At 41.5% G+C, this 72,089-nt stretch overlaps 4 protein-coding genes across 9 annotated transcripts in view; 3 read left to right on the top strand and 1 right to left on the bottom strand.

The window, feature by feature from the left end:
• LOC115170946 (E3 ubiquitin-protein ligase RNF130) overlaps positions 1-2,421 on the bottom strand; it is a 72,895-nt gene extending 70,474 nt beyond the window's left edge. The window contains exons 1-2 of one of the 5 annotated variants that reach the window (XM_029727379.1): positions 2,242-2,421; positions 1,195-1,669 (exon numbers count right to left, since the gene is read on the bottom strand). In XM_029727379.1, the coding sequence (XP_029583239.1) occupies positions 1,195-1,462 (268 nt within the window). In that variant the 5' untranslated portion in view covers positions 1,463-1,669; positions 2,242-2,421. Of the gene's footprint in view, positions 1-1,194; positions 1,675-2,241 lie in introns of all 5 variants that reach the window. The other 4 variants (XM_029727387.1, XM_029727365.1, XM_029727360.1 and 1 more) reach the window with 4 other exon arrangements.
• Positions 2,422-5,529: 3,108 nt separating this feature from the next.
• On the top strand, positions 5,530-13,222 carry LOC115170942 (proteinase-activated receptor 4-like). Its single transcript, XM_029727347.1, has 2 exons — positions 5,530-5,954; positions 11,574-13,222. Exons 1-2 carry the CDS (start codon positions 5,849-5,851, stop codon positions 12,644-12,646), a joined length of 1,179 nt encoding a protein of 392 aa, XP_029583207.1. The 5' UTR covers positions 5,530-5,848; the 3' UTR covers positions 12,647-13,222.
• Positions 13,223-21,952: 8,730 nt separating this feature from the next.
• On the top strand, positions 21,953-24,485 carry LOC115170932 (leukocyte cell-derived chemotaxin-2). Of its 2 annotated transcripts, none has more exons than XM_029727327.1 (4): positions 21,953-22,111; positions 23,454-23,565; positions 23,846-23,997; positions 24,281-24,485. In XM_029727327.1, the coding sequence occupies exons 1-4, from the start codon at positions 22,072-22,074 to the stop codon at positions 24,445-24,447; spliced, it is 471 nt and encodes a 156-aa protein (XP_029583187.1). In that variant the 5' UTR covers positions 21,953-22,071; the 3' UTR covers positions 24,448-24,485. The 2 variants fall into 2 exon arrangements, with proteins under 2 accessions (XP_029583187.1, XP_029583194.1); XM_029727334.1 differs by having other exon boundaries at positions 21,978-22,111; positions 23,466-23,565.
• Positions 24,486-42,361: 17,876 nt separating this feature from the next.
• Positions 42,362-44,556, top strand: LOC115170925 (uromodulin-like). The gene has a single exon (XM_029727310.1). It carries the CDS (start codon positions 42,439-42,441, stop codon positions 44,239-44,241), a length of 1,803 nt encoding a protein of 600 aa, XP_029583170.1. The 5' UTR covers positions 42,362-42,438; the 3' UTR covers positions 44,242-44,556.
• Positions 44,557-72,089: the final 27,533 nt, after the last annotated feature.

The raw sequence follows: 72,089 nt of genomic DNA, 5'->3' as shown, positions 1-72,089 counted from the left end.
TCAAGTCATTCAGAGCCTCCTCAGAACTGTTACGCCCTAGGAAAGGGTATTTAGGGGACGCTGCTGTTTAGTGTTTACTGAAAGCTGAGGAGGGAGACACAGGACAGCTGTATCCAGCCTGTCCAGTCTGTTTACCACAGCCAGATTAGCCCGAAGGCACTCAAACAAGCGGCTTAGGGAAATGGGGTAAATATGAGTTTGCACAGCAAGGAGAGCCAAAAAGCCAATGTGAGCTTATAGGATAAAATTTGAACATAAAAGTTACCACTGTTTGCAAATCTTGAAAAGGAGGTAGTGCTCGGTTCAGAACAAAATATAATGTGAATGAAAATGTCCAGGAAGTAGTCCATGTCAGAGATTTTTTTTGATATTCTGAGAAATTAGTTTAGCTTTGCAGAAACATTATCTATTTCCAACCCGTGGCCCCATAACAGAAGAAATGTGACTACTGAAGAAAGAGACAGTGATAATATTGCATCTTGAAATAACAGGAAAATATTGCCTAAACAATTGGGCATTTATGAATCCAGCAGCAGTTTGGTAGAAGGCCCTTCAAAAGGGATCCTTAACGTCACAGTAGTTTGTTACTGTGTGTCATTTGGAGAGGCACTGCATTTGTCTGGTTTACTGTGTGTCACACTAGCAGAGTCAAATAGTTCAGATGTTTTTATAGATAAAATTGCTTGACAAACTCATACCTTGACCCCTATTATTTTAAATTAGTGTCATATAAGATGTTAGAGGTTATAAAAGGCTTTTAGAAAATATAACAGAAAGGGTCTCTGTATGAAAATTATTTCTCTCTCACTCACAGTGATGTTGATGATTACACAGATGCAATGTCTGGAACTTGAACATTTTATGGGAACAGGGTTCACTTAGAAGCAAAGTGTGTGTGTGTGTGTGTGTGTGGGTAGTATTATTGACACCTTGAGTACAAGGCAATTCCTCAATATCACTCAACAATACATTAATGGAGTACAAAAAGTAATGCATGCATTAATACCATACATTTTAACATGCATGCAATGATGCATCACTGCCGGTAAAAGATAGGCTACAATGGATGTGTTTACACAGTCAGCCGAATCCTTATCACAGAGCTGATTGATCAAAAGAACAATTAGTGAAAAAATGATTTGAATTGTCTGCCTGTGCATAAGCAGCAAGTATGGCACACTTGTGCCAACCTACCTCCATGATTCGGTGCAGGTGCAATCACGATTCCTTTCGCGTCCACTTTCGGTGAATTCTGGCCGTACATGCCATCGTCCTTGGTTAGAATTTGCTTAGGATTGCCTTTGGAGTCAAGTACGGTGGCATTGACCGTAGCACTAACATGGTCTTCCTTGCTGATGGTTTTGTCGGCACGGATCGACAGTATACATCTGGGCAGAACGAGCACCAACAAGACGACCGGGAGATAGCTGCATGGCGTTGCTGTGGTCCACCTCTTGGGCATCTTCGGAATGTCTTACTGTAATGTCCCCTTTACATCCAAGCTGTTATTCAGGGAATCGAACCACTCCAACGATCCCCCCCCACCAAAAAAAGAAAATAAAAAGATGACAGACAGACAGACAGGGGCTCGGCGTCTTCCGTGTGGCGTCCCGTCATAAAAACATGCTGTGCTCTTCACACAGTTTTCTTATTCCAATACATGTGTAGCCTACACTTCATTTGGAATGAAAAAAAAGAAAAATGATAAAAGCGCACATTAGAACTGTAGGGAGACAAGCTGACATAATGAAATGAAATGGCTTTGGGCAGATGTAGACTATATCCGTATGTTATAATTTTCCTATTTGCTGTCAATTGCTTAATATTACAAGACAATCCATGTAACCTTTTTATCGCATGAAAACCTAAGGAGAGCCCTTTATTTGAATATCATAGGCTCTTTATTAATGTCAACTATAATGCGCATTTATATCGTTCGAGTACTTAGCAGGCTATCCCGAAAACAAATACATAGCCTATGCATTAAAATGAGAAGGTTATGAAAAGCCTATAGACCGTATCCAGATTTTCAATAGCCGGCACGCTGTCTGAGTGGCAATGTCTTTGTAAAATATGCAAACGTTACAGCTGTGTATTATTGCCACAAGTGAACAGCTGTCATTACTGATTTGTGTTCACAATAGCGTGCCAATAATCGCGAGCTACCTTTGCTCGGAGCCACTAATATTCGATTTATTTCGCATTGATTCACACCTTCGAAAGCCATGACGCGGTACCTACCTTCTCCATTTCCTCGAACCAAAACGATATTGATAGAAAACCTCTGGATGAACGTTCAGTGGCCCTTGCCATCAAAACAACGATAATGCGATTCACTCTCTGGTCTTTTCCTTCTGGATCCACACAGCGCAAGCGCAGCGCGATTTAGTAGAGGACGACAGCTGCGCTTGTAGGCCTACCATCACGCCAACGTTCTCTATATCTGAAAAGACGGCCACCTGTAGATCGCCTTACAATCACCTCACCTGTCAACATTAATGGTACCGTTATTTAATAAATTATAGCCTACTGATAAAGCGTGGTTTGGTCACAGTGTCCCTCATATCCAATTGTCAGGCAGTCAATGAGGTAAAACGTTTTCAAGACATGTTCTAAACTGGTAGGCTATAGTCTTATTGATTAGAGGAACCAATATGTCACTATCCTGCAGTGGCAGGTTTATGCTACCAAAACCAAACTAAGCTATAAAGATCTGTTTATGTAGCCTAATCAATTTTGCTTGTGAATTTTGGGATTTTATGACAGTGTTTTCACCAAGTCCAATTTCGGAGAAAAGGGAACAAAAGATATGACAATCAACCAGACAACAAGCACCTGCTCAAAGCTTATGGATCCCCTTCACACATAGTGTGTGTGTGTTACACTGTTCCAATCTGAACACAAAATGGCTTCCCTTGGTATTCCACTACTTTGTCCATTTGCCACTACACCCTCTGGTACCGCTCTATCCATTGTTGACAGGCTCTTGTATTTTCCCACCTGTGCTGTGCTCTGCACAAAAGCCAGTCGATTTGAAACTAACAGCCAACAGTAGCCTCAGGATGAAGCGGGGGAGTTTGAGATGAGTCTCTCCAGTCCATGACCAGTGTACAGACTTTCAGCCATTATTAAAAGCATGACTAGGAGGAAGGACGTGGGAGGATGAGGGAGAGAGGGATTCTGGCACAGGAGGATAGGACTGACGGGGAGGAGGGGAGGGAGAGTGTGGCGGAGGAGGACGGGAGAGAGGGAGAGTGTGGTAGAGGAGGAGAGGGGGAGTCTGGCAACAAAAGAGGAGAGGAGAGAGTAAATTGTCTCCCCTTAGACCAGGCAGGTGGCTACATTGAGGGATCGGCTTTCCTTTGGCAAGAAGAGAGCCCGCGGCCACCCGGGGCTCAGTGACAAGCTAATTGATACATGTCGCTCGGGCTTGCTCCTGTCACTAAATCCGTGCGGCACTGGAGAGACCTGCTGGAGAAACCTGCTGAGGTGGAAAAATGACTGAATGATATAAGATCTGATTCTCAATGGAGTCGTGCAGTAAAGATCAAAGAAGCGGGACTTAGTCCAGTACAGACAATAGAGAGATGGCTGGGTTGTTGTTACAGTACATCAAACCTGGATACTGTTATGTATGGATGGATGGCTGTGAACTAAATCACCGAGGCTTTGGTGGGCGGTTGAAGTTACAGTAAATTAGGAACGATGGGCTGTTTAACTACAGCATCTCTGAGATGTCACTCCTGATATGACAGAAAAACTAAGGGGGGCGACATGCTGTCCACTTTAATTGAAGTAAAGAAAGGTGTCAGAGCTGTCTCTGATATAAAATATCAGGTTTTGCCTTAGAAACATTGATTGTGCCTGTCATTTGTTTTTATGCAGGTGTTCTTTCGCTTCCTCTGCCCTCTTATCAGTAGTGGAATTAGGTTTGAGATGTCCTATATTAACACATACCACTGTTACTGTCTTGCTGATGTTCTGATGAATCAGAGACTGCGTGCAGGGCCTACAGGCAACGGAGTATTTTCCAAATTCCACCCACATATTTTCTCAGCTCAAGAAAACAGTTGCGCTTTTTATTTTTGTTTGTCAAGACTGACCTCTGGTGGTTGAAGTAGGTAACAGTGAACACTGTAGTTCTGTCCAGTTTGCATGTCGGCATTTCCATGTAAAAGCCCCATTAACATTAACGTGAAATTCATAGGAGCACACCGAATTTGTGTCAAGTGAAAGATAAGGGTCTATATTTTAGAGAAAATAAGAGATATACACTGTGGTCCAAAATTATTGACACCCTTATTAAAGATGAGCACTAATGTCTGTATAAGTAAATTCTTCAAATAGTGAGTTATATTGTATGCTAAAAACAGGGGAAATTATATTAGGTTATACTAATACAGACCAACATGAAAGATATTTTGTTTAACAAGTACACATTTTTTTTCAAAAGGTAGGGGTCAAACTTACTGACACCACTTCAGATTCTTATAAATAAAGTAATGTAAGTTTAAAATCCAACCACGCAACCGTCGTATTTGGTCCCATATTCCTAGTCTGCAATGACTAAATCAAGCTTGTGACTCTACAAACTTGTTGGATGCATTTGCAGTTCATTTTGGTTGTTTCAGATTATTTTGTAAATAAATGGTAAATAATGTATTGTGTCATTTTGGTGTCACTTTTATTGTAAATAAGAATAGAATATGTTGCGAAACACTTCTACATTATGCTACCATGATTACAGATAACCATGAATGAATCACGAATAATGATGAGTGAGAACGTTGCAGAGAGTCAAATATCATACCCCCAAGACATGCTAACCTTCCCTGTGATTGTAATGGTGAGGTTAGCATGTCTTGGGGGTATGATATTTGTGCCTTTGTAACGTTGTATTGGTCAATCAGTAGTTTTTGTTTGGTACGTTTAAAGTGTCTCAGCGTCATTCTGTTACCATGGAATTGACCATGTGTCAACTATGATCAAAATCCAACCACGCAACCGTCGTATGGTTAGGTATGGTATGGTTTGTTATGGTTTGCTATGGTATGGTATGGTTTGGAATGGTTCGGTATGTGTGCAGATTAAGGACTAACTGCACAAATATGTTCAGTTGGTGCCACAATCCTAAAGAGGAGCAATAAACTAAACTACGTAAACAATAATCCAGGTCTCACATAAAAGCAATAATTGGATATTTCTCCATTCTGTCTTTGGGTGGAAAGCACATCCTCTCTGCCCAGTGAAGGATTATTGACATACTGTAAGCTTATTCAACAATAGGTTGTCCTCCGAAGAGTGACAGGAATGTCTTTCTTCTGGCGTCAACACCTGAGGGGCTTTTTGTGGGTTGTGTTTTAAATGGTGTCTGAAGATGCACGATTGAGTATGGTATAGATTAGAAAAAAGTTGCTACAAGGAAGAGGATAGGGAGTGTGTAGGCGTTGTTTAGGACAGGATATTTCAATGAATGTCAGAGCATGGAGCTCTTGAACACAGTGACACTTACCTATGACGTAGGTGTTTGTGTGTTTTTTTTCATGTGTTTGTGTGTGACTGCCACTGTGGAGACAGTCACTGCATTACAAGGGAAGAAAAGAACCAGCTCTACACCGGCACTTCAGATTCAAATTCCAGACTGCATCTCCTTTCATCAAGTGGATTTAGATAAGAGGAGTACTCACACAACTCCAGTCAGAGGCTAAAATATATTACTGAACAGGTGGTAATAGGAGGAGAGGCTGTGTAACACAGAGAAGAGAAAGGAAGGGAGAGGAGCGTGTGAGGCAGCTCTCTGCTTGCGGAAGAACCTTCTAGCCACAACTTACAGATCCTCTACTGAACCATGGCTCTCTCTGCCCCAGCCGGGACTCTTCTTTTGCTGTTCTCTCTCTCCTCTCTTCTATATGGCTGTTCCCTCACTTCCACCACGAAGGAGTGCACCGGCGGCCGTAAGTTGGTGCATCTCTTCTTCATTCCCAAACTCCTTTAGGTCTTTTTTCCATCAGGCAAACCGTTAACCGAGGCTTTGTCATAAAACATTTAAAATGTGTGTGAATTTTTGGTGTGTAGGTGTTCATGTTCAATCTTACTCGTCTTGTTTTTTTTGTGATGTTGAAGATACCAGCATGCAAGCTAAACATATCTCTTATCTACAGAGTAGGAATGCGTTCCCTGTAGGGTCATTCGTTGAAATGAGCCTGAGCTCTCTGGGAACTTTCACTATAGCCTGCCACCTAACTGTTATGGCTAAACAGCAGCAAGCATGAATTCCATGGCTGATTTGAAAAAATGTGTCCACAACACTGAGCCACTACAACGGTTGGGTAGGTTACTTTTGAAATGTAATCCGTTACAGTTGGAACTTGGTAAAAAAACAAACAAAAAAACCCACAATTGATTTCACCTAATATTACATCTGGTCATGAAGAGCACATGTTCAACTTGATACAAAAAACCAACATGTTTTCCCATCTCAAGAGGTTAAATAAAACAAATACTATAGTAAGTGCCTATTAACCTGTCTGGGCTAGGGGGCAGTATTTTCACGGCCGGATGAAAAACGTACCCAATTTAAACAGGTTACTACTCTGGCCCAGAAACTAGAATATGCATATTATTAGTAGATTTGGATAGAAAACACTCTGAAGTTTCTAAAACTGTTTGAATGGTGTCTGTGAGTAAAACAGACACCAAGCAGGAAGTGAAAGTCTGAGAATTGTAGTTCTTCTTTTGATTCTCTATCAAAGCTACACTGTCTGGGTGGTGAAGTTGCACTTCCTAAGGCTTCCATTGGCTGTCTAAAGCCTTCAGAAAGTGGTTTGAGCATTTTCCTGTCACTGGGCAGATAATAGGAGCTCAGTTACTGAGTGGTCTGCCTGGCAACAAAGGGATTGGATATGCTTGTCCCTTGAGCGCGCCCCTCCTTCTTTTTCTTCTTGAATGAATATGCTATTGTCCGGTTGGAATATTATCGCAATTTTACGTTAAAAATACCATAAAGATTGATTTTAAACAGCGTTTGACATGCTTCTAAGTACGGTAATGAAACATTTTGACTTTTCGTCTCTCGTTCCATGCTCGTGCGTTATGCCTTTGGATAAGTGATCTGTACGCATGAACAAAACGGAGGTATTTATACATAAATATGGATTATTTCGAACAAAAACAACATTTCTTGTGGAAATAGCAGTCCTGGGAGTGCATTCTGACGAAGATCAGCAAAGGTAAGAGAATATTTCTAATACTAATTCTGAGTTTAGGTTGCCCCGAACTTGGCGGGTGTCTGAATAGCTCACCGTGATGGCTGAGCTATGTACTCAGATTATTGAAAAATGTGCTTTCTCCGTAAAGTTATTTTAAAATCTGACACAGCGGTTGCATCCAGGGGTAGTCTATCTATAATTCTTTAAATAATTATTAGATATTTTGTCAACGTTTATGATGAGTATTTTTGTAAATTGATGTGCACATTCACCGTGCGTTTTGGTGGGAATACATTTTCTGAACATCACGCGCCAATGTAAAATGCTGTTTTTGGATATAAATATGAACTTTATCGAACAAAACATACATGTATTGTGTAACATAATATCCTAGGATTGTCATCTGATGAAGATCGTCAAAGGTTAGTGCTTCATTTAGCTGTGTTTTGGGTTTTATTAACACACCTCCTTGTTTGGAAAATGGCTGTGTGATTATTTTTGTCTATGTACTCTCCTAACATAATCTAATGTTTTGCTTTCGCTGTAAAGCCTTTTTGAAATCGGACAATGTGGTTAGATTAACGAGAAGCTTATCTTTAAAATGGTGTAAAATAGTTGTACGTCTGAGAAACATTGCTGATCTTCGGTGGAATGCACTCCAAGGACTCCTACTTCCACAAGAAATGTTCTTTTTGTTAGAAATACTCCATATTTATGTCCAAATACCTCCGTTTTGTTCGTGCGTTCAGATCACTATCCAAAGGCATAATACGCGAGCGCAATTCGAGACACGAAAAGTCAAAATGTTCCATTACCGTTCGTAGAAACATGTCAAACGTTGTTTACAATCAATCTTTAGGGTATTGTTAACGTAAAAATGCAATAATATTCCAACAGGACAATAGGGTATTCATTCCAGGAGAAAAAGAAGGAATGGCGCACTCACGGGCTTGCGCATCACCAAGCCCTTTGTCCTCAGGCAGTCCACTCATTGACTGAGCTACTATTCTCTGCCCAGTAACAGGAGAAGGATGAACAAACTTTCTAAAGGCTGTTGACAGCCAATGGAAGCCTTAGGAAGTGCAACGTGACCCCACAGACACTGTAGTTTCGATAGGGATTCAAAAGAAGAACTACAATTCTCAGATTTCCCAATTCCTGGTTGGATTTTTCTCAGGTTTTTGCCTGCCATATGAGTTCTGTTATACTCACAGACATCATTCAAACAGTTTTAGAAACTTCAGAGTGTTTTCCATCCAAATCTACTAATAATATGCATATTATAGTTTCTGGGCCCGAGTCGTAGGCAGTTTAATTTGGGTACGTTTTTCATCCGGCCGTGAAAATACTGCCCCCTATACTCAACAGGTTAAATTACACAAACTCAGTAATGTAATCTGATAACTTTCAATTACTTTTGGATTACTTTTCCCTTAAGAGGCATTAGAAGAAGACAAAAAGGATCCATCAAACGAATAGTGGTCTGTGACTCGCTCAGGTGGAACAAACTTAAACTTTTTCAATGCTGAACTGAATGTCATTGATAAAACGGAAAGGTGTCATAATGTTTTTTTTTCTCTCGCAAACATATTTTCTGAATTTAAAAGTAATCCAAGAAGTTAAGTTTTTCTAAAGTATCTGTGATCTGATTATAATATTTTATCTGGTAATGTAACTGATTACAGTTAAGTATTTTGGGGGTAATCAGATTACATGTAACTCCTCAACCCTGGCCACTACATGCTCAACTGTAGACCTATAACAGTGCTAAATATGGAGACCAAAATATACATTTGCATTTTACCACAGTTAGTGCTGTTGTTATTAGGTTAATGCACATTAACTCTCAACTTTCCAGCTCACATAGATTAATATTTATTAAGCATCCAGGTCTCAAAGGTGACATGTGGTCATTATGAGCTTTCAGCTGCAGCGTAAATGTCAATTACACAGTAAAAGGTTATTTGTTCAGCGTCAAGAGGATCTGCCTGAGGATGTGATGAATCAAGCTGACCTTTGGACACATCACAGACCACTTTAATGTTCTTGCTAGATCCCTCCCATGACCCTAGCGTCTTTTGAAGCTGATGAGACACATTTTTTCCTAATAGCTAGGTTTCCATCCAATTGGCGACAGATTTCATGCAAATATAAAGGAAATATGCGCATTTTCCCACGAGTGGTGTGTTTCCACCAAACTAGTGTTGAGCAATTAGTGCTTTTTGAGGTTGGTTCAGTTTTGGTTAGATTATAAAAAAATAATCAAGGTTTTGGATTTCGGTTTCGATTATTTGAGTTGAATGCTGTAACAACACAGAATAAAACAATAAATAAAAGTCCCTTACCGCTTATCACTTATTAAGCGTCATTTATTCACATTGATTTACTTTAATAAAACATTTCAGTTGTTGTGTATATTACATTTGTTGTATTTGATTACTTTAGTATTTCATTCCAAGTCATCAACTCATAGAGCTGCTGCTGTCTGTCGAAATCACTATTTTGTAGTTAATAAGGCACTGCTGCTCTCTATATCACCTCACGATCCGCACATTCTTCTGCCTCTTCCATAACAGGCATAAATGAAACAGAGACTGGACACATAGATGCGCAATAGATTATGGCCATTGTAGTTTTACCAAGTTTTATGCGCTAAACTATGTAGCATATTGGCCCTGTTGGAAACTACTACAACTCCCTGCTACATTGCACAGTTCAGTTGTCACGTTTCCGTAAGGCAGGATGAAAAGGCAGAGTCAAACGCAGGAGACGTAGTCCAGTTGTGCCGTAAAACGGTATATTTATTTCACCGGAAAAAAACACTCGGCGTAACACAAGGGCATAGGGTGTGCCCAGAGACCACCCGGGAACACAGTTAACCCCGAGAAAACAAAGATACGCAAGGGGCGCAGCCCGGCAAATATAACATTCCTCTAGCGAAAAGCCGCTGGGGAAAAATGTGCAAAAACCACAAACGTTCACAGACCTGCCCGCTGACGAATAAACAATCCCGCACAAAACACAAACCACAAGGAACAAACTAAATACCCCCCCACTAATTACAGAAACGGAAACAGTTGCGGATTTAAACAGACAAAACACAACGAACACAGAACATAGATCGGTGGCAGCTAGTAGACCGGCGGTCGCGAGGAGGGGCACCATTTTCTGTGGATACTGTGACATCAGTCTGGATCTGATTTATCTCTAGAGAAACTGCAATGTGTGCCTTGAGCTCCCAGAAAAAAACTGAACCAAATGGAATTCAAATACTCAACTGACATTGGTCAATGAGTATTTAAAAAACAAAAAATAACCGTTGTTTTGGTTAATCGCTCAACACTACACCAAACTGACTTGTTGCAGATCAAACTCACTGTGTGAAAACATACTGCACACAACATTTACATTTTTTGCTTAAGTTTTCATGTACAGAATAAAAATCTGAAGTTCAATGTGTTTCCATCACATTTTCAACTCTGCCTATAGATTTATCACAAGAACTTAAATAGTAAATGTGCCTACTCTGGTCTTGGCATATGCGCTCTAGCCAACAGCTTGCAGATACAGTGCGGGTAGTCTAGTCTACATGATGAGCGATAATATTTTTATGGCAGTCAAGCACTGATCATCATGTCACCAGAATAAGGGTGGGGTGGGGGGAACGACGACGACGATATTTTGTGACACATTTTTTATATTTTTTTTAGGCAAACTACTTCCATATATACTTTGATTCATTTTTCAAACTCGTACTGGGCTACCTTCAGACAAGTCGTGTTCCTGAGAGTCATCTTTCCGTTAAGGGGTCTGTAGTTTTGTAGGCTAAACCTTTAGGATGCTACAGATAGTTTCCTGAGAAGACCGTTTCCATCACAGCTGTCGTGATTTTTTTTTATATGATATGACTACTTGCATAAAAACTATGGATGGAAACGTGGTTAATGTGTTGAATCCTAGCTTGAGATCCTCTTGAGTAACTCAAATTTTCACCCAAATCTCCCTTTGACATCACGGCATGATTTAAATACGTGAAAGTCTTGCAAGCTTAACAAAGTGGGCTGAATCCTAATTTGAGATATGCCCAGCTCAATCTTTTGTGTGAATCACATATTCATGTCAATAGGAAATTCGAGTCTGAATGCTTGACTTTGATGCAAAGTTTCTCCTGGATAAAACATCAGTACAGTATGTGTACGAACTGCTTATATCAAATGAAATATATTGACAAACTTGTAATGTAAGCCCACACTAAATCCTTGAATCAACATACATGAAATACAGTATACTGAGAATCCTTGTATGATGCTTGTAGCATGTATAATGTCTAATGAATCGCCAAATCTTCTGTGCCTTCTTGGACAGGGCTGCGCTCCTTTACGCTGATGTCCAAGTGTAACTTCACCACCCTGAACGACAAGCAGATCAAGGAGGTGCAGGCTTCCACCACTGTGCTCTACGTACCCATCCTCTACATAATTGCCTTCACTCTGGGCCTCCCGGCTAACCTCCTGGCCCTGTGGGTCCTTCTGTTCCATACCAAGAAGCTGCCCTCCACCATCCTCCTCATCAACCTCACCGCCACCGACCTCATGATACTGATGGTGCTCCCTTTCCGCATCGTCTACCACTTACAGGGCAACGACTGGGCCTTCGGTGAGCCATTCTGCCGCGTGGTCACGGCGCTCTTCTACGGCAACATGTACGGCTCGGTGCTGTGTCTGGCATTCATCGCTGTGGACCGCTACGTGGCTTTGGTGCACCCGTTCGGTGCCAAGACCCTCCGCAGCCGCCGCACCTCTTTCTACATGAGCCTGTGCGTGTGGGTGGCGGCGTTGGCTGCCATGCTGCCTCTCCTCGTCTCGCGCCAGTCCTACACACTGGATGAGCCGCGCATCACCACCTGCCACGACGCGCTGCCAAAGGAGGTGCACGAGAACTACTTCCTGCCCTACTTCCTCACACTCTTTTTTCTCGGCTTCCTGCTCCCCCTTCTGGTCGTCCTCTACTGCTACGTCTCTGTGATATGCACCCTGGTGGCAGGAGGCCAGCGCTACGCCCACGCCATGCGCGTCACCATGCTGGTCCTGGTGGTGTTCGTGGGCTGCCTGCTGCCCAGCAACGTCCTCCTCCTCCTGCACTACTCAGACTCCTATCTGGTGGACAATGGGGAGGACCTGTATGTGCCCTACATGGTTAGCCTAGCCGTTAGCACGTTGAATAGCTGCATCGACCCCTTCATCTTCTACTACATCTCCGATGACTTCAGGGACAAGGTCATGATGGTGCTGTGTTGCCGTGGTAACAATGGAAGAGACTCGTCCACGGGGAATCAGGTGCCCTATTCGTCCTCCTCACAGGGGACGCAAAGGTCAAAGGTCACCCTGCTGTCCATGTCTAGTCAGAGGCCGGGGACGTCAGAGGGGGAGGCAGCATGAGGCCAATAGGCAATAGAGGCCTAGACGTATAGACACCTAGACCAGTTTTTGTCATGACAGAAGTAAAGGGCACTGGAGATAGGAGTGAAGGCTAGAGGGTCTGGGCAGGTGTGATATAGTTATGTTTGTATTTGTATGTTTTCTATTGTTTAGGAGAAGATCCTACTATAGATCCTTTACTGACAAGAATATCTCAGAGTACAGAATCAGCAGTACTGTATTACAGCTATGTGGTAATTGTCTGCGGAATATAAACTGCATAGCTTGTAGCTGTGAGGTCACTAACAGCATTTCACGTAACTGATGCCACCATTTGTTTCTCGTTAGACTTTTTGGCCAAATTCAGGCTTGTCCATGTGAAAATGGGCAGGCGTCTGGAATGCATTCTGTTTATACCAGGTGTGACTGACTGCTTATGTCTGTAACCAATTCAAGTTTTGGATATTTCCTTCATGAATTATAGATCCTAAAGTATGTTTTCAAGATAAAGTATTTAGTTACTAAAACATCAGGATGTGGCTTTGTCAGAATGTGTACCGTTAATTTAGTAATTAAAAATGTACAACACCCAGTAAATGTTTCTGATTTAATATTTTAACTTGTATGGTTTCCACTGGTATTTGTTTACCAACATTTGCAATGAAAGTACGGGGTATTATGCTTACAAGATATCCACAGGTTAATTTACTTTCCGTAAAGTTATTTGACTTTTTTTTAAAGTGATGGGACTTATATTTGTGCTTCAGCATTTTATAGGATGTATCACCCCAAACATATTTTTCACACTCTCTCAAACTTCCCTGTCATCACTTGAGTGGAAACCAAATGTGTCCTTTGTTAATCTGCTGACAATGCTTTTGTTCAAAATCAAACACAGAGGGATGCTTCCTTGTCGACTCTGGAGCCAAGGCATACACAGTGCACAGGAAAACAGAGGGCAGAGAACAACAAGGCCAAGCGTTTGCTGTGGAACATTCAGACAGCATCCATACATCAAAACCAAATCATCGGTACTCTCAAACTCCATTGAAATATCAAACCACAACATAGAGAACATGACAAAGCTATCAAGAACAGTACGAAATACAACAGTATACCAAAATATCTTGGTAAACTCAGAAAAAAAAGAAATGTCCTCTCACTGTCAACTGCATTTATTTTCAGCAAACTTAACATGTGTAAATATTTGTATGAACATAACAAGATTCAACAACTGAGACATAAACTGAACAAGCTCCACAGACATGTGACTAACAGAAATTGAATAATGTGTCCCTGAAGAAAGGGGTGGTCAAAAATCAAAAGTAACAGTCAGTATCTGGTGTGGCCACCAGCCGCATTAAGTACCGCAGTGCATCTCCTCCTCATGGACTGCACCAGATTTGCCAGTTCTTGCTGTGAGATGTTACCCCACTCTTCCACCAAGGCACCTACAAGTTCCTGGACATTTCTTGGGGGAATGGCCCTAGCCCTCACCCTCCGATCCAACAGGTCCCAGATGTGCTCAATGGGATTGAGATCCGGGCTCTTCGCTGGCCATGGCAGAACACTAACATTCCTGTCTTGCAGGAAATCACGCACAGAACGAGCAGTATGGCTGGTGGCATTGTCATTGTGGAGGGTAATGTCAGGATGAGTTTGCAGGAAAGGTACCACATGAGGGAGGAGGACGTCTTCCCTGTAATGCACAGCGTTGAGATTGCCTGCAATGACAACAAGCTCAGTCCGATGATGCTGTGACACACCGCTCCAGACCATGCCATACCCTCCATCTCCAAATCGATCCCGCTACAGAGTACAGGCCTCAGTGTAACGCTCATTCCTTCGACAATAAACGTGAATCCGACCATCACCCCTGGTGAGACAAAACTGCGACTCGTCAGTGAAGAGCACTTTGGCCAGTCCTGTCTAGTCCAGCGATGGTGAGTTTGTGCCCATAGGCGACGTTGTTGACGGCGATGTCTAGTGAGGACCTGCCTTACAACAGGCCTACAAGCCCTCAATCCAGCCTCTCTCAGCCTATTGCGGACAGTCTGAGCACTGATGGAGGGATTGTGCGTTCCTGGTGTAACTCGGGCAGTTGTTGTTACCATCGTGTTCCTGTCCCGCAGGTGCAATGTTCGGATGTTGTTACACGTGGTCTGCCACTGCGAGGACGATCAGCTATCCATCCTATCACCCTGTAGCGTTGTCTTAGGCGTCTCACAGTACATTGCAATTTATTGCCCTGGCCACATCTGCAGTCCTCATGCCTCCTTGCAGCATGCCTAAGGCATGTTCACGCAGATGAGCAGGGACAAAGGGCATCTATCTTTTGGTGTTTTTCAGAGTCAGTATAAAGGCCTCTTTAGTGTCCTAAGTTTTCATAACTGTGACCTTAATTTCCTACTGTCTGTAAGCTGTTAGTATCTTAACAACCGTTCCACAGGTGCATGTTCATTAATTGTTTATGGTTCATTGAACAAGCATGGGAAACAATGTTTAAACCCTTTACAATGAAGATCTGTGAAGTTATTTGGATTTTTACGAATTATCTTTGAAAGACAGGCACCTGAAAAAGGGACATTTCTTTTTTTGCTGAGTTTATATACACAAGGGGGATTATATCAATATAACGCCAAGTGGACAAAGCCTATGACTGTGTAATCAAGTGCCTGCAAGTATTGGTTCCAGTGCCTTCTTTTGGCCATTTGTGTGCGGTGATAAGGGGTATCATTACATAGCAGTCTTACGGGATTGGAGGGGAATGAATGAGTGACACCCACGACAGGTCGAAGCATCAATTGGGTGGGTCTGAACCAGAATAATAACAATCGTCTCCATTGGGATTGCAATACATTTGACTAAGTATGTATTTTTTGTTCATAAACATTGTTAATACTGATATTGAAAACTATATCTGTATGTTTCTAGTGGAAAATGGACATGCAAAGAAAAACTATTGTTTAAAAATACTTTTGCACATTTGGCTTGGGCTCCCGAGTGGCGCGGCAGTCTAAGGCACTGCATCTCAATGCTCAAGGTGTCACTACAGACCCTGGTTCAATTCCAGGCTGTATCACAACCGGCCGTGATTGAGAGTCCCATAGGGCAGCGCACAATTGGCCCAGCCGGGGTAGGCAGTCATTGTAAATAAGAATTTGTTCTTAACTGACTTGCCTAGTTAAATAAAGGTTATAGAAATTCATTAAAAAAAATCTGAAATACTGTAGGTTCATGTTCGAGAATAAGTGGTTTAGACATATGCTGCCTTTGCAACGTACCAAGTTCTTCTCTTCCTATATGTGGTTAGTGAGGCTAGTCTTTGATTGAGTGTTACCAAAACAGAAGCGGAGAAGGTTAGCTATATATTAGAAAATAAATGCTAATACTTATACATTTTATTCAGTAATGAAATTAGTGTGTGTTTACATGTTTACATGCAAGTACAGTATGTTATTATGGGGTATTGTGTGTAGATTGATGAGGATTTTTTATTTATTTAATCCATTTAGAATCCAAGGCTGCAACATAACAACATTTTGAAAAAGTCAAGGGGTCTGAATACTTTCCGAATGCACTGTACATACCTATATGTTTGTGAGTGTACCTCTATGTTTGCATGTGTATGAATGCGTGTGTACTGTATGTGTGTAACTGTGTGCATACATGCCTGTGTGCATGTGTAGAGCTATTAGGATGCAAACAGTCACACACATAACATAGTCCAATCAATGGACTCTTTGCATGCAGGGTTAGCCTTGGCAAACCCATAGCAGACACTACCAGCCTCATAGTGGGCTGACAAAATAGAGGCTAAATGACCTGTGAGGCTAATGGCTTCTTCCTCTAATGGTCTGGAATGCCTAAGCCTTAGCATCGGCATTAAAACACAGATAATTAGGTTTAGGAATTTACAGCATCCCCAGATTAATTCTCGAACGTCGTTTATATTGATTCTCCAAAGAGGCTCTCAAAGGTAATTTATTTTCTTCAGAACATTATTTTAAACGTTGGGAAAATAGGGTTTGAATACCGTCAGGAAGGCCTGAGGCTGACCACAGTAACCTGAATTATGTTCAGATGTGATGAAATATGCTAAGGTGTTAGATAGTCTAGCGGTTAAAAGCATTGGGCCAGTAACCGAAAAGTTGCTGGTTTGAATCCCTGAGACAACTTGGTGAAAAATCTGTCAATGTGCCCTTGAGCAATCCTGTTGCCGCAGGATTATTTTGCTATGGCATTACTGGTCAAATTAAGATTCAACACTTGTATGACGCACAGACATGTCAGTAACAAAAGTGGTGTAGCCTGACATCTAGTGGAGAAGTTGAGATTCAGCACATTGAGATCATATTCAGCGGCCTCTGTACAGCCCACATCTGCGCTCACTCCTATTGACATGAAGTGCCTCCAAAAGCTAATGTTCAACTTAAGATCAGATACCCTTTGTACTTTCCTATGTTATTATTGTGATTACTATGTTATGGATGATAACATTGGTATTGATGCATTCACTGCAAAAGGAAGATAAACTGTAACCTATGTAACCTATGTAAAGCGACAAGAAAAAACTCAAGCATGTGACATGTAGTCTCACTGTGACTATCTGCTAATGCATTGGGACGTACCTGTCATTTTGACCTATTGCAGCTTTTGCAGGTGAGTACTCATGTCTTGCTCTGTTTGATTGCACAATGACTGACGGTGAGAGAATACCAGGAGTATATATTCTGAGGTCACAGGCACAGATGATTTGTCTAAAGTTAAGCACATACAGTGGGGCAAAAAAGTTTTTAGTCAGCCACCAATTGTTCTCCCACTTAAAAAGATGAGAGAGGCCTGTAATTTTCATCATAGGTACACTTCAACTATGACAGACAAAATGACAAAAAAATCCAGAAAATCACATTGTAGAATTTTTTATGAATTTATTTGCAAATTATGGTGGAAAATAAGTATTTGGTCAATAACAAAAGTTTATCTCAATACTTTGTTATATACCCTTTATTGGCAATGACACAGGTCAAACATTTTCTGTAAGTCTTCACAAGGTTTTCACCCACTGTTGCTGGTATTTTGGCCCATTCCTCCATGCAGATCTCCTCAAGAGCAGTGATGTTTTGGGGCTGTTGCTGGGCAACACGGACTTTCAACTCCCTCCAAAGATTTTCTATGGGGTTGAGATCTGGAGAGTGGCTAGGCCACTCCAGGACCTTGAAATGCTTCTTACGAAGCCACTCCTTCGTTGCCCGGGTGGTGTGTTTGGGATCATTGTCATGCTGAAAGACCCAGCCACGTTTCATCTTCAATGCCCTTGCTGATGGAAGGTTTTCACTCAAAATCTCACGATACATGGCCCCATTCATTCTTTCCTTTACACGGATCAGTCGTCCTGGTCCCTTTGCAGAAAAACAGCCCCAAAGCATGATGTTTCCACCCCCATGCTTCACAGTAGGTATGGTGTTCTTTGGATGCAACTAAGCATTCTTTGTCCTCCAAACACGACGAGTTGAGTTTTTACCAAAAAGTTTGTGGTTTCATCTGACCATATGACATTCTCCCAATCCTCTTCTGGATCATCCAAATGCTCTCTAGCAAACTTCAGATGGGCCTGGACATGTACTGGCTTAAGCAGGGGGACACGTCTGGCACTGCAGGATTTGAGTCCCTGGCGGCGTAGTGTGTTACTGATGGTAGGCTTTGTTACTTTGGTCCCAGCTCTCTGCAGGTCATTCACTACGTCCCCCCGTGTGGTTCTGGGATTTTTGCTCACCGTTCTTGTGATCATTTTGACCCCACGGGGTGAGATCTTGCATGGAGCCCCAGATCGAGGGAGATTATCAGTGGTCTTGTATGTCTTCTATTTCCTAATAATTGCTCCCACAGTTGATTTCTTCAAACCAAGCTGCTTACCTATTACAGATTCAGTCTTCCCAGCCTGGTGCAGGTCTACCATTTTGTTTCTGGTGTCCTTTGACAGCTCTTTGGTCTTGGCCATAGTGGAGTTTGGAGTGTGACTGAGGTTGTGGACAGGTGTCTTTTATACTGATAACAAGTTCAAACAGGTGCCATTAACACAGGTAATGAGTGGAGGACAGAGGAGCCTCTTAAAGAAGGTCTGTGAGAGCCAGAAATCTTGCTTGTTTGTAGGTGACCAAATACTTATTTTCCACCATAATTTGCAAATAAATTCATTAAAAATCCTACAATGTGATTTTCTGGATTTTATTTTCTTATTTTGTCTGTCATAGTTGACGTGTACCTATGATGAAAATTACAGGCCTCTCTCATCTTTTTAAGTGGGAGAACTTGCACAATTGGTGGCTGACTAAATACGTTTTTGCCCCACTGTACATGTAACACAATAAAAGCCTGACAAAGTAAAACATTTCAACTACAGTGCATTTGGAAAGTATTCAGATGCCTTGACTTTTCCGACATTTAGTTATGTTACAGCTTTATTCTAAAATGAATGAAATCGTTTTATTTTCTCATCAATCTACACACAATACCCCATAATGACAAAGCAAAAACAGGTTTTTAGGCATTTTTACAAATGTCTAAAAAATGTCAAATGTAAATATCACATTCAGACTCTTTGCTATGAGACTCGAAATTGAGCTCAGGTGCATTCTGTTTCCATTGATAACCCTTGATGTTTCTACAACTTGATTGGAGTCCACCTGTTGTAAATGAAATTGATTGGACATGATATGGAAAGGCACACACCTGTCTACATAAGGTCCCACAGTTGTCAGTGCATGTCAGAGCAAAAACCAAGCCATGAGGTCGAATTAATTGTCCGTAGAGCTCTAAGACAGGATTGTGTCGAGGCACAGATCTGGGGAAGGGTATTGAAAAATGTCTGCAGCATTGAAGGTCCCCAAGAACACAATGGCCTCCATCTTTCTTAAATGGAAGAAGTTTGGAACCACCAAGACTCTTCCTAGAGCTGGCCGCCCGGCCAAACTGAGCAATCGGGGGAGAAGGAACTTGGTCAGGGAGGTGACCAAGAACCCGATGGTCAGTCTGACATACAGTTGGAGTCGGAAGTTTACATACACCTTAGCCAAATACATTTAGACTCAGTTTTTCACAATTCCTGACATTTAATCCTAGTAAAAATTCACTGTCTTAGGTCAGTTAGGATCACAACTTTATTTCGAGAATGTGAAATGTCAGAATAATAGTAGAGTGATTTATTTCAGCTTTTATTTCTTTCATCACATTCCCAGTGGGTCAGAAGTTTACATACACACAATTAGTATTTGGTAGCATTGCCTTTAAATTGTTTAACTTTGGTAAAACCTTTCAGGTAGCTTTCCACAATAAGTTGGGTGAATCTTGGCCCATTCCTCCTGACAGAGCTCGTGTAACTGAGTCAGGTTTGTAGGCCTCTTTTCTCACAAATGCTTTTTCAGTTCTTCCCACAAATTTTCTATAGGATTGAGGTCAGGGCTTTGTGATGGCCACTCCAATACATTGACTTTGTTGTCCTTATCAGACCAGAGGACATTTCTCCAAAAAGTACAATCTTTGTCCCCATGTGCAGTTGCAAACCGTCTGGCTTTTTTTATGGCGGTTTTGGAGCAGTGGCTTATTCCTTGCTGTGTGGCCTTTCAGGTTATGTCGACATAGGACTCGTTTTACTATGGATATAGATACTTTTGTACCTGTTTCCTCCAGCATCTTCACAATGTCCTTTGCTGTTGTTCTGGGATTGATTTGCACTTTTTGCACCAAAGTACGTTCATCTCTAGGAGACAGAACGCATCTCCTTCCTGAGCGGTATGATGGCTGCGGGGTCCCATGGTGTTTATACTTGCGTACTATTGTTTGTAGAGATGAAGGTGGTACCTTCAGGTTTTTGGAAATTTCTCCCAAGGATGAACCAGAGGTCTTGGCTGATTTCTTTTGATTTTCCCATGATGTCAAAGAGGCACAGAGTTTGAAGGTAGGCCTTGAAATACAACCACAGGTACACCTCCAATTTACTCAAATTATGTCAATTAGCCTATCAGAAGCTTCTAAAGCCATGACATCATTTTCTGGAATTTTCCAAGCTGTTCAAAGTCACAGTCAACTTAGTGTATGTAAACATCTGACCCACTGGAATTGTGATACAGTGAATTATAAGTGAAATAATCTGTCTGTAAACAATTGTTGGAAGAGTTACTTGTGTCATGTACGAAGTAGGTGTCCTAATCGACTTGCCAAAACTATAGTTTGATAACAAGAAATTTGTGGAGTGGTTGAAAAACAAGTTTTAATGACTCCAACCTAATTGTATGTAAACTTCCGACTTCAACTGTAGATAATAGAACAAAAATGAAATAACATTTTAAGAGATTGACTTTTAGTTTATAAATACTTTGGTACAATGACACACTTAGCTAGCTGCCCACCTCGTTCCTTTCTGTTAGCATGTGCACGTAGTAAGTACACTTTCATACTTTCGGTATACCGGTCTTTTCAGATTCCACAATGATTCTTTAGTTGTGGACACTACATCACTTCACTCACGCTCTTGTTCTGGGTCCTCATCTTTAAGTCACCTTGATTTTTCACCTGTATGTTTTAATCAGTTTCTTTATGAAAATATTTTGCGAAATCCCTGACAGTAGCTACAGCCAGGGGCTATAGCAGCACACAAGTAGACTACAAATGCATGCTGGGCCAGGCATGCTATGAGCTCATGAAGTGAGCACTGCTTAATAAGGATTGCACGCTTTTTTCAATTTCCATCTAAAATGACCCAAATCTAACTGCCTGTAGCTCAGGACCTAAAGCAAGGATATGCATATTCTTGATACCATTTGAAAGAAAACACTTTGAAGTTTGTGGAAATATGAAATTAATTTAGGAGAATAACACATTAGATCTGATAAAAGATAATACAAACAAAAAATACTTTCCACATTTTATTTCCATCATCTATGAAATGTAAGAGAAAGGCCATACATTCAGATAGGAGTGTAGGTGTAATTTCGATTTTGGCCACCAGATGAAAATTGGAGCGGGTGCGAAGTCTGAATTTCCAGCATTTGGGAAAAATGCCCCAGTCAAATTGGGCACGCTCCACTCCTCCCTCCACTCAGCTCACATACTCTGTTCTGAACTAACCCTGTTAGCCAAGTAACAGGTAAGGTAACAGTTCAGGTTAATGTCACCATTTGTTTACCCTGCTGTCCACCATTTTGTTCTACCAATTGAGAACACCAAATATTTTTTTCTGGATTTCACAAATTAAACAAAGAATTTCCAAATCCTGGGTTTTCAATTCTGTGGCAATTGTTTGAAACAAGGGTGTGTAATGTGGGAAAGTTCTCACTACGAGGTACTTTAAAGCACAGACCTTGTGCAGTCAGAAAAATAGACTGAAGCTGAGCAAGACCTTCTTGCAGAGTTTCTCCTTGAGCGAAAGCATCCCCTCAGGCTTCAACATGAAGACAGCTATTCTTCTGCTTACTGTAGTCCTTATGGGTAAGACTATTTGATCAATCCATTGCGATATCTATCACGTTGTCATATAGATTAAATATATCAAATCAAGTAGCTGGTCAACTCACACATGCGATTTGGTTCTGGGTGCTGTTAGTGTTCAATATTATTTTGGCATTTTAAAGGTCCAATGCAGTTTTTATCTCAATATCAAATAATTTCTGGGTAATAATTAAGTACCTTACTGTGATTGTTTTCAATTAAAATTGTAAAAAAAAGCACTTCTTAGCTAAATGCAATTTCTCAGGCAAGCATTTTGCTAGGACTGTCTGGGAGTAATCTGAGAGAGGGGCTTAATTGGAGGAGCTTAATGGACGGAATGTGTAACCTGAAAACAAGCTATTAATGGCAGAGAGGGAAAACTCTTTATTATTGGTCTATTAACTTATCCAAAAATGTATTTAAAATGTACTTTATTTAGCCCTCTCTTGTCATCAGTCTTTAGGTGTTATTGGTTTTTCTCTCACGTTCAGTATGCGTCCCATGTTTGTTCTTTATTATCTGTTCAGTACTAAAACTCACCGTCTGCACCTGCTTTCTGACTCCCGGGGTATACATTAAAGGAAATATACACTACCATTTAAATACAATATACACTACCGCCTCCCACTCCTCTTTCTATTCTGGTCAGTGCTCTGCCTAGAAGGCCAGTATCCCAGAGTCGCCTCTTCACTGATGACGTTGACTGGTGTTATGCGGGTACTATTTAAGGAAGCTGCCAGTTGAGGACTTGTGAGGCGTCTGTTTCTCAAACTTTCTCCTCTTTCTGTTCTGGTTAGAGACAGTTTGCGCTGTTCTGTGACGGGAGTAGTACACAGCCTCGTACGAGATCTTCAGTTTCTTGGCAATTTCTCGCATGGAATAGCCTTCATTTCTCAGAACAGGAATAGACCAACGAGTTTCAGAAGAAAGGTCTTTGTTCTGGCCATTTTGAACCTATAATCGAACCCACAAATGCTGATGCTCCAGATACTCAACTAGTCTAAAGAAGGCCATTTTTATTGCTTCTTTAATCAGAACAACAGTTTCAGCTGTGCTAACATAATTGCAAAAGGGTTTTCTAATGATCAATTATCCTTTGAAAATTATAAACTTGGATTAGCTAACACAATATGCCATTGGAACCGTTTCCAGCTACAACATTTTTTTATTCTAAGTCACCACAAACTTTTGAATGGTAGTGTATATAAAACACAGGAAATCACCTTTTTGACAGCACTGCCCCTTTAATATAAATGCTCTTTAGTTAGTTTAGTGGAAAAGAATATCAGCATAAAAGGGTTTCCTCCTCAGTCAACATATCAGTTGTCCATTTAATCTCTAGCTGTGTTGCCAGAGTGTGAGATGGCCAAGTTCGGTCAGCTGTGTAGCGGAAATTCCAGTAACAGGAGGAGGACAGGGGACAACTGGGGACAAGGACAGTACGGAGCAAGCAGGTATGGCAAGTTAATGTATCAGTTTGGTTTCGCTTTATTTGACTGTCCACAATTTACATCATAATTTAGTTGGTAAGATGGTAACCACATAATAATTATTTCTAAGAACCCATTAGTACAATATTAATAATATCAATTTGATCTGAGACCCCTGCTCTGACTGTACACAGTACAATACTCACAAAACAACAAGTGAAAACATACCATAATGGTCTGATTGAGAGACTGTGAATGCTTTGTGAATCCTTCTGCATTAACCCCTTCCAATCTCTATGTCCAGAACAGACCATGTGCATGAGGGCATTGACATCGTGTGTAACGACGGGGCCACAGTGTACGCTCCATTTGACGTGAAACTCAACGGCAAAGTGACAGTGTACACAAACCCAAAGAAGGCAGCCATCAACGACGGGATCAAGCTCAGTGGGGAAGGTCAGTGTCTACCCTGAATCATTTCTTTTAATACCCTGGAAGGAGATCAATAGTCTATCCTGAATTATTTGTTTTAATACCTTGGAAGGAGATCAATAGCACAGTAAATGCTATGCCTATTTTAATAATGCATCCCAATGTAATGACTACTGTTTCACTGAAGTACAGTACATACCGGCAACTAATGCGTCATGGCAGAATGAAATGGAAGAATATATGGCAAATGAATTGATTGACTGGTTGAATGATTGATTGACTCACACTGTGATTGTCTGTCTTGCAGGTCTGTGCTTTAAGCTGTTCTACGTGAAGCCTGACAGTTACTCTGGGGTGGTGAAGAAGGGCCAGAGGATTGGGACCCTGCTCCCCATGCAGAGTGTCTACCCAGGGATCACTTCTCACGTCCACGTCCAGATGTGTGACAAGTCCGACCCCACCAAGTACTTCTGATTGATTGGTTAAATAAATCATCTAAATTATCACAATGATAGGCCTTACTGTGTGAAAACAATTATTTATCCTTTTTTGTTATTGTATGAAATACATAAATGTTGTAAACTTCTGAAATGAAATGTTACATTCATTCTGTATTGGAGTATAAACATAGCTTAAAGGGATAGTCCACCCGTCATGAATTGATCATATTCTGACCTCCTACCTTTGTGATACTCCCACAACAAACAATGTGTTGAAGTTTCAAAGAGCTCAACATGACATTTATCATTGATATGGGTTACTGGTTATACACTCCTTTTCACTTCCTTGTTTATCTACATGATTGATACAAGGATATCAAGCAGCAAACCTGTTATGTTGCTGTTATTTCTTTATGGGAAGCACTGGAGACACGTGAGAGATTATAAAGCTGTCTACAAGACAACGGTCTCTGGCAATAATTATGCTTACATTATATTCATAGATTAATTGTTACAAGAAGGTGCCAAGTAGTGTGTGTGTGACCTTTGGCAGTGTTTACACAGTCATCCTATGAACCCAATTCTATATTTTTTTAATATCCAATCTTTTTTTCTGACTGTCCACACTTAAGTTTATGTGACCCATATCAGATTTGCACATTTACGCTGATGTAGCCGTTGAAGTGGCATGCAGATGCAATGCTAATTTCCTGTCACTTTTTGGTGGTTGTCATGGTAATGACAGATCAACGGTCAGTTCAGTTATGATATTTTGCCCAATTATTGTCAAAAGAGCTGATCTGAAGGGTTAAAATAAATAAATACACCGCAGGCTGCGGCTAACAGATAGCAGGCCACGGCTAGCGGATGGGCATTCAGGGGACGTTGTGATGTAGCGGCCAGTTGAGTTCCCCCTCGAGCAGATTACGTCGTAGTCCAGTCGTGAAGGATCGGCGGGGTTCCATGCCCTGTACCGGCAGTAGAAGGTGTCCAGGTATTGTAGCCCAGGAGTGGCTGATGGGCCTCTTTAGCTCGCCAGGAGAAAGGGCCAAGCATGGGCTAGCTCCAGGCTAATTGGTGCTAGCTCCAGGACCGACGTTAGCAGGTAGTCACTCGGATAGCAGCTAGCTTGCTGCAAAGATCCAGGTGAAAATGTCCAGAGCTTGCGGTAGGAATTCGGGGATATGGAGAGAAAATAGGTCCGCTATGCTCTGGTTTGAGTCGCGTTGTACAAACTGGCGAGAGCTTTCTGAGCTAAAGGTTAGCTGATGACTGCTAGCAGTGGTTAGCTGACTACTAGCTAGTGAGCTGGCTAGCTTCTGTTGGGGTATTCCGGATACGAGGTGAATAATACTTTAGAAAAAAAACAGATCCGCACCACTGGATAAGAGCGTCTGCTAAATGACTTAAATGTAATATATGTACACAGGACAAGACAAGGACAAAAGACATCTGACTGCTACGCCATCTTGGATTTTTTTGTGTCCACAATGTGTCCAATCAATGGAGAAAAACTAACAGTGAAGTCAAAATGACCCCATGGAAGGTAAATAAAGGTTATACAGTTGCTAGGAAAAAAGGGAATCATGTCAGGGGGAATATCTGGGCCATTGAATTCTGCAGTGAGCATGATGCCTTACAATGCATTCGGAAAGCTATCAAACCGCTTGAGTTTTTTCACATTTTTTACACTACAGCCTCATTCTAAAATGGATTCAATAAAAATGTTCTTCATCAATCTACACACGATACCCCATAATAACAAATAGAAAACAGGTTATAAGAAATGTTTGCAACTCCCCCCCCCCCAAAAAAAACTTAAATATTTACATACAGTAACTATTCAGAGCCTTTGCTATGACACTCGAAATTGAGCTCAGGTGCATCCTGTTTCCATTGATCATTCTTGAGATGTTTCTACAACTTGATTGGAGTCCACCTGTGGTAAATTCAATTGATTGGACATGATTTGGAAGCACACACCTGTCTCTATAAGGTCCCACAGTTAACAGTGCACGTCAGAGCAAAAACCAAGCCATGAGGTCGAAGGAATTGTCAGTAGAGCGCTGAGACAGGATTGTGTCGAGGCACAGATCTGGGGAACGGTACCAAAACATTTCTGCAGCGTTGAAGGTCCCCAAGAACACAATGACCTCAATCATTCTTAAATGGAAAAAGTTTGGAACCGCCAAGACTCTTCCTAAAGCTGGCCACCCAGCCAAACTGAGCAATCGGAGGAGAAGGGCCTTGGTCAGCGAGGAGACCAAGAACCTGATGGTCATTCTGACAGAGCTCCAGAGTTCCTCTGTGGAGATGGGAGAACCTTCCAGAAGGACAACCATCTCGTCATCACTCCACCAATCAGGCCTTTATGGTAGAGTAGCCAGAAGGAAGCCACTCCTCAGTAAAATGCATATGACAGCCCACTTGGAGTTTGCCAAAAAACACCTAAAGGATTCAGTCCATGAGAAACAAGATTTTCTGGTCCGATGAAACCAAAATTGAACTCTTTGGCCTGAATGCCAATCATCACGTCTGGAGGAAACCTGGCACCATCCCTACGGGGAAGCATGGTGGTGGCAGTATCATGCTGTGGGAATGTTTTTCAGCGGCAGGGACAGGGAGACTAGTCAGGATCAAGGGAAAGATGAACGGAGCAAAGTACAGAGAGACCCTTGATGAAAACCTGCTCCAGAGCGCTCAGGACCTCAGACTTGGGTGAAGGTTCACCTTCCAACAGGACAACGACCCTAAGCACACAGCCAAGACAACGCAGGAGTGGCTTCGGGACAAATCTCTGAATGTCCTTGAGTGGCCCAGCCAGAGCCCAAAAATAGCTGTGGAGTGACATTCCCCATCCAACCTGACATAGCTTGAGAGGATCTGCAGAGAAGAATGGGAGAAACTCCCCAAGTACAGGTGTGTCAAGTTTGTAGTGTCATACCCAACAAGACTCGAGAATGTAGTCACTGCTAAAGGTGCTTCAACAAAGTACTGAGTAAAGGGTCTGAATACTTATGTAAATGTCATATTTCAGGTTTTTATTTTTTATAAATTAGAGAACATTCCTAAACACCGGTTTTTGCTTTGTCATTATGGGGTATTGTGTGTAGATTGATGTGGATCATTTTAAAAATATTCATTTAGAATAAGGTTGTAACAACAAAATGTGAAAAAAGTCAAGTGGTCTGAATACTTTCCGAATGCGCTGTATGTGCAAATCTGGGATAACATGGAGATAATGTCTTTTTTAAACATTTGCTCTTTTTTCACAATAAACATGCTATCCCCTCAGTAATACTTATCCCAAGTATCGGTCTTGGCATTTTTTTGAAACCAATTGAATACTTAAATGTTTCTCTATTGATTTGGCATATTGTGGGAAACACAGTAAACACACAAATCGAAATAGACTTCAATTTAGCAAAATAACCAAAATCCACAGCAAAAGCTATTGATTAATTCATTCATATCTTAGCCGTTTCCATAAAGCTGTAGTACAATGAGAAAATGTTGATGGTGTTCTGAATACCTTAACCATAATGTAATTCAACATTCTGTTACAGTGTCATGAGTATATACCACTTTGTGGAAATAAATTGTAAGGATTGCTCAGACTGAGCAATCAAAAACAAAATATCCCAGATTGTTCAAAGCTCAGAGTTCACTTTGTGCCTCAACACAGCCAGGACATCTATTTTGGATCAGGTACAACAATTACCTAAGAAGGTTCAAATGTAACATTCTGGTAATGATTACTATCTTTTATATCACCCTGCATGATAACTGTTATCTTTAATATAACCCTACATGTAGCATGATGACTGTTATCCTTCATTTCTTTTTTTATTTAACTAGGCAAGTCAGTTAAGATCAAATTCCTACTTTACAATGATGGTCTACCCCAGACAAACCCTCCAGTAACCCACACGATGCTGAGCCAATTGTGTGCCGCCCTATGGGACTCCCAATCACGGCTGGTTGTATACAGCTCGGGATCGAACCAGGGTCTGAGTGACACCTCTAGCACTGAGAGGCAGTGCCTTAGAATGCTGCACCACTCTACATGTTGCGTTATGACTATATTTTATATCGCCCTACATGTAGCATGATAACCTATCTTTTATATCACCCTACATGTACATGTAGCATGTTAACTTATGTTTTATATCACCCTACATGTAGCATGATAACTATATTTTACATATCTCTACATGTACATGTGCATTTTAACTTATCTTTTATATCACCCTACATGTAGCATGATAACTATCTTTTACATAACTCTACATGTACATGTAGCATGTTAACTTATCTTTTATATCACCCTACATGTAACATGATGACTATATTTTATATCACCCTAAATGTAGCGTGATAACTTATCTTTTATATCACCCTACATGTAGCATGATGACTGTCTTTTAAATCACACCAAATGTAGCATTATAACTGTTATGTTTAATATCACCCTACATTTAGCATGATAACTTATATTTTATATCACCCTACATGTAGCATGATGACTATCTTTTATATCACCCTACATGTAGAATGATAACTGTTATATCAACCTACAGGTAGCATGATGACTATATTTTATATCACCCTGAAAGTAGCATAATAACTGTTATCTTTTATATCACCCTACATGTAGCAAGATAACTGTTATATTTTATATCACCCTACACGTAGTGTGATTACTATCTTTTATATTACCCTACATGTAGCATGATAACTTATCTTTAATATAACCCTACATGTAGCAAAATGACTGTTGTCCTTAATTAGTTTTTTATTTAACCTTTATTTAGTTAGGCAAGTCAGTTAAGATCAATATCTTTGCTGGGCCAATTGTGTGCCACCCTATGGGACTCCCAACCACGGGCGGTTTTGATACAGCCTGGGATTGAACCAGGGTCTGTAGTGATGCCTCTAGCCCTGAGATGCAGTGTCTTAGACCGCTGCATCACTCTACATGTTGCATGATGATTTTCTTTTCTATCACTTTACATGTATATTTGATAACAATCTTCTATATCACCCTACCTGTAGCAGGATAACTGTTATATTTTATATCGCCCTACATGTAGCATGGTAACAATATTTTATATCACCCTACATGTAGCATGATAACTATATTTTATATCACCCTACATGTAGCATGATAACTATCTTTTATATCACCCTACATGTAGCATGTTACCTATATTTTATATCACCCTACATGTAGCATGTTACCTATATTTTATATCACCCTACATGTAGCATGATAACTATATTTTATATCACCCTACATGTAGCATGATAACTATATTTTATATCACCCTACATGTAGCATGATAACTATCTTTTATATCACCCTACATGTAGCATGTTACCTATATTTTATATCACCCTACATGTAGCATGATAACTATATTTTATATCCCCCTACATGAAGCATGATAACTATCTTTCATTTCAACCTACATGTAGCAGGATAACTGTTATCTTTTATACCACCCTATATGGAGCATGGTGAGCATCTTTTATATCACCCTACATGTAGCATGTTAAGTATATTTTATATCACCCTACATGTAACATAATAACTATATTTTATATCACCCTACATGTAGCATGATGACTATGTTCATATCACCCTACATGTAGTATGATGACCGTTATGCATAACATCACCTTACATGTAGCATGATAACTGTTATCTTTTATATCACCCTACATGTAGCATGATAACCTATATTTTATATCACCCCACATGTAGCATGATAACAATATTTTACATCACCCTACAAATAGCACGATGACTATGTTTTATATCACTTCACATTCAGCATGATGACTTGCTTTTATATCACCCTACATGTAGCAGGATAACTGTTATCTTTTGTATGACCCTACATGTAGCATGGTGACTATCTGATGACTATATTTTATATCACCCTACATGTAGCAAGATAACCATCTTTTATATCACCCTGCATGTAGCAGGATAACTGTTATCTTTTATATCACCCTACGTGCAACATGATGACTATCTTTTATATCACCCTCCATTTAGCATGATGACTGTTATGTATAATATCACCCTACATGTAGCATGATATCTATATTTTATATCACCCTACATGTAGCATGATAACTTTTATATCACCTTACATGTAGCATGATGACTATCTTTTATATCACCCTACTGTGACTGTTGTCTTCAAGAATGGACCAAGGCGCAGCGGGAATGTGGATACTCATATTTTAATTCAAAAGAGTAAGGCATCCACAGGAAAAAACAATAAACAAGACAGCAACAGTTTTGCAGGCTATCAAACGCAGTGCAAAAACAACTACCCACAACCCCAAAGAAAAACACACACTCCTATATAGGACTCCCAATCAAAGGCAACTCAACACACCTGCCTTCAATTGGGAGTCCCAATCACCAACACAACCATTCACACACACAAAACCCCTGCCACATCCTGACCAAAACTAACACCATTACGCCCTCTGCTGGTCAGGACGTGACAGTACCCCCCCTCAAGGTGCAGACCCCGGAATGCACCTAAAAGAAAAAACAAACCCCCAAACAACAAATAAATATCCCCCTAAACAATAAGGGAGGGAAGGGAGGGTGGCTGCCGTCAATGACAGCACTGTGCTACACCCTCCCTCCCCAACCCACCTATCCTGGAGGTGGCTCAGGTGCAGGACGTGGACCTCGCTCCACCTTCGGCGTCGCCCACTTCGGTGGCGTCGATAGCTGCGCCGGGCAGACGGGCCACTCGGGCTGACCCTGGCAGACGGACCACTCGGGCTGGGCCGGAGGACAGGTGGGCCACTCGGGCTGGGCCGGAGGACAGGCGGGCCACTCGGGCTGGGCCGGAGGACAGGCGGGCCACTCGGGCTGGGCCGGAGGGCAGTCGGGCCACTCGGGCCACTCTGGCAGCTCCGGGCAGTCGGGCCACTCTGGCAGCTCCGGGCAGTCGGGCCACTCTGGCAGCTCCGGGCAGACGGCGTGGCGGGCGGCTCCGGCGACTCCTGACTGGCGGGCAGCTCCGGCGACTCCTGACTGGCGGGCTGCTCTGGTGACTCTTGACTGGCGGGCTGCTCTGGTGACTCTTGACTGGCGGGCTGCTCTGGTGACTCTTGACTGGCGGGCAGCTCTGGTGACTCTTGACTGGCGAGGCTGGGCTGACGCACTAGACGCCTGATGCGTGGGGCTGGTACTGGATGTCCCAGCCTGGAGACACGCACCTCCATGCTAGTGCGTATAGCGGGAAACACCGGACCGTAGAGGCGCACTGGCGGTCTTGAGCGCAGGGTTGGCATCACCACTTCCGGCTCGATGCTCACTTCGCCCTGGCACATACGGGGCGCTGGTACAGGGCGGACTGGGCTGTGCGTACGTATAGACAAGATGGTGCGTACCTCAGCGAAACATGGCGCCCTCCACCTCATACGCTCCTCCCTGTAATCACGGGTAGCTGGCTTACGGCTCTTCCTTGGCCTGGCCAAACTACCCGTGTGTCCCCCCCAAAAAAATTCTTGGGGCTGCCTCTCAGGTTCCCTTAGCTCCCTTAGTTTGTCCTCCCAGAATCGTCGTTCGTCCTGCCAAGTCCATTCCTTTCGTTCCTCCTGGCACTGCTCCCTCCTCCTCCACTGCTTGGTCCTGGTTTGGTGGGTAGTTCTGTAACACTTGTCTTCAAGAATGGACCAAGGCGCAGCGGGAATGTGGATACTCATATTTTAATTCAAAAGAGTAAGGCATCCACAGGAAAAAACAATAAACAAGACAGCAACAGTTTTGCAGGCTATCAAACGCAGTGCAAAAACAACTACCCACAACCCCAAAGAAAAACACACACTCCTATATAGGACTCCCAATCAAAGGCAACTCAACACACCTGCCTTCAACTGGGAGTCCCAATCACCAACACAACCATTCACACACACAAAACCCCTGCCACATCCTGACCAAAACTAACACCATTGCACCCTCTGCTGGTCAGGACGTGACACCTACATGTAGCATGATATCTGTTATATTTTATGTCACCCTACATGTAGCATGATAAGTGTTATCTTTTATATCACCCAGATGTAGCATGATAACCTATATTCTATGTCACCCTACATGTAGCATAATAACAATATTTATATCACTCTACAAATAGCACGATGACTATCTTTTATATCATCTCACATTTAGCATGATGACTGTTATCTATGATATCACCCTACATGTAGCATGATAACTATCTTTTATATCACCCTACATGTAGCAGGATAACTGTTATCTTTTGTATCACCCTACATGTAGCATGGTGACTATCTGATGACTATATTTTATATCACCCTACCTGTAACATGATAACTATCTTTTATATCACCCTACATGTAGCAGGATAACTGTTATCTTTTATTTCACCCTACGTGTAGCATGATGACTATCTTTTATATCACCCTCCATTTAGCATGATGACTGTTATGTATAATATCACCCTACATTTAGCATGATAACTATCTTTTATATCACCCTACATGTAGCAGGATAACTGTTATTGTTTGTATCACCCTACATGTAGCATGATGACTATCTTTTATATCGCCCTACATCTAGCATGATAACTTAGCTTTTTGTCATCCTATATGTAGCATGATGACTATATTTTGTATCACCCTACATGTAGCATGATAACTGTTATCTTTTATATCACGCTACATGTAGCATGATAACTATAAATGGGGCAGCAGATATGGGGCGGCAGGTAGCCTAGTGGTTAGAGCGTTGGACTTGTAACCGCAAGGTTGCAAGATCGAATCCCATAGCTGACAAGGTAAAAATCTGTTGTTCTGCCTCTGAACAAGGCAGTTAACCCACTGTTCTTATTAACCCGTCTTTGAAAATAAGAATTTGTTCTTAACTGACTTGCCCAGTAAAATAAAAAAATTAAGCATATTTTATATCACCCTACATGTAGCATGATAACTGTTATCTTTTATATCATCCTACATGTAACATGATAACTGTTATATTATATATCACCCTACATGTAGCATGATAATTGTATTTTATATCACCCCAAATGTAGTATTGTAACTGTTATCTTTAATATCACCCTACATTTAGCATGGCGACTGTTATATTTATATCACCCTACATGTCACATGATGACTATCTTTTATATCACTCTAAATGTAGCATGATAACTGTTATATTTTATATCACCCTACATGTAGCATGATAACTGTTATTTTTTATATCACCCTACATGTGGCATGATAACTTATCTTTTATACCACCCTACATTTAGCATTATAAATGTTATATTTTATATCACCCTACATGTAGCATTATAACTGTTGTCTTTTATATCACCCTACATGTGGCATGATAACTGTTATATTTTATACCACCCTACATGTAGCGTGATAACTGTTATATTTTATATCTCCCAACATGTAGCATGATGACTAACTTTTAAATCACCCTACATGTAGCATGCTAACTGTTATCTTTTATATCACCCTACATGCAGCATGATAACTGTTATATTTTATATCACCCTACATGTAGCATGATAACGGTGATCTTTTATATCACCCTACATGTAGCATGATAACTGTTATATTTTATATCACCCTACATGTAGCATGATAACGGTTATCTTTTATGTCACCCTACATGTAGCATGCTAACTGTTATCTTTTATATCACCCTACATGTAGCATGATAACTGTTATATTTTATATCACCCTACATGTAGCATGATAACGGTTATCTTTTATATCACCCTACATGTAGCATGATAACTGTTATATTTTATATCACCCTACATGTAGCATGATAACGGTTATCTTTTATGTCACCCTACATGTAGCATGATGACTATCTTTTATATCTTCTACATGTGGCATGATAACTGTTATATTTTATGTTTCACCCTACATGTAGCATGATAACTGTTATCTTCTATATCACCCTATATGTAGCATGATGACTGCTTATATATGATTGGTGAAATATTAATGTTTTGCATACAAGAAAATACAAAACAATGATGAATGTTTAAAAGGTAAACAAAGAAAACACGTGCAGGACAAGTAAGAAACCCAGAGGGGCCTTTATTAATTTAACACCTTTTAAGAATCAAGGTTCCATGCTGTCAAAACAGTTCACACAACTTCAAAACAATTCTTTATGTGTGCTTATCTACCTTTTCTTATCTGTGCTCAGACAGTCATATGGGCCTCATGCAGGTGTTGACATTGTGTGTGTGATGATTGAAGTCCTTGCTCCATTCAACGTTTTTCCCCAGTGTACGCTGGAGAGGATAGCAGAAAGGAAATCGTCAATAAGGGGACCAAACTCAGTGGAGAAGGTCTGTATCTGTCCAGGGGAGTCTGTTTGAACATTAGGTGTGTGATTAAGTGGGAGGTTAATGTATGTCTATTAATAATTCACCCTGTTTTGACTGTAGTTAGACGCTACAGATGTAGGATCTTAATTTGGTCACTTTTGTTGCTGAGAATTTTCCTGCACGGCAGGAAATGCAAACTTGTAGCGTATGCGTTGTTTAAAAGGCTCCTAAAGTTTGTAATTTTCACTTTAAAAACGTCAGACTTGATTTGTCCTAACAAAAATATGTATCAACCCCTACAAAAAATATCCATTAATTATAATCTACATAATAATTCACATTTCCTGCTGCTGCATGATTATTTTCCTGCTGTAGCAAAACTGGCTCAAATGAAGATCCTACATCTGTATAATTTGTAGAGTAAAGCTATATAAAGGAACAATTAGGTCAAGGTTGATTGATTGCATGGATTGGTTGGGTAATGGTCTGGTTGTGCCCCTTTGCCAGGTCTTTAAGCTGTTCTTTGTGGACTCAGACAAAGCGTGGAGATTGGGTATGGAAGGGGGAAATAATTTCTACAATGATGCCAATGCAGTATGTCAGAGCTTACAGAGGCATTACCTCTCATGTTTATGTCAAAATGACAGACCCAAGCATTGACCCCACCCTCAAAGGTGTCTCTTTGACTGTACATTAACAGTCAAAGAGACACCTTTGATTGTTAATGTACATCTAATCCAAATGTCAACCTAATGTCACCTTTTACAGATTAATTTATATTTGTAACACATTTACTATGTATAACATTTTTTGATAGTTGAACTGTCACTGTCTTGAAGGGATAGTGTGAGATTTCGGCAATTAAGCCCTTTTTTACTTCCCCATATTCAGATGAAAATGTATGTCTCTGCATGCAGTTTGAAGGAAGTTGAAGGTAGTTTCACAAGCCATTGCTAACTAGCATTAGTGTAATGACTGTTCCCATAGACTTCCAGTTACTTAGCAATTATGTTAACGCTAATTAGAAACTTCCTTCAAACTGCATGCAGAGACTTAACAATGGTAACCATGAGTTCATCTGACTCTGGGTAAATAGAAAAGGGCTTGATTGCCAAAATCTCGCTCTATCCCTTTAAGAGTTATTGATGCTTTGCTCTACCTAAAGCAGTAGATGGCAGCAATGTCTTATTATATTTCAAGGATGAAATGGCCAAATTAGAATTGATAGAGTGCATCTACAGTTGAAGTGGGAGGTTTAAATACACTTAGGTTGGAGTCATTAAAACTCATTTTTCAACCAATCCACACATTTCTTGTTAACAAACTATAGTTTTGGCATGTCAGTTAGGACATCTACTTTGTGCATGACACAAGTCCTTTTTCCAACAATTGGTTACAGACAGATTACTTCACTTATAATTCACTGTATCACAATTCCAGTGGGTCAGAAGTTTACATACACAAGTTGACTGTTCATCCTTGGGAGAAATTTCCAAACGCCTGAAGGTACCACGTTCATCTGTACAAACAATAGTACGCAAGTATAAACACCATGGGACCACGCAGCCATCATACCGCTCAGGAAGGAGACGCGTTCTGTCTCCTATAGATGAACGTACTTTGGTGTGAAAAGTGCAAATCAATCCCAGAAAAACAGCAAAGGACCTTGTGAAGATGCTGGGGGAAACAGGTACAAAATTATCTATATCCACAGTAAAACGAGTCCTATATTGACATAACCTGAAAGGCCGCTCCGCAAGGAAGAAGCCACTGCTCCAAAACTGCCATTAAAAAGCCAGACTACGGTTTGCAACTGCACATAGGGACAAAGATCGTACTTTTTGGAGAAATGTCCTTTGTTCTCATGAAACAAAATTGACCTGTTTGGTCATAATGACCATCGTTATGTTTGGAGGAAAAAGGAGGAAGCTTGCAAGTGAAGCAACCGTGAAGCACGGGGGTGGCAACATCATGTCCCAACCGTGAAGCACGGGGGTGGCAGCATCATGTTGTGGGGGTGCTTTGCTGCAGGAGGAACTGGTGCACTTCACAAAATAGAATATTGAAGCAACATCTCAAGACATCAGTCAGGAAGTTGAAGCTTGGTCGCAAATGGGTCTTCCAAATGAACAATGATCCCAAGCATACTTCCAAAGTTGTGGCAAAATGGCTTAAGTGCAACAAAGTCAAGGTATTGGAGTGGTCATCACAAAGCCAATCCTATAGAACATTTGTGGGCAGAACTGAAAAAGCGTGTGTGAGCAAGGAGGCCTACAAACCTGATTCAGTTACAGCAGCTCTGTCAAGAGGAATGGGACAAAATTCACCCAACTTATTGTGGGAAGCTTGTGGAAGGCTCACAAAATGTTTGACCGAAGTTAAACATTTTAAAGGCAATGCTAACAAATACTGATTGAGTGTATGTAAACTTCTGACCCACTGGGAATGTGATGAAAGCTGAAATAAATCCTTTTCTCTACTATTATTCTGACATTTCACATTCATAAAATGAAGTGGTGATCCTAACTGACCTAAGACAGGGAATTTTTACTATGATTAAATGTCAGGAACTTCCCACTTCAACTGTAAATATTGTTCATGTTGCGAGGCCGCAAGCTGTCCATTTTAGTTCCTAAGCATGGTAATAACTTATCCTCCATCCCTCATGCTGCAGATAACAGTCTTAGATTGCATGGTGGGAGGATTGCAGGCTAGAACAGTGATGAGAAGCAATAATGAGATGTAATGGAACATTATACTCATACTGTACACATAAATCCACCATGGGCATTGTTCATTGTGAGGTAATAAGGAAGTAACTGTTGCAGTAGGACTAATACTACTGTATGCACAGACCAGTTAACCAGAGCTTCTTCCCTAGAGACAACACTCCTGTCTGTATCACTGTACAAATTATAATAACTGCCTTCTGGTATAAATACAGACATGGTTATAGCTTTTTAACTACCCATGCACTTCTTCTGGATATTTCTGTCTGTATAGTGTTTATAGAAGTGTGTGTGTTTATGTGTGTGTGAACATGCATGCATGTGTGTTTGATGACGATGTGGAATGTTTTGGGAGTTGTTAATTTGCATGGACAGTATTGCCAGAATATCTAGAGAAAACAAAAGTCCATTCCTCAGAAAGTCAAACTAGTCACTTACGATTATGGTGATCACACTCCCCATATGGGAGGGGGCGAGAATGAGGGAGAAGAAAGAGAGTGTTTGGTGGAGTGTGTTGTAAAAATGTACTGCTAAATTGGTATTTCTCTCAACAATAAGGCATATTTCAAACAGTTAGGAACCCTTCAGAGATAAGACAGATTTTTTTTACGAACTCTTCCAAAAGCATATAAACCACCGAATAGCAATAGCCACCTGCTTCTTCTGTGAATGGACTAAAGCATTCCGGGGGTATAGATTAAGTGTTTACTAACTGATCTAACTAGAACGATTTAAGAGAAGTCTGGACTGTATCTAAGAGGCACAGGGCAGCCTAAGGACTTGTTTTTGCAAAAACATGGCATGAGAATTTTTTTGCATGTATTCTTCTTTAGGTTATGGAGAGGTTTTCGGTGGGGCCTCAGGCCAATTACCATATATCATAATTCAATTTTTTTTTTTAACAATTGCTTCTGGAGAGAATCTTTGTGACAGCTGTCCCCAACGCTGTTGTCAATACGCAGACAAAGATGCTCATCTGGAAGAAAGAAGAGATCAAAAAAACATGTGGGGGCGAGGAGACCAGAGAGACCAGAATATCCATAGAGATCAGAACCTCTTTTCATCATATTAATCTTTAACCAAGCAAAGCCATCACATATTACAGCTTAATTTCTGAACCAAAAAAACAAGTTTCACATCTAAATTGCCCTCCCAGTTTTCTCTTTCCCTCTTTCAGACAGAGATATAAAACAGCCATTTGCAAAGTAAAAAGCCATGCTAGTCTGGTGTGACAGCGTCTCTCTGTGTTCCTCCGTTGCCCTATTCTGATGGCCGACTTTATCTGAGGGTCCATGCTGAGACGTGAAAGCTACAGCTTAATTCTTATAAGAGACTTCATTATACAGTATATCATATCACCATGACTTGCCCACATTAAGAGCCGCTTTTGGGTGATTTAACACTCCCAGAATGGAGACATTCATTCTCATCTCATGCTATAATGCTTATCTCTCTGAGGAAGAAAGAACCTTTCGGTGTTCATAGTTGATATCACCAGTGATAGGCTTAGCGGCAACATGGTGCTGGCTATTAACAGTACATCAGGCATTCAGTCAGTGCAGGTGGTCCGGAAAGTTCACTTTGATAAAAAATAAATATCCCTAAAACTTCAATTGTCCTGTGTAGGGGATTCACTGTAAATTGAACGTGTATCATTGCGGGTTAATATCTGCATATAGTATGTGTTTAGTACCATGCTACTTTTACTACCATGTCCTTGCCTTCAGAGTAGTTAATGGTGTTGTTTACTTTACATTATGTAAGAGCTTAATGAGGAACATGCATGTTTTAGGCACATAATACCTTTTCACAAATTCACAATTGAATTCAGAACCCTAATTAGTCCTGATATAGATAAATGAGTGAACCTGTCGTTTAATACGTCATTACATCTCCGTAATTAATATCCCCCATGTGATCAACTCGGGGCTATTGTAGCATTAGAACAGGATTCTTATAATAAGATGATCAAACATGTTGTGGACAGTGTACTGTGTACATGTTAAACAAATTGATTGAATCAGACCTGTATTGTGGTAAATCCACATCATTATGACCTTGTATCTTCCCTGCCAACATGTTGTTGTATGTAACTTGTACGACAGTGTCTGAGACCAAGGATGTCCTAATATGGACACCATACAGTTATCTCAGAATCTTAACAGACAAAGTCAGGTAAAAAAAAACTGAATCTGTGCTTAGCTCACTTGACACAAGGAAATAAAACTTTTGCGACCTGCTAAAATATTCAAGCTTAAAGCATTGACCTTGTTAGGAAGATTGTTGCATGTCGTTTTTCCCATGGGAAAATTTTGTTACAGTGTCATGTACACGTTTAAAGTGGTGTTTAAATACAAAACAATTTGACAATACAACTTTCATAACAGTTACATACCAATAAAAAGAGACTAGCCTGCTGGCCTTACTGGGTCGATAGGAACATTAGCCCGAGCTATTTAGGAGAGATATCACACCTGGCACAAATTATTGTCTAGTTCTGTTTTTATTGCCGAGGGGTGCCCTATACCTGTGCCCAGAGTGGAGTAGTTCAAAGTCCGGGTACAGGGGGTGGCTGGGTCTAAAATTATTTTGTGAGCCTTGCGGAGGGCCATGACCTTAAAGATTTCATCCAGGCCTGTCTGTCTGACTCCAAGTACCTTGCTTGCTGAGGTGATAATCCTTCTCAGCATATTTCTCTGGCTGACAGTGGCATTGCCAAACCAACAAACAATACAAAAAGTTAAAATACTCTCAAACTAATGGTTGTCTTTTGTATTGCTTCCACTTCTCAGTGGCTGCTTTGTGTTGTACCACTTCTCAGTTCCCTGCTAGGCAGGGGGTGGCTGCTTTGTGTTGTACCACTTCTCAGTTCCCTGCTGGGCAGGGGATGGCTGATTTGTGTTGTACCACTTCTCAGTTCCCTGCTGGGCAGGGGATGGCTGCTTTGTGTTGTACCACTTCTCAGTTCCCTGCTGGGCAGGGGATGGCTGCTTTGTGGCAGGTTACATATTTCCCTTGCCTTGCTTACCAACTCTTATTCAAAGGGATGTTCATTTCATTTTAGAAAAAAAAGTGCATCTAGGAGTTAACAAAAATACAACATGTATCACATGCAATGCACAACATTGTACAGGTGTATCACTTAACTTTTATACAATATGCTCAAGTAATTGAGTTTACTATAGCAATACACATGGAAACATACTCAAATAAAGGGCAGGCCAGCAAAACATTTATCCAGTCCAGCTAATTAGATAGACAGACTGTCTTGTTGTATGAGATTTGAAGTGGTTTATGGTTCATGAAGGCACCACCTGCTATGACCCCATGATTAAGGGTCTTCCCCCAAATTGCATCAGTTAGCCAGCGTTATCTGGTATTTGTCTTTACAAGATGGTATCGACTTTTGTGACATCATGCAGAAAATGAACTGTCATGTGTGCAAGTGCTGCACTGAATGAACGCTGATAATACCTTCTGAGCCAATGGTAATAAATACTACAGGCCGACGAAGAACAGGCTAGGCAGGCAAAGCACAATCACAATGTCTGGCCTCCTTTGAAATGAGAATGTTAATCTTGTGTGTGGCTTTAAAGGGACATTTAAAAAAGCACCACTCCAACATCAACATATGTGAAAATGGTGCGTTTCTATGTTTTGTAGTAAAAAAGATAGAGGAAGATAAGTGTTTCCAATGACATCATCGGTGTGCATTGTGTGATTTTAACCAATTATGAGCAGGCATTGCCTACTAATTGGTTGATGATGACATTGGAAACACTTAACTTCCTCTATCTTCTTTTCAACAAAACATAGAAACGGGCAATTTTCACATATGTTGGGGTGGTGCTGGAGATGAAGTTGTAAATCGGTGAAATTTCCCTTTAATATGAGTAGCTCACTCCTCATTTGGAAATATATTTTGAACAGAGGTCTCAGTGAAGAAATAAAACATATCAAGCTATTCCAATGCTTGCACGGCCTAGATAATGGGGTCATCATTTTTTCTTTCCACGCGTTGTAGAAATGTGATAGAAAAAACAAAGTGATAGCCAGCTCTGCTTTTGTTGTGCGTAAATGGATATTTAAAGTCAGATTAACATCCAAGAAGTAACATCTAACATGATGGATTTCAAGGAATGTTTTTGGCACGTTCTGGAGGCCATTATATTTCTCCAAGGACATCAGAACAGCAATACAACTAGCTATTAGAACATTGTCTATTTACATGCTGATCTGTTTGGTGGGTTTGATACGGATTCTCACTCAGAATATCGTGGCTCTTTAATTCTTTAATTATAAATGTTACTTTTAATATTCTGTGGCTTTTCAACTTGTATCTGCATAGTACAACAGAAAAACAACTTCCAAAATGCCAAACAAATTATATTTAAAACCACAAAGCATCACGACTCAATCCGATTCCAAGTTAAGGTCATTCATGTTGTTCTTTTGTTTGTGCTGTTTCTGTTTTTTTATGTGTGCTGTTGCAATAGGGACAATTATGCAATAGGGAAGTTTACTTTTCACTAGGGAAGTTTACTTTGCATGACTCATTCTGCAGGGGGACTATTATGGGAAAATAACACAATCAAATCCTAATCAAATAAATGTGTCAGTGTCAGATGTACAATTGTAAATTAAGTCAAAGCTTATCGGTTCAACAACTTTAGAATCTCCAAGGTTGTATTTTACATGGGACAAGAATTACGGCAGATTAAGTGGAGCCATATTTTTCAGATGAAGAGTTTTTAATTTATACTTGAGCTATCAGTTTTTATAGTGATCAATAAGTAACTCCATGCACGTAATCACAACAAATAAGTATTTTATTGATAGTCACATGATGTCTCTGGAAAAATATAAATTCTCAAGTTCACAGGTAGAAGCCAGCACATACTTCCTGTGAATGGTGTGTAGGCTGTTTTAATCTAAATGATGGGGCTCTTAGTGATGACATCAGAGGCTCTGCTGCTGCTCCTGTTTATACAGGCCAGCACTGGTGATAGGTCAGGTACAGTTGTCACCAGCTGTGAGACATGTGACGACCAAGCCACCTGTCTGGTCTCATCTGTAGAACTTGAGAGGGTAGATGCCTTTCCAACACGGTCTTTCACCTGCACCTGTCAAGACGGCTTTGTCGGCAACGGCATCACCTGCTATGACCCCAAGATCTGCGAAAGCGGCTCCTGCTGTCATCAAGGTTACCGCTGGTCCTCTATACTGGGTTGTGTAGACGTTGACGAGTGTTCCCTTCCTGACCAGCCCTGCGCCCCTCAGGTCTGTGAGAACACCCCTGGGTCCTTCAACTGCCTGGTGCCTTCTGACGATAACCTCCGCTCAGTCCAGCACACCAGCCCAAACGTGGACCTCCACTCTGTCCAGTTTATGTGTGGGGACACAGAGTGTCCAGTGGGACAGGACTGTATCAGTATTGGTGGAACATCTCGTTGTGCAGACCCCTGCCAGCACTACTCTGTACTGAATGACACCTGGCGTGCCACCAACTACAGGGGTATAGGGAACTGCGACAAGGATATCAACTTTCGGGGCTGGTATCGCATGTTCCTGGGGGACACCAGTGTTCAGATGCCAGAGAGGTGTGTGCAAAAGCACACATGTGGTACCAATAGCCCGATGTGGCTCACAGATCCCCACCCCCAGCTGTCGGACGGAGTGGTTCAGCGGGGTATCTGTGGGAGCTATGATAGCTGCTGCCAATATAAACAAACCCCAATCCATGTCAAAGCCTGCTATAGAAACTACTATGTCTACAAGTTTGTCAGTCCAACATATTGCACCTTTGCCTACTGTGCAGACGTCAACACTATGGTATGTGCTACCTGTAGAAATGATCAGACTTGTGTGAGTGAGGATAAGATCAACTGGAGATGTGAGAGGAAAGCTCCAGAGCTGGTATGTGGGCGGAGCGTCCTACAGGTGGGTCTCAGCAGAGCTCATCTGGAGGGTGCTGGTTTAAACGCTACCACTGCTCACCTGGCTGACCGGCGCTGCTCCGCCCACGAGGATCGTAATGGCATGGTGTGGTACCAGGTGGAGCGCAGGGAGGGACACTGTGGAAACACAGTGAAGACAAATGGTACTCATGCTGTCTACTCCAACAGCATATTAGTTTATCCAGTAGATGCACGAAATGATTCTCCCCTTAGCTTTCCTTTCTCCTGTATCTATCCTCTGGAGATAGAGAGCAGCCTGGATGTGCCCATCAGACCCCATCTACCAACTGACAATGCAGTTGTCGCAGTCGGTGCCAAGGCCAGAGCCTCCATGTTTCTGTATCGTAACTCCAACTACACAGAGCCTTACCCAGCTGGTCAGGCAGTCACTCTGCTTGTGGGTTCCTCCCTGCATGTGGGCGTGTCCGTAGACGAGTCAGACCCGGAGCTTTTCGTGGTCGTTCTAGACGACTGCTTCACCACGGAATCCCCCAGCCCTGACAACCTCCTTCGATACTACATAATTCAGGACAGCTGTCCAAGCAATCGTACCCACGTGACAGTCGAGGAAAGCGCATCATCCCTCCAGGCTCGCTTCTCTGCTGTGCTGTACGGGGGCTACCGTTACGTCTTCCTGCACTGCCGCCTCAGCCTGTGTAACCACAGAAGCTCACCCTGCTCTCCAGTGTGTTCCAGGAGGAGGTCCCGCTCTGTGGCCAAGTCTGTCTCCCTCAACCCCCTCACCATCGGGCCAATCACCTGGGCCCAGAGTCTGGAATGACCTCCAGCACCTCCACCACCCCTCAACCCCACTGTCAACCCACTGGGCCCTCTCCCTCCCCAGATCTCCATTCCAACCAGCACAACCAATGGTCATGCAAGGGCACCAAATTACTTTCTGCTATTATTGATAATGAATTTATGCAATACAGTGTGTGATTTCATTGTACTGTAAATGTTTTATACACATAGACTTGCATTGCTTTTGAGGACCGATCATTTACTCAGAGTTGTGTTCGTGCCAACCAAACCTGAGTTGCTCAGTGTGTATGCTGCCATTTGACAATGACAATAAATAACTATATGATAAAGAACACATCATTATGTATTTTATCTCTATCTCTCCTCCCCCACTTGCACATAGATACACCCCCCTCTATTTCCCCAGCCTGCAGCCATTTTTCAAAGCCATTTGACATAGACACAACTGTTGCCTGAGGTTTTTTCTTTCACCTTCTTGTAATTCCCAGTTGTATCTGGAAATCTAGAGTAATCTAGAGTCAGTGCGAGGTCTCTGAAGTCATACCTGCAGCCATTTTGGGGCAATCTTGAAGAAAGAGATTGCATCAACCAGCCAGATAATGCAAGTAATGCTACAGTAGGGATGATTTCCGACATAGCTGGGCTACCAGGGTCACCAGGGAGCCCAATCTAAAGGGGGGAGAGAGGAGCCTCTTACATCCGCCAGTAGAGGGAGGAATGATTGCCAGGGGAAGATAATTGTGAGGAGAGTAGCACGAAGCAAAAGCAGTGCCAGGAATTGTATCAGTCGGTGGCCCCTTTACAGACTCTGCCCGTCTCGGATAAGGGGGATATGAAAACTGGCAAGGTGCAGCTGGGAGGGAGAGAATGTCATTATCGTGGGACCCCCACACAACCCCATAACCCTTTCCTCTGCTTTATTTTACTTTCCACTTCATTTTGTGTATGCTCTTTGCTCTGCCCGCTCGCTTGACGAGGTAAACGTGTAAGTCCCCCTGGCTTTTGAAATCAATTTGGGTCCTCGCCGTGTCTCGTACAACACCTGACTTGTCCCTGTGGTGCCCCTCCTTGATGAGGCCTGACTGGCCCCGTGGCGCAGCTCCTTGATGAGACCTGGCTGGCCCTATGGCGTAGCTCCATGAGGAAGCCTGGCAGGGGGCTTTTGGCTGCCCTCCCTATTTTGAAAGGTGGAGGAAGTGATTAACAGTGACGGCACACACACACATGCACGTGTGAACACACAGATCTCTGGTTCACTCATACAGAGGTACCCAGGTTTGAGCTCCATTCCTGTGAGAGATTGTAAAGTAGGTTGTTGATTGAAAAATTGGCCCTTCCTTAAGTAATGATACCTCGCTGGAAATAATTGATTGTTCAGACCCACTTGTGTACTTTGACCTCATACACAACCTGGGTTAACAAGAACTACTGTTACCACAGCAATATTGATTGTCAAAATAATCAAAGTAGGTGCATCCCACTCCGATAAACATGGAGCTATAGTTATTAAAGGATGCTTTACTGTAACAAGTGGGTCAAGGAATGAATTTCAGTGTACTGGAGAAAAGAGGAGACTGGTTAACCAGGAGAAACAGAGCAGAGTGGTTAACCAGGAGAAACAGAGCAGACTGGTTAACCAGGAGAAACAGAGGAGACTGGTTAACCAGGAGAAACAGAGCAGAGTGGTTAACCAGGAGAAACAGAGCAGACTGGTTAACCAGGAGAAACAGAGAAGACTGGTTAACCAGGAGAAACAGAGGAGACTGGTTAACCAGGAGAAACAGAGCAGAGTGGTTAACCAGGAGAAACAGAGCAGACTGGTTAACCAGGAGAAACAGAGCAGACTGGTTAACCAGGAGAAACAGAGCAGAGTGGTTAACCAGGAGAAACAGAGCAGACTGGTTAACCAGGAGAAACAGAGCAGACGTATTGTGTACTGATATATACATAACAGTACAAAGTACACACTGTGGATTGTTTATATTCAGTAAAAAACATTTGTTTTCTTGCCACAGACATTCACCTGTAATTAACAAAAAGTGGAGCTCCTCGTTCCGGTTCCACTCCTTGTTCTAGAATCTCTTAATCCCTTCTCTTAACATGTATGGACCCAGAACTTAAATCTAGAGGCTGACCAATTAGTTAACAGAGATTATTCTTGGATGTGTCACTTTTAACCCTTCACCCTTCACCTCATCTCTTAGTGCACATACTGACATATGGTAAGCTTGTGTGCTCAGAAAGATGACAATCAAATTAAATGTGAAATGATCAATATTGTTGAGGCATTTCACTGAAAAGCACTCATAGCCAACTAAGTTACGGATAGAAGAAAATGGAATGTAGGCTACCATAGTGCTGCACACTAAAAATATGACCTTGTTTACCATGGATTCGTACATTTCTATTACCCTCAGTTTCTGAGTGCTGCAGAATGTACAAAGTGCCAGGATTAGTGTGAGGCCTGATGATCGGTCCTCAAAAGACTGGCAAAAGCCTTACTTTGAGTTGACGTGGGAGATGTCCTCACTGGGTCCAGAACTACTCAATGTGACATCAAGAAGCAGAAAGTAAAGAAAATCTGTCCTTAAAACCTGTTTGGGCTAGGGGGCAGTATTGAGAATTTTGGAAAAAATATGTGCCCATTTTTAACTGCCTCCTACACCAACTCAGAAGCTAGAATATGCATATTATTGTTCAGGTTTGGATAGAAAACACTCTGAATTTTCTAAAACTGTTTGAATGGTGTCTGTGAGTATAACAGAACTCCTATGGCAGGCAAAAACCTGACAAGGTTTCATGCAGGAAGTACCCTGTCTGACAAGGAGTCGTGCGTCTTGCATCAGTTTATTGAAAAGTAAGGATCTTAGCTGTAACGTGACAATTCCCAGGGCTACGATAGGCTCTCAGAACCCGGGAAATACCTGAAGGTTGACGAGGCAGCCTCAGGCTGAAACACATTATCGCCTTTGGTAAGTGGCGGATCAGAGGACCTTTGAATGAGGCGCGTGCACGATTCGCTCCTGAGGAGAAATTTAATTCGGCTGTTTAGGCTCAATGCATATTCCCGGTCGGAATATTATCGCTTTTCTACGAGATAAATGGCATAAAAATTGGTTTTAAACAGCAGTTGACATGCTTCGAAGTAGGGTAATGGAATATTTAGATTTTTTTTGTCACGCCAATGCGCCATGCACGAGACCGTGATGTAGCATTCTGATAGTGTCTAGAACTCACGAACAAAACGTCGCTGTTTGGATATAACGATGGATTATTTGGGACCAAACCAACATTTGTTATTGAAGTAGAAGTCCTGGCAGTGTATTCTGACGAAGAACAAGCAAGGTAAGAACATTTTTCTTATAGGAAATGTGATTTTGGTGGAGGCTGACCTGGGTGGGTGTCTAAATAGCTAGCCCTGTGATGCCGGGCTATGTACTTAGATTACTGCAAAATGTGCTTCATCCGAAAAGCTATTTTAAAATCGGACATATCGAGTGCATAGAGGAGTAATGTATCTATAATTCTTAAAATAATTGTTATGCTTTTTGTGAACGTTTATCGTGAGTAATTTAGCAAACTGTCAGTAAATTCCCCGGAGGTTTGCGGGGGTTATGCTTTTTCTGAACGTCACATGCTAATGTAAAAAGCTGTTTTTTGATATAAATATGAACTTGATTGAACAGACATGCATGTATTGTATAACACAATGTCCTAGGTGTGTCATCTGATGAAGATCATAAAAGGTTAGTGCTGCATTTAGCTGTGGTTTGGGTTTATGTGACATGATATGCTAGCTTGAAAATGGGTGTCTGATTATTTCTGGCTGGGCACTCTGCTGACATAATCTAATGTTTTGCTTTCGTTGTAAAGCCTTTTTGAAATCGGACAGTGGGGTTAGATTAACGAGATTCTTGTCTTTAAATAGCTGTAAAATAGTCATATGTTTGAGAAATTGAAGTAATAGTATTTCTAACGATTCAAAAATCGCGCCACTGGATTTCAGTGGCTGTTACGTAGGTGGGACGAGTTCGTCCCACATGCGCCAGAGAGGTTTAACAACCTGTTGAGGCCACGGGTTAGCAATGAACCCTGAGACGGGATAGCTAGCAAGGCTGGAAATTCAAAACATCAAAAATCTAATAATTTCAATTTCTCAAACAATCAACTATTTTACACCATTTAAAAGATAAACATCTCCTTAATCTAACCACATTGTTCGATTTTCAAAGAGGCTTTACGGCAAAAGCATAAAGTTAGATTATGTTAGGACAGTACATAGCCACAAAAGTACAAACATCCATTTTCAATTCAAGGTCAGGCGTCACCAAAAGCAGAAACCAGCTAAAATTATGCACCAACCTTTGACAATCTCCATCAGATGACACTCCTAGGACATTATGTTATACAATACATGCATTTTTTGTTCCATCAAGTTCATATTTATATCCAAAAACTGCATTTTACAGTAGCGGTGAAATTCTGATTTTTTTCTTCTCTGAAATGCTTCCGGTGAACAACGTTACAATTTTCAAAATTACTATTCGAAAACATTGGTAAATTATAATATTGTCATTCAAATAATTATAGTTTAACATTTCGTAAATGATACTGTCTTGCCAGATTTCAAAATAACTTTACTGGGAAATCACAAGTTGCAATAAACCGGGTGCTGTGCTAAGAACAATAAGCTAGCCTAATTAGCTTAGCATCATCTTGTAACCATGTAATATCAATAATACTATTGTCAATAATCCATTACCTTTGATTATCTTCATCCATTGGCAGTTCCAGGAATTCCAGGTCCACAACAAATGTGGTTTCTTTTGACAAAGTTCATAATTGATGTCCAAATAACTCCAAGTTGTTCCATGTTGTTAGCGCTTCGGTGGCTACTAAAAAGTAGCGCGGGGGGGTGTGTGAAGTCACGGCAAAAAGTTAAAAAAGTTACAAAAATAATCTATTTACGTTTGTTCAAACATGTCAAACGTTGTTTAGCATCAATCTTTAGAGCCATTTTTAACGTGAAACATCAGTAATGTTTCAACCCGACTTCACCTGTGTCTAGAAAAAGTTTTTTTTAAATGTCTCGTGTCTCATGATTGCGCAGGTGCAGGCCATAATGGAAGTGACGACATCCCACGGACGTCAACTTCAATGCATTCTAATTTGCTCCCTGTTAATCATAGAAGCTTCAAACAACTTTATAAAGATCGCTGACATCTAGTGGAAGCCGTAGGAGTTGCGAACTGAATCCTTTCTCACTATGGTATCTAATAAACAATGACACTAAATAGTACAGCCACAAAATTCTCATTTTTTAAAAATCTATTTTTCTCAGGTTTTTGCCTGCAATATGAGTTTTGTTATACTTACAGACACCATTCAAACTGTTTTCGAAAATTCAGAGTGTTTTCTATCCGAATGTGTTAATAATATGCATATCCTAGCTTCTGAGTTGGTGTAGGAGGCAGTTAAAAATGGGCACATATTTTTTTCAAAATTCTCAATACTGCCACCGTGGCCCGTAGAGGTTTTAACGGTCTTTATTTACTGCTATAGTTGTGACAGAATGCAGCCAGCGTGATTCCATTCATTTGTAATTAGAAGAAACTAAACACAAATATTTAATGACATGTGCCCCTGCCAGTTAAATCAGTTTCATGAGGGGAATTTTAATTCAGACTTTTCGGGATACGATTGCGCCCCTCAGCGCTTTTGTTAAAGATTGATTCATGGTATATTTGGTGCAAGAGGGTAGGGACAACATACTAATCTTTTGCATCAAGAATGTGTACATTACTTTACAAATTACAGACACTGTCAGTAGGACTGTTCAAAAAAAAGTATTATCCAACTTTAACTTGTTCAAGTCTGGCCAATTAAAATGTGAAACCTTTCATGTTGTCATGGTTCTCTGGAGGTGCTACTATGTTGGCTGCCTTGTGCTTTGCAATAGGAGAGTATATACTTGCAATGGTTAATTCATGGGTAAGCCCACTGCGCATTGGCTTTTTTGGATTATGTTTGCTTTCACCTGGCAGACTCCTCTTAAGACTCACCCCTCTGAACCCGGCTGTCTTGAGTGGCAGCTGAGCACGTCCTGCAAGCCCCCATAATCCTTCACTCTGCTTCCGTCTGATGTCATCTTTTTCGTAGGATAAACACTGGTGCCCCCAGGGCTTCCCGATAAGAAACTCTTCTGAGAATGAAGACTAGGATTAGATTCTTTCACTTCCCCACCCTGGAACTAAAAAGCTAAATATCAGCATTTATTTATAGCCGCAAAACCCCTTGGCAATTAGTTACCCTCTGAAGCAAAACACACTGCCACATCTTCAAGTAGAAGAGAAGATACATATATATATTTCAGCCGGCATCTCACATTAAATAAATTGGGTGTGCTTAAAAAGATTTGCTTACAGTAGTTAAAGTTGCCATACTTGAATTGTGCAACAGATGGTGCCTGGTACTTTGTGTTGTTGATCCATGTCTATGCCACTTAAGTCGCTTTAGAGAAAAGAAAAAAAAAACAACAATGAAATGCATTTGTCGAGCAGCACATTTTGTTGTGTCTCAAAGCACTTCATGTCTTAAGTAGATTACTCACTTCATCCACCACCAACGTGTAGCTGTCCCAATATGGACACTGTGCGCATGCTAACCACTGCCACCAACCTCCAGTGACTATACATGTACTGTTTAGCCAATATGCTAGCACGTGCATGTAAGAAAACCTCCAGTGGCTATACATGTACTGTTTAGCCAATATGCTAGCACGTGCAAGTAAGAAAACCTCCAGTGGCTATACATGTACTGTTTAGCCAATATGCTAGCACGTGCATGTAAGAAAACCTCCAGTGACTATACATGTACTGTTTAGCCAATATGCTAGCACGTGCATGTAAGAAAACCTCCAGTGGCTATACATGTACTGTTTAGCCAATATGCTAGCACGTGCATGTAAGAAAACCTCCAGTGACTATACATGTACTGTTTAGCCAATATGCTAGCACGTGCATGTAAGAAAACCTCCAGTGGCTATACATGTACTGTTTAGCCAATATGCTAGCACGTGGATGTAAGAAAACCTCCAGTGGCTATACATGTACTGTTTAGCCAATATGCTAGCACGTGCATGTAAGAAAACCTCCAGTGACTATACATGTACTGTTTAGCCAATATGCTAGCACGTGGATGTAAGAAAACCTCCAGTGGCTATACATTATCCTATCCCTAAACGTAACCTTTACCCTAGCCTTAACCCTTACCCTAACCCTTATTTTAAACCCAACCCTAACTGTAACCGTAACCTTAGCAAGCAGTTGCTTATCAACAGATAGTGAGTTGACAGTATGACCTTCTACATCGGACTATCCAAATAAAGTGTGACCTTCTTCCAGGCCATAATCTAACATGAAACGCCGACCTCATTTCAAAAACTTTAGCTCGACTTAATTCAGCTTATCTGCTGCAATAGAATAGTCACAAAACTGTAAAACCCGCTTATTTGGCACTCCAGGCAGGTTAAAGCAAACGCTAGATCTATTTGAACGATTTCAAATAGTACTTGAACCCAGGTCTGGTGAAACGCCACAATGTTTTTTTTCTTCATTCTTCCTCTTTCATCACTGTAAAATAGAATGATTTGCATATCTCGGGAGGTGTCCCCGCTGAGATTTTCTGTGTGTTATCTGTACAAAATTTCCCTCAGTGCACTTTTAATCAGTCAACAGATAAGGGCGGGATTCTTGTGAAAAAATTAACGGAATACAAAAAAAGTTAATGAGGTTTTTCCTGCACTACACCTCTAGAGGAATGGGTCCACTTAACTGCAATGTCATTACCCAGGAATTAAATGGGGACGGTTGTTTTGCAATGCAATCTATTTAGACTTTAATTGCATGTGAACGGTTCTCCCTACAACAAGGGAGCGAAGGCTCTGCGTGTGACCAGATATTCCAACCCGTCCAGGAGTTTGAGCTGTTCTCTATTTTTGTAACGAGGAAGGATTTTTTTTGTTACATTGTGGGGGGCTAAAGCGCTTGCGTGTCATCAACCTCAGGCAAACAGATATTGGATGTAACCTAACAACGTTCCTTTTTAGTGTCAGTATAACTTTTTTTAATGTTGATTTCATTTTTTACTTTTATCTTTGACCGTCATTCTATCCCCCGCCCAGCAACTTCACTCCCACTTGTCTCCAGTTCCACATCCCAACCCTCAGCTTCCCTCAGCTTCCCTCAGCTTCTCAGCTTCTCAGCTTCCCTCAGCCCATGCAGAATAGGTGGTTGGAGTTTGTTGGTCCCCAGTGCAGTGGTAGCTAGACCATAGACTTCTGGTTATGTATCTGGTTGTACTGAGTTACAGTTCATATAAGGAAATCTATCAATTGAAATGAACTCTTGAGGCCCTAATCTATGGATTTCACATGACTGTGAATACAGAAATGCCTCTGTTGGTCACAGATACCCCCCCCCCCCAAAAAAAAAGTAGGGGCGTTGATCAGAAAACCAGTCAGTATCTGGTATGACCACCATTTGCCTCATGCAGCGCGATACATCACCTTCTCATAGAGTGGATCAGGCTGTTGATTGTGTCCTGTGAAAAGTTGTCCCACTCCTCTTCGGTGATTAAGCGAACTTGCTGGGTATTGATGGGAACTGAAACATGCTGTCGTACACGTCGATGCAGAGTATCCCAAACATTCTCAATGGGTGACATGTCTGGTGAGTAGGCAGGCCATGGAAGAACTGGGACATTTTTAGCTTCCAGGAATTTATACAGATCCTTGCGACATGGGGCCGTGCATTATCATGCTGAAACATGAGGTGATGGCGGTGGATGAATGGCACGCAATGGCCTCAGGATCTCGTCACGGTATGTCTGTACAATCCAATTGACATCGATAAAATGCAATTGTGTTCATTGTCTGTAGTGCCTGCCCATACCATAACCCCACTGCCACCATGGGGCACTATGTTCACAACGTTGACATCAACAAACCGCTTGCCCACAGTACAGTTGAAACCGGGATTCATCTGTGAAGAGCACATTTCTCCAGCGTGCCAGTGTCCATTGAAGGTGAGCATTTGCCCACTGAAGATGGTTATGGCGCTGAACTGCAGTCAGGTCAAGACCCTGGTGAGGACGACAAGCACACAGACGAGCTTCCCTGATAATGCTTCTGACAGTTTGTGCAGAACACCTTCGGTTGTGCAAACCCACAGTTTCATCAGCTGTCCACGTGCCTGGTCTCAGACCATCCCCCAGGTGAAGAAGCTGGATGTGGAGGTCCTGGTCTGATGTGGTTACACATGGTCTGCGGTTGTGAGACTGGTTGGACGTACTGCCAAATTCTCTAAAACAACATTAAAGGCGGATTATGGTAGAGAAATTACCATTAAATTATCTGGCAACAGCTCTGGTGAACATTCCTGCTGTCAGCATGCCAATTGCATGCTCCCTCAGAACTTGAGACATCTGTGGCATTTTGCTGTGTAACAAAACTACACATTTTAGGGTGGCCTTTTATTGTCCCCAGCTTCTTGATAGGCCACACCTGTCAGGTGGATGGATTATCTTGTCAATGGAGAAATGCTCATTAACAGTGACGTAAACAAACGTGTGCACAGCATCTTAGAGAAAAAGCTTTTTGTGCGTATGGAACATTTATGGGATCTTTTATTTCAGCTCATGAAACATGGGACCAACACTTTACATGTTGCATTTATATTTTTGTTCAGTATATATTTGAGCATTTGTTTTCAAAAATACACAGCTTGATAGACTTGTAGACTATTTCCACAGCCAAGTAGATACAACTATTCACAAAGGAAGGGAGAGAGAGAGACACAGCTGCAAGTGAGCTCTCACATTTTTCAACATGTTGGAGTTAGATAAACTTGGATTTTTCGGCAGGGACATATACAGGATGCTACCCTCCACAGCATAACCTTCACTCCAGATCAAAACTCCAGACCTACAACCTAATTTTGGACAAAATTACCTGGAAAGATTACTACTACCAAGGATTCCTTTTTCCATGATATACAGAGGGTGCTCTAGCAAACAAAGAGCAGAGACCTGAGGACACCATCCAACCTGGAACTGAGACAGACCAGATACAACTTCAATTTGCACTGAGGAGTGAAGTGAGCGGTGTCGAAGCCTTTGAGGCCAACAAATGGCAGGAGTCTCACAAGCTACCCCACCCAAATCCAGAGGTCTTTGAAGTCCTCTCCCGCTGTTCAGAGACCATCCACTGGCATTTTCTACAATAAATCTGCCTATAGAAATAAAAGCTTCTCCCAAGTGGCTGTGACACCTACTCCCGTTGCCTGCTGCACTGCTGCACTGCTGCTTGGATTCCACCTGGCGATCTGACCACCGTCTGCCCTAGCTTGTCTCGCCCTGTCTGGTACTGGTACCCCCACCACATTCCCCCTCTCCCGAGCTTTTGCTTGCCTCCAGCAAACAGGCACTGCTGGGGTGAGTAACTCTGAATGTACAATGGCTAGCCCCAAGTCGTTATATTTGTTTTCTTGTGCATTTTGCTATTTTACTATTTGCCTCATGACTCCTGCATGCTTTGTTGACTATGAACTTTCTTGTTTACCCAACCGTGGGACAGACTATGTTGGTTCCCACACTCGGGACTCTGACTCTTGTATTCATGTTACCTGATGAAATTGCTGTACAATATGATCTAACGCACATTCAAATGTCATAAATTAACACTGCAGAGCTCTGCCTGTCTTGCGCCGTGCCTTTATTGTATTACTGTTGATGATATCTGGAAATGTGCATGTACACCCTGGCCCATCTACTGTTGCTAGCTCTGATATCTGCTTCACTGATTTCTGCTCTCGTGAAAGCCTGGGTTTTCTGTACGTTAACACTAGAAGTGTAGGTTCACAGCTCCAATCCAGATGTGTTTGTCATTACTGAGACGTGGTTAAGGAAGAGTGTTTTGAATACTGATGTTAACCTTTCTGGTTATAACCTTTTTCGGCAAGAGAGATCTTCCAAAGGTGGGGGAGTGGCAATCTTTACCAAGGATCACCTTCAGTGCTTGGTTGTCTCCACCAAGTTTGTCCCCAAACAATTTGATTTGCTGGTTTTAAGCATTAAACTTTCAAATAGCTCTTCGTTGACTGTTGCTGGGTGTTATCGTCCTCCATCAGCACTGGCCTGTACCCTACCTGCCCTATGCGCTCTCCTGGCCCCTTACACTAAGTCTGAATTTGTCCTGCTATGTGACCTAAACTGGGACATGCTTAAACAACCTGACCAAGTCCTAAAGCAGTGGGACTCCCTAAATCTTTATCAGATTATTACCAATCCCACAAGGTATGACTCCAAACACCCAGAAAAGGCTACTCTCCTCGATGTTATCCTCACAAATAACCCTGGTAGATATCAGTCTGGTGTTTACTTAAAGGTTAAATTAAAATAAAAAAATAAAAAAAACTGTAATACTGTAATGAGTGATCATTGTTTTACAGCCTGTGTTCATAATGGCTGCTCAGTAAAACGACCTGCCTTGATTTGTCGTAGACGCTTGGTAAAAAACTTTAATGAGCAAGTCTTCCTTCATGACCTGGCCTCTGTAAATTGGTATAGGATCAGCTTGGTCCCCTCTGTCAAAGACACTTGGACCTTCTTTTTTGATATTTTCAGTGGTATTGTTAACCAACACCCCCATGAAGAAAATGACAATTAAAAACAGGTTCAGCTCCTGGTTCGACCATGATTTTGCAGAGATACTCCACCTCAAGAATTGCATTTGGTGAAGGCTCGGCACACACATACTAAGGCTGACTGGCTCTCATTCAGGCAAATGAGAAATAAGTGCACTCCGGCTATCCGGAAGGCCTAAGTTAGTTACTTTAAGGAGCAGTTCTCTCTCTGTGGGTCTAACCCCAAGAAGTTCTGGAAAATGGTTTAAAGACCTGGAGAATAAACCCTCCTCCTCACAGCTGCCCATGTCCCTTAAAGTTGATGATGTGGTTGTTACTGACAAGAAGCACATGGCTGAGCTCTTTAATCACCACTTCATTAAGCCAGGATTTCTATTTGACTCAGCCATGCCTCCTTGCCCGTCCAACATTTCCTCATCTCCCACCCCTTCTAATGCGACTAGCCCTGATTTTCCTGCCTCTTTTTCCCCTGCCCCCGCTACAAAGTTTCTCCCTGCAGGCGGTCACTGAGTCCGAGGTGCTAAAAGAGCTCCTTAAACTTGACCCCAAAGTCAGATAGTTTAGACCCTTTCTTCTTTAAGGTTGCCGCCAAGCCTATCTCTAACCCTTTTAACCTGTCTCTCCTCTCTGGGGAGGTTCCCATTGCTTGGAAGGCAGCCATGGTTCGTCCTTTGTTTAAAGGGGGAGATCAAGCTGATCCTAACTGTTATAGGTCTATTTCTATTTTGCCCTGTTTATCAAAAGTGTTGGAAAATCTTGTCAATAATCAACTGACTGGCTTTCTTGATGTCTATAGTATTCTCTCTGGTATGCAATCTCATTTCCGCTCAGGTTATGGATGTGTCATTACAACCTTAAAAGGTCCTCAATGATGTCACCATTGCCCTTGATTCTAAGCAATGTTGTGCTGCTATTTTTATTGACTTGGCCATAGCTTTTGATACGGTAGACCATTCCATTCTTGTCGGCCGGCTAAGGAGTATTGGTGTCTTTGAGGGGACTTTGGCCTGGTTTGCTAACTACCTCTCTCAAAGAGGGCAGTGTATAAAGTCAGAACATCTGCGGTCTCAGCCACTGCCTGTCACTAAGCGTGTACCCCAAGGCTCGATCCTAGGCCCCAAGCACCTCTCAATTTACATCAACAACATAGCTCAGGCAGTAGGAAGCTCTCTCTTCCATTTATATGCAGATGATACAGTCTTATACTCAGCTGGCCCCTCCCTGGATTTTGTGTTAAGCACTCTACAACAAAGCTTTCTTAGTGTGCAACAAGATTTCTCTGCCCTTAACCTTGTTCTGAACACCTCCAAAACAAAGGTCATGTGGTTTGGTAAGAAGAATGCCCCTCTCCCCACAGGTGTGATAACTACCTCTGAGGGTTTAGAGCTTGAGGTAGTCACCTCATACAAGTACTTGGGAGTACGGCTAAACGGAATACTGTCCTTCTCTCAGCACATATCAAAGCTACAGGCTAAAGTTAAATCTAGACTTGGTTTCCTCTTCGTAATTGCTTCTCTTTCACCCCAGCTGCCAAACTAACCCTGATTCAGATGACCATCCTACCCATGCTAGATCCCTGAGACGTAATACATAATTTATAGATTGGCAGGTAAGGGTCCTCTCGAGCAGCTAGATGTTCTTTAACAATCGGCCATCAGATTTCCCACCAATGCTCCTCATAGGACACATCACTGCACTCTATACTCCTCTGTAAACTGGTCATCTCTGTATACCTGTCGCAAGACCCACTGGTTGATACTTATTTATAAAACACTCTTAGGCCTCACTCCCCCCTATCTGAGATATTTACTGCAGCTCTCATCCTCCACATACAACATCCGTTCTGCCAGTCACATTCTGTTAAAGGTCCCCAAAGCACACACTTCACTGGGTCGCTCGTCTTTTCAGTTCGCTGCAGCTAGCAACTGGAACGAGCTTCAACAAACACTCAAACGGGACAGTTTTATCTCAATCTCTTCATTCAAAGACTTAATCATGGACACTTTTACTGACCTTTGTGGCTGCTTTGCGTGATGTATTGTTGTCTTTACCTTCTTGCCCTTTGTGCTGTTGTCTGTGCCCAATAATGTTTGTACATTGTTTTATGCTGCTACCATGTTGTTGTCATGTTGTGTTGCTACCATGCTGTGTTGTCATGTGTTATTGCCATGCTATGTTGTTGTCTTAGGTCTCTCTTTGTGTAGTGTTGTCTCTCTTGTCGTGATGTGTGTTTTGTCCTATATTTTTAGGACAAAACACTGTCCCCGCAGGAGGCCTTTTGCCTTTTGGTAGGCCGTCATTGTAAATAAGAATTTGTTCTTAACTGACTTGCCTAGTTAACTAAAGGTTAAATTAAAAAAAAAACTAGTTGTGAAGTGCATTAGCAAAAAGCTTTGTCCTTTTTTTAGAACAAAATGCAATTTACCACTTGGCTGTTTACTAAATCACCCTGGCCCTCCCAGTCAACACTACCAGTTGATTGAGAGATGTCCAGTTTGCAGCCGAACATGCACCTTAGAGAAGACCAGCAAGGGGGCCCTCTTCAGCGTGTGTGACCAACCTTTTTGATGAGAGTCCAGGAACTGATCTACACTGCTATGCCCATCAATTTGGCTCTGGCAAAGACCTCACCTCCAGCCACACCTCTTGCCTGCTCACCAATTGTTGTTTATGGGGAGAAGATAATTAGGTAGGTTTAGTCTGACCTCTTCAAACTTCACCATAGTATATGTTTGCGTATAAGATATCCCCTATCTCTAACTTCCATTGGTAAGAGTACAGTGACTGTGTGTGTGTTCGTGGATGCATGAGATGCAGAGATACCTAGCTCTCAACACATCCACAATACGGTGATTACTAATAACACAGTATAGCAGAAATGTCCAGTAATAGCAACACCCTTTTCATTCCATGTGTCACTGATGAACTGTGCCTCAACTCTGCCTATTTCTACAGATGGACTGGAGATGCTTTTGCCAGACGCCAGCCTCAGTCATTTGATGTGGAGACCATAATTGGCTAGGCTTTATCTAAAGTGTTCAAACTTCAACATAGTACCTGTTTCTGTATCAGATATTACCTATCTTAACTGCCATTGGTAATCGAACTGTGATTGTGTATGTGTTCACAGAAACATGTAAGGAGCAAGCCAAAAAGCTAGGCCAAATCAGCGGGTGCAATTTCTCACCACAACACCTTCTCCACCCATGCTCTACCAATGTTTTCTAGCACACAGCTTTGACCTACTACAGTAGCTATGTTGGTATTGTACTTCGAACCATGTCTCGGCAGGTTGCATAGGATTCAAACATTCTCAAACAGCCTAATTCCTACTCTTGAGAGGGATAATGGACTTTACAGTGCCCTGCTATTAAAATTATGTATACCGAGATTGTGTGTATATATATATATATATATATATATATATATATATATATATATATATATATATATATATATATAGGTGTATAGGTGTTTTATATATAGGTGTTTTGCTTTTCGAGCATTAAAAGCTATAACCCTTCTCGCTGCTTCCTGCGTCTGTTTCCTCCTCCACTATGCCCAAGCCTTACAGTTTATAAACGCTTCTACATTAATGATGATTACGGATAGTCCTGGATGAATCGTGAATAAAGATGAGTGAGAAAGTTAGATGCACAAATATCATACCCCCAAGACATGCTAACCTCTAACCATTACAACAACAGGGGAGGTTAGCATTTTGGGGGGGGATATGTTATTTGTGAATCTGTAACTTTCTCGACATATCACAAAGTGCTGGAGTATAGAGCCAAAACAACAAAAACTGTCATTGTCCCAATAATTTTGGAGCTCACTGTAGCTACTGTAGTAGGTCAAAGCTGTGTGCGGGAAAACCTTGGTAGAGCATGGGTGGAAAGGCATTGCGGTGCTCATGTGATATTTTTTCCTTTTTCAGCTTCAGACCAATGCCTACTTCAGTTAGCAGTTTTACATTTTTAGTATACAGCATGGGGTTATTGATATTGAGCTACACCTGGACATATGTGTTTTAATCATATTGATATTTTTTCACTCTTAGGAGCATTCTTCACAGCCGGTCTTGCCATGCTCAGATACTGCTGGCTAACCAACTAGTTTAATACACATTATCCAGAGTAAAAGTCTTATTTAGGGATGTCAGAATACTGAAACCCTCTAATTTCCTACCAAACAGGGTCAGTCAGTAAATAGATCATCACCATACACAGTCATTGATACCTTTCCTTCAATGGGAATGAGATGATACATTAATATCACAGTCTCTGTGCAGTACTTGAGGCACTTGATGTAGTTAACAAAATTAGGTACCTAATTGATGCAAATGTCAATACAGCATGCCTGGAAGCGGGGAGTCATTGGTGCACACAGGCATGCGTGCACACTCACACACACACACACAGGTTCAAAAAAATATCAGTCAAACTAGCTGCCTGTATTAATGCCATACAATAAGGTAAGATAGCTTTAAACGTATTTGGCAGCAAAATGTTTCTGAGCCAAAGTGGATGTATTGTTACTCAGTGTAACACTACCAAATTCTCATCTATTTATTTTATTTGATTGAAAGGAACCCATTCAACCCTGTACTAAAGCCATAGACTGCATTTACACAGGCATCCCAATTATGATACACTATATATACAAAAGTATGTGGACACCCCTTCAAATTAGTGGATTTGGCTATTTCAGCCACACCTGTTGATGACGGGTTAATAAAAATTGAGCACACAGTCATGCAATCTCCATAGGCCAACATTGGCAGTAGAATAGCCTTCCTGAAGAGCTGTGACTTTCAATGCGGCATCATCATAGGATGCACCGTATTCCAATTGACTCTAGGATATCAAGATGGGGGGTCCTGGTGCCAGGTACATACTAAAAATAGAGTCCTCTCATTGGACTCTTTCACAAGGATACAATTTTGTCAATGCATTATGCATACGGTGCATTCAGAAAGTATTTATACCCCTTTACTTATTCCACATTTTGTTGTGTTACAGCCTGAATTCAAAACTGATTACATTTAATTGCTTTCACACCCATCTACACACAATACCCAATAATGACGAACTGAAAACATGTTTTTTAGACATTTTTGCAATTGTATAGAAAATGAAATACAGAAATATACTCCTGAGTCAATACTTGTTAGAATCACCTTTGGCAGCGATTACAGCTGTGAATCTTTCTGGGTAAGTCTCTAAAAGCTTCCCACACCTGTATTTTGCAACAATTACCCATTATTAATTTCAAAATTCTTCAAGCTCTGTGAAATTGGTTGTTGATCATTGCTAGACAACCATTTTCAGGTCATACCACAGATTGTCAAGCAGTCAAAACGGAAACTCTTCTTGCTAAGCAACTCCAGTGTAGATTTGGCCTTGTGTTTTAGGTTATTGTCCTGCTAAAAGGTGGAAAGCAGACTGAAAACGGTTTTCCTGTGGGATTTTGCCTGTGCTTAGCTCCATTCCATTTATTTTTTAAACCTGAAAAACTCCCCAGTCCTTTACAATTACAAGCATACCCATAACATGATGCAACCACCACTATGCTTGAAAAGTGTGGTGCTGAGTAATGTGTTGTATTGGATTTTCCCCAAATATAAGTTATTTACTTTGGCACATTTTTAGCAGTACTACTTTAGTGGCTTGTTGCAAACAGAATGCATGCTTTGGAATATTTAAAAAATATATTTTATTCTGTACAGGCTTCCTTCTTTTCACTCCGTCAATTAGGTTAGTATTGTGGAGAACAATGTTGTTGATCCATCCTCAGTTTTCTCCTATCACAGCCATTAAACTCTATAACTGAAATCCCTGAGCGGTTTCCTTCCTCTCCGGCAACTGAGTTAGGAAGGACGCCTGTCATGCCCTGATCTGTTTTACCTGTCTTTGTGTGCTTGTCTCCACAGCCCTCCAGGTGTCACCCATCTTCCCCATTATCCCCTGTGTACTTATACCTGTTTTCTGTTTGTCTACTGCCAGTTCTCTTGTTTGTCAAGCTTACCAGCATTTGTCCTGTCAGCTCCTGTCTTTTCCCCAGCCTCTCTTTTTCTCGTCCTCCTGGTTTTTGACCCCTGCCTGTCCTGACCCTGTACCCGCCCGCCTGACCACTCTGCCTGCCCCTGACCCTGAGCCTGCCTACCATCCTGTACCTTTGCCCCTATCTGGATTTCCGACCTCTGCCTGACCTGACCCTGACTGTCATCTTGTACCTTTGCATCTGTTGCTGTAAAAAACATTGTTACTTCGACACGGTCTGCATTTGGGTCTTACCGTATCCTGAGAGACGCCTGTATCTTTGTAGTGACTGGGTGTATTGAGGTCTTTTTGGTTGAATCTGTGTTTGAAATTCACCGCCCGACTGAAGGATCTTACATATAATTGTGTGGTTTACAGAGATGAGGTGGTCGTCATTCAAAGATCATGTTAAATACTAATATAGTTGCATACTATCCATGCAACTTATGTGACTTGTTAAGCAATTTAGAACCTATTTAGGCTTGCCATAACAAATGGGTTGAATACTGAATGACTCCCCACATTTCAGCTTTTGATTTTGAATGAATTTGATTTTGATTTTATTTTCACATTATGGGGTATTGTGTGTACATTTTAAATTCAGGCTGTAGCACAAAATGTGAAAGAAGTCAAGGGGTGTGACATGAATTATGTGTATGTGCTAACATGTGACTTGGATTAGCTGGAAGGCCACCTGTGGTTTGTCTCTCAAATAAATATACTACAGGAGGACACAGCAATAATTGAGGAAACGTATCGGTGGATAGGTCTTTTTAGAACGCATGCAAATTCAGTTATACATTTTAGGGGGATGTGATGACTGTTTAACGTAGAGAACGTCATTGATTGATTGCTTTTATATGGATTTATTGTGACATATATTTTCTCAACTTGCATTTCAGTTAAAGCTAAGGGCTGGTGGAAGACAGGTCCTTACTATCAGAAAGGGTACATACTTATCTGTTAATAAAAAGTACTTAGCAATGCTATCATGGCTCCTTTCAACCATATTACATTAAAGTTAACTGGGTGTAAAGTAAGGCTTTGTAATGACAGCCACTTCCAAAGTGTTACCATCATACCCTAACAGTTCTTAAAATACTTTAACAGACTTCCTGTTTCCTGTTTTATCAATCGCTAATATCACATGAACAAACTTTCATTACTTTGCATGTCTCTGCACAGCTTAGCATTTTACTGCCTACTCTAATCTTTCTGCTACTATAGAGTTTTGAATTGAAGTCTGTCACATAACCAAATCACAATGCCCTACACCCCACTGCTCCCTCTATCGCATGGTGGATAACGTGCATCTCAATCCAGGGGCTTTCAGCGACGGGGCCAGGTTCAATTGGAAGCCGTTTGTTATCTTAGCTTGGGGGTGACCATAAAAGCAAGATAGCAACCTGCAACTCAATAACCATAGAGTGGAGTTAGTTGACGGTGCCTGAGGGAGACGTATGAACTAGACCCTCTGCTTTGGAGGAGTAATCCCTCTAATACCAGACTGGATTTCCCTCTACACAAAGCTGTTCAGAAACACAGGATATTTCTGTGTGGGCATCTTGACTCCCACACAGCACAATAACAGATTGTGTGTGCATCCCAATTGGCACCCCATTCCCTATATATTGCACTACCTTTGACCAGAGCACAAACGGTATCATGTTCCCTATATAATGCACTACTTTTGACCAGAGCTCAAATGGCATCCAATTCTCTCTATAGTATCATGAGAGGAAAAAATTGTGCTGTTTCGGAGTGGTTGCTAAGGTGACATCCGCCAATCATCGTACAGAGGCTGTTGGAAATTGTGGTTTCAATCTTTTCCTTGAACCAGACACGAGGGGGCAGGGGGTATAGGGTTTAGGAAGGTTGACTGACAGCTATATGAACGAACGACACTAACAGGGGTACAGGCAGGAGGAAATACCTCTTATGAAGATGTTGGTCTGTCTCTTTCTGACTAACCCTGGGAATTGATTCAGTTAATACAGTCTATTGTTTGGTAACTGTTATGATCTGTATATGGGGCAAATGATGGAATTCTGCTGGTGTCCTTTTTGTCCTATTTACCATTTGACGCCTGGCAACAAGGGCGCATCCAATTTGTTGCTATTGTTTTCCTCCTTCCGGGCCATTCACAAACAAGCAAAACTTAGTTAAATATTAATTAAATTGATCAAAACGATTAAATAACGGGCACATAATTAGAAAATAAACAATTTATTTTCAAGCAGAATAAGCACTCGGAAGCCAACTTTCGTTTAGCATTTGTGAACGGGCCGGAAGGAGGAAAACAATCACATTTGAGTTGGCGGGGCATCATATGGTGACTAGTCGTAGCAGGATGCCAGTTAATTGATTATTTTCTAGAGCATTTGTACGTGTGTGTGCGTCTGTCCGGGTGGCTCAGTGGCAATTTTTGCATGTAAATCTTGGAAGGGCAAAAATAATTAATAATTGCAGAATGCATGCCAGCAAAGCCACTACACAACACTACACAACACTAATACATTAATTTCACTATAACGGTGACAAACGGTGGGCAAATCTAATGTAACTCTATGGCAGCACCCGAAGGGCTAGAATTTTCAATGTCTCCTCTTACACTTGGCAGTAACGTAAAGTCCCCATGAGTGACAGAACACTGAGCCAATCACGGCGCAACACCCCATATTTTCTGCTGGCTTGTCCCTCCACCACAAAAATCACTGAGCTAGGCTGAAACACCTGCATTTTGGAGCTGCCTCATTGAAGAAAACAAAAACGAGACCATGTTTGTATGCAGCTTTATTAACTCAATATATATTCATACATTGTTTGCAAACTGATATGTGACACGTATTAATGCCAAAATAACATGCAAAACCTGCCCTGAATGACGGGTCACCACTGGTGTGGCTATTCTTTTCAATGTTCTATAAGCACGCACACACGTTGATGTATGTATGTGTGAGAGAGTGTACTGTGCAGTGGAGGCTCCTCAGAGGAGAAAGGGGAAATTTCATAAAAATAAAAATGTAATGAAGGTCTACAGTAACTTCAACAGCAGCCTGGGAACAGATAGCTTCCGTCCTACATTGTATCAGGAATCAAGGTAAGACCCAAGTGCAGACTGTGTGAAGTAACAATGTTTATTGTAACCACAGGGGCAGGCAAACGACAGATCAAGGCAGGCAGGGGTCGATAATCCAGAGCAGATGCCAAGGTACAGGACGGCAGGCAGGCTCAGGGTCAGAGACAGGTGTAACAGTATAGCTTCCGTCCCTCTCCTCGCCCCAACCTGGGCTTGAACCAGGGACCCTCTGCACACATCAACAACTGACACCCACAAAGCACCGTTACCCATCGCACCACAAAAGCCGCAGCCCTTGCAGAGCAAGGGGAACAACTACTTCAGGTCTCAAAGCGAGTGACGTCACCCGATTGAAACGCTATTAGCACGCACCACCGCTAACTAACTAGCCATTTCAGTTAATCAGTTACACAGGCAGTGGTCAGGCGGGCAGGTGCAGGACAGGCAAAGGTAAAAAACTAGGAGGATGAGAAAAAGTGAGACTAGGGGAAAAACAGGAGCTGAGACAAAACGCTGGTAGGCTTGAACAAGCAAGACGAACTGGCCCCAGACAGACAGAAATCACAGGTATAAATACACAGGGAATAATGGGGAAGATGGGCGACACCTGGAGGGGGGTGGAGACAAGCACATGATCAGAGCATGTCACATTGACTTCAATACAAAACCTCGGAGTCTCGTAGGCCTCACCCCCTTCCATAGACATACATAGTAATTATAACCAATTCTGGAGGACGTCCTCCAACCAATCAAAGCTTTTACACTATTAACTGACATGTTGTCCATCCAATCATAGAATTAGGATCAGAGAACGAACCTAGTGAGTTGTATTGGGATTGTGCCACAGAGCATTATGGGGGTTCTATTTGTTGAGAAGCTTGGTGACCTTGCTGGATAGAGATTATTAAGAGTGAAAAGTGATAGTTTAGCAATTTTGTTTTATATTATTCAATTCAAATACATTTTTTCAATTTACAGGAGACGTAGGAAGTATATTATAAATAGTTTTCTTGGTTTTAGAACTTTATTGTTGTGTCCAGTTAGTGCAATTTATTTACATTTGCCTTGCTTGCTACCAGCACGAGTGTGCAGTTTTCTACACCAGAATGGCCAATGTTGCAAAAATGTTGTAGACTTTTTGTTGAAGAACCCCTTTCATTCTCTGGGGTACACTGTGAAAATTAAAAGTGAGGGTCGACCTCTGCCAGAGATCAGTTTCATGAAGAAGGATGAAAAGGTGAGGGCGATCAATACCAACTGGTATCAAAAGTATAGCTGGTTAACAAGTCTTTCATCCTGCCGCCTGTATTGCTGGCTTTGCCTCCATTTTTGGAAAGTCTGAGCCTTGGCTTGGGCGAAAGAGGACCTGAAGAACATCGATCCTTCAGTAGGCAGCATATAAATGCCCACATCAGATTCAAGCTTCTGGGAAAAAGCTCCATCGATCATGACGAATGTCTGTGTATTCAAATTGCGCGACACAATGAGAAAGTTAGAAGAAACGGGGATGTTCTCAAGCTGATTATCAACACCACTGCGTTTTTGGACTTGCAAGATGGACTTTTAGATGACACTACAAGAGGGGCTATTTCCGCCGACAAGGGAAACTACAATGAGCTTGCAGATGTAATTGCACGTAACAATGCTTTACTTGCTGAACATATCAAACTTTCGACTGTCTTTTCTGGGATGTCGAAATCAATTCCAAATGATTTGATAGCTTCCATTGTATCATCCATTTAAAATTAGATTAAAGAGATGCGATGCGTCAGCCTATTTTCAAGTGCGCTCAAGTAAGTTCCACTTACCTCCGGAATTTATTTAACAAAGATGAAAACACATAATCACTTCGGACATACAAAGTAAAAACTCATGATATAACTGTTGCAGCAGCCTAGGCTACACATAAACATTATAGATCTGACATGTTGTATGGGAAAACTAGACAATTTTTCAGTCTGATCAACTGTAGGCTACCAATAAGAGCAGACGCATACAGCCCATGTGCGCTGGCCATTTGGTCAGGGTAAACTAATTGGTAACGTTATGTATTTATAGTCCATTTGTGTGTCAGGAGAAAATGTGAATGTGATCAAATTTGGTTTAAAGTCAAAATTGGGCTGGCTAGACTGCCTATACGTTTTCAATCCAAAGTATTAACTGTAATTAATCAATCAACATCATAGTGATGACAGATGTGTGGACATTTTTTATAAAGCCTACATTTGCATAGAACTGAATGATGCAAACATGCATAAAGCAAGGTCAGCCCTGTGAGTTCTATTGTCTATCAGTTGTTGTCTATTTGTCTGGGTAGAGGAAATCCCCTTCCTAATCTAGTCTAAATATAATGAATATGAACAAATATAAGGTAGCTGCAGTTTGACAGGGTTTTCATCCCCCAAGGGCCAGGACTATTTTTCAGTTTTTTAAAACCATGTGACATAATTAGCAAACACTGGTCCCATCACATAACCCTTATAAAACCTTTTTACAACTGATTAATCACTGTCATACCTTACACGGTCCATAAATGTCCTGGTTAGGTTAACAGATAAGGAAAAACTCTGGGCCCCAGGGGGTAAAAATTCCCCTCCCCACTCTGGGACCTATGGTGCCACCAGTCTGCTTGCAGTTGTCAGATATCGACAGGTATGTGTATGATCAGGGCGTTATTCAGGAATGTTACTTGGGCTACTTTGATGTGTCAAGTGGGTGAGTTGCCAACTCTGTGTTTAACTTCATGGAGAAACTTGTCCAAACCTACGATGGCGCAGCTGTAATGGTATTATCTGCTATTTGTATTTCCAGCTAAGTCCCATCCTGTTCCCTGATTAAGAGGTGATGACCACTCCACTCCACTACCATTGTCAACTCTGTCCTGACATGAACTGAAGCTATGTCTCATGTGCCTGTTCATCCACTGCCACATTGAATGTTTCCTCTCCAAGCACTGTGAGTACCCCTATCAATTTTCTCATCACATACACACATACAATTACATTATTACACATCAATGATTTTACTCCTTGCTTGGACTAACTCATTCTTAGCTCTTTGGTCTAACTGTGTAGTGTGTTATCGTTTTTTGTCTTCCCCGACAAATCCTGTTCTGCACTGAAGTCAAGCCTCTGAACACCTCAACTCATGCTTCATACCCTCATTCAATCACTGCTGTGATCCCTTCCCAACACTGTAAGTAGCCCTCTCATTCCCATTCCCAATGATATTGAACTATAAATGTCTTTATTAAACGCTTTAGGTAATAATTACTCCTTGACGATTTTTGAAACACACTTTGGCATCTGTGCATTCAGCGCCTATGCCCTGGGTCTCCCATCCTCCTCAATTTTTCAAGTCACCAGCCTCCACTGGTACTGTGCATACATTTTAGAGTGTGTGTGTATGACAGCCAAGTCATCCAGACCCCCAGCCAGCTGCTGCTATTTATTTATTTTTAAATTGGAGGGGTGGGCAGGTCAAGAGCTTTGATACAATCTATGGGATGCTGTCCCCATTGTAAACAGTGGCCAGTGGCTCAGACATTAGGGTAATTATGCCGTTTCTACAGTAAGATTGGCCTTGGGAATCATAGAAATATACTGAGCTAAAATATAAATGCAACATGCAACATTTTTAAGATTTTACTAAGTTGCAGTTCATATAAGGAAATCAGTCAATTTAAATCATTAAATTAGGCCCTAATCTATGTATTTCACATGACTGGGAATACAGATATGCATATGTTGGGAGCGTGATACAGATACACTGATACAATAAAAAGGTAGGAGCGTGGATCAGAAAACCAGTCAGTATCTGGTGTGACCACCATTTGCCTCATGCAGCGAGACACATCGCCTTTGTTGATCAGGCTGTTGATTGTGGCCTATGTGAATGTTGTGCCACTCCTCTTCAATCGCTGTGTGAAGTTGCTAGATATTGGCGGGAACTGGAACACTCTGTCGTACATGTACAGTTGAAGTCAGAAGTTTACATACACCTTAGCCAAATACATTTAAACTCAGTTTTTCACAAATCCTAACATTTAATCCTAGTAAAAATTCCCTGTCTTAGGTCAGTTAGAATCACCAATTTATTTTAAGAATGTGAAATGTCAGAATAATAGTTTAATTTCTTTAACTTGGGTCAAACAATTTCGTGTAGCCTTCCACAAGCTTCTTACAATCAGTTGGGTGACTTTTGGCCGATTCCTCCTGACAGAGCTGGTGTAACCGAGTCAGGTTTGTAGGCCTCCTTGCTCGCACATGCTTTATCAGTTCTGCCCATACATTTTCTATAGGATTGAGGTCAGGTCTTTGATGGCCACTCCAATACCTTGACTTTGTTGTCCTTAAGCCATTTTGCCACAACTTTGGAAGTATGCTTGGGGTCGTTGTCCATTTGGAAGACCCATTTGCAACCAAGCTTTAAGTTCCTGACTGATGTCTTGATGTTGCTTCAATATATCCACATACTTTTCCTTCCTCATTCCTTCATCATGATGCCATCTATTTTGTGAAGTGCACCAGTCCCTCTGGCAGCAAAGCACCCCCACAACATGATGCTGCCACCCCCGTGCTTCATGGTTGGGATGGTGTTCTTCGGCTTGCAAGCCTCCCCCTTTTTCCTCCAAACACAACGATGGTCATTATGGCCAAAAAGTTCTATTTTGTTTCATCAGACCAGAGGAAATTTCTCCAAAAAGTACAATTTTTTCCCCCATGTGCAGTTGCAAACCGTAGTCTGGCTTTTTTATGGCGGTTTTGGAGCAGTGGCTTCTTCTTTGCTAGGTTATGTCGATTTAGGACTCGTTTTACTGTGGATATGGATACTTTTGTACCTGTTTCCTCCAGCGTTTTCACAAGGTCCTTTATTGTTGTTCTGGGATTGATTTACACTTTTCACACCAAAGTACGTTCATCTCTAGGAGACAGAACGTGTCTCCTTCCTGAGCGGTATGACGGCTGCATGTTCCCATGGTGTTTATACTTGCGTACTATTGTTTGTACAGATAAACTTGGTACCTTCAGACATTTGGAAGTTGCTCCCAAGGATGAACCAGACTTGTGGAGGTCTTCAATTTTTTTTTCTGAGGTCTTGGCTGATTTCTTTTGATTTTCCCATGATGTCAAGTGAAGAGGCGCTGAGTAGGTAGACCTTGAAATACATCCACAGGTATACCTCCAGTTGACTCAAATTATGTCAATTAGCCTATCAAAAGCTTCTAAACCCATAACATCATTTTCTGTAATTTTCCAAGCTGTTTAAAGGCACAGTCAACTTAGTGTATGTAAACTTCTGACCCACTGGAATTGTGATACAGTGAATTATAAGTGAAATAATCTGTCCGTAAACAATTGTTGGAAAAATTACTTGTGTCATGCACAAAGTAGATGTCCTAACCGACTTGGCATACCTATAGTTTGTTAACAAGAAATTTGTGGAGTGGTTGAAATATGAGTTTTAATGACTCCAACCTAAGTGTATGTAAACTTCCGACTTCATCTGTAGATCCAGAGCATGTCAAACATGCTCAATGGGTGACATTTCTGGTGAGTATGCAGGTCATGGAAGAACTGGGACATTTTCAGCTTCCAGGAATTGTGTACAGATCCTTGCGACATGGGGCCGTGCATTGTCATGCTGAAACATGAGGTGATGAATTGCACGACAATGCGCCTCAGGATTTCATCACGGTATCTCTGTGCATTCAAATTGCCAATCGATAAAATGCAATTGTGTTGGTTGTCCGTAGCTTATGCCTGCCCATTCCATAAGCCCACCGCCACCATTGGGCACTCTGTTAACTACGTTGACATCAGCAAACTGCTTGCCCACACAACGCCATACACGTGGTCTGAGGTTGTGAGGACGGTGTGACGTACTGCCAAATTCTCTAAAATGACATAGGAGGTGGCTTGTGTTAGAAATGAACATTCAATTATCTGGCAACACTTCTGGTGGACATTCCTGCAGTCAGTATGCCAATTGCACGCTCCCTCTAAACTTGAGACATCTGTGGCATTGTGGGGTGTCACAAAACTGCACATTTTAGTGGCCTTTTATTTCCCCCAGCACAAGGTGCACCGGTGTAATGATCATGCAGTTTAATCAGCTTCTTGATATGCCAAGATGGATCATCTTAGCTCTTGAGAAATGCTCACTAACAAGGATGCATACAATTTGAAATAAATATTTTCTGTATGTATACATGTTTTTTTGGGGGGGGGTATTTTATTTCAGCTCATGAAACATGGGACCAACACTTTACATGTTGCGTTTATATTTTTGTTAAGTATATATTGGGATTTTCTGGACGTTCGGGTCAATGAGAGGGTTGTTGGATTGACCTGAGGCTGTTGCATGTATGGATGTGCATGTAAGATTGATAATTGGGGAACTCGGATGACTCAACCTATCCTGAGTGTCATGAAATATGCATAATCTGCATTTGTGGACAAAATTAGCCAAACCTATTAGTGGTCTTTGAAATGTGGTTGTGTCACTTCAACCACTTTAATCAATTTATAAATGTACAGAAGGATGAATCATGTCACTAAAATAGGTTGGTGCAGTTACAGTTCATAAAGAGGCCTAATTGTAAAATCTACGTTATATATTTAGCATATTCACTCATGCATGCTTCAAATCTTTGATGAAAGCGTACTTTGTAATATTTAAAAATCCTGTGGGTTTGAGAGTGCAACCTATTGTTGATTTCTGATGATTCACATTCAAGTCACCTCACAGCTAATCCTGGAAAAGAAACGTGTGAGGGGAAAAATGTATATTATGAATGCACCGCCGTGGGGTATTCTAAGCATTACGGAGCGGCACAACACCTCTAGGTAGCATGACATTAAATGAAGACTAAATGTGACAATTCCATTGCTTATCACTGTAATGGACTGAAACTCATAAGAAATGCACTTTAAAATAAACTTAGTTTGACTTGATATGAATTCAGTTGACCCCGAAATTGACAGAGTAATTTTTTTTATTTTTATTGAACCTTTATTTAACTAGGCAAGTTTAAGAACTGACT

The sequence above is a fragment of the Salmo trutta genome, chromosome 3, assembly GCF_901001165.1.
Source record: "Salmo trutta chromosome 3, fSalTru1.1, whole genome shotgun sequence".
In the NCBI taxonomy this organism is placed as follows: domain Eukaryota; kingdom Metazoa; phylum Chordata; class Actinopteri; order Salmoniformes; family Salmonidae; genus Salmo; species Salmo trutta.
This window is presented reverse-complemented; position numbering and strand designations above follow the sequence as displayed.

Coding starts and splice junctions, on each gene's coding strand:
- LOC115170932 (XM_029727327.1), top strand. CDS start 22,072: ATGAAGACAGCTATTCTTCTGCTTACTGTAGTCCTTATGG. Junction 22,112..23,453: donor GCTTACTGTAGTCCTTATGG/GTAAGACTATTT, acceptor TTTAATCTCTAG/CTGTGTTGCCAGAGTGTGAG. Junction 23,998..24,280: donor GATCAAGCTCAGTGGGGAAG/GTCAGTGTCTAC, acceptor TCTGTCTTGCAG/GTCTGTGCTTTAAGCTGTTC.
- LOC115170942 (XM_029727347.1), top strand. CDS start 5,849: ATGGCTCTCTCTGCCCCAGCCGGGACTCTTCTTTTGCTGTTCTCTCTC. Junction 5,955..11,573: donor GAAGGAGTGCACCGGCGGCC/GTAAGTTGGTGC, acceptor CTTCTTGGACAG/GGCTGCGCTCCTTTACGCTG.
- LOC115170925 (XM_029727310.1), top strand. CDS start 42,439: ATGATGGGGCTCTTAGTGATGACATCAGAGGCTCTGCTGCTGCTCCTG.